Below are 72,089 nucleotides of genomic sequence, written 5' to 3'. Positions count from 1 at the left end.
TTGCATATTTTCAATAAATGTATTTCGAATAGTACACTTCCCAAGAGAGCTCCAACTTTTGAAGACACTCGTTCCAAGGCAGAAAAAGGCTTGGACCGCTTCAGCTTGGTAGCAAGGTAATTTAATTACCCTTTGGAATGAGTGACTAAGTAGGTATAACTTTGCTTAGTCCCATAAACCTCAGTGGGAACTAAGTGCCTCTTCAGCTGAATTCACAGGCCTCACTAAGTCTAAGTGCGTTGGGCTGCTGGCTTAAAATTCTCTGTGAATGCAGGCATGTTGTTTGTAAACATTATTTCTCATTTAATGTGTTCTGTGGACCCAGCTGGTTGTATTTTATTCTGGGAAACCAGGTTAAGGAAGCTGTGACTCCGTGTATTGTAGAAGGGTGGTCTACTTGAACCCAGATCCAAATAAAGATTTTATTCTCCAAAGCAGACAGGAAAAGTAGTGCCCGCACATTAAAAAGGGGTGGAGCTTCAATTTTGGGGCCATGCCTACCAATTTAACTTTTTGTTTAACCTCTCCTGCAGATGCCCCTGCATCCAGCTTTGAAGAACTGGACCATCTGCAAGAAGCTAAGGATCTTCTTTTAAACTCCCCTAAAGTTCTATCGAGCAAGATTTAAGATTACCAACAAATTAAAAAAGAGGTGGACAAAAGCTGTAGGAAAGAGAGTTCAAATTGTCTTTCTTTTAAAAAAACACAACAATGGTATCTGTGTTCTGGGACTTAGTTAAATCAGAGGTCTGTGCTGGAGCCACAAACTCTTCACCATTCCTTCCTCGGCTAAACTGCTCAAATTTGAGGACTTCCAGATTACTTCAATGCCCGATTTCTACTTCACTTAAAAACAAAACAGAAGTGAATTGCAATAGAAAATGCTGCAAAGTTTTCTTCTATATACCCTAAAAAGGTAAAGGTTTCCCTTGACGTAAAGTCCAGTCGAATCCGACTCTAGGGGGCGGTGCTCATCTCCATTTCTAAGCCTTGGAGCCGGCGTTGTCCGTAGACACTTCCGGGTCATGTGGCCAGCATGATGACTCGGAACGCCGTTACCTTCCCGCCGAAGCGGTACCTATTGATCTACTCACATTTGCATGTTTTCGAACTGCTAGGTGAGCAGGAGCTGGGACGAGCAACGGGAGCTCACCCCGCCGCGCGGTTTCGAACCGCCGACCTTCCGATCGACAGCTCAGCGGTTTAACCCGCAGCGCCACCGCATCCCTTATCTATATACCCTACGATGCATGTAATATGAGGTTATAACAACAGACCACCGATCCCTTCTCAAAACCACCTTTTCCACGAATCCTTTGGCACAAGGCTGTTGTTCTCATGGCCTGGGCGTTAGCACCTGTACAAAAATATTAAAATGTCTTGGTTCCTATTTGGTTTGCCAATAATTCTCACCTTTTTCTGTCTTTTCCCCTCTTTGTTTCAAGTCTTAGATTATGGGTTTTATCGGGGTAATGCTGCAATAACAATGCTAAATAGTAATCATGACACGAGTGACATTGCAATCTATGTTCCCAGTGGTTGTGTTGTCTAGGAATAGCAATCCCCATATATATGACTTTGTGTGAGTCTCTCTCTCTCTCTCTGTGTATACATAGAGATAGATAGATAGATAATCTGTTAATTCTGGTGGTGTTTGTGTTTCTCATTTTTGTGTACATATCATGTTCAGTTTCCTGAACTTGAAGAAGGGTTTTTTTAAAGTGTGCTTATTCTGGACAAATTTTTTCCAAACAAACTATTTTGAGTTTTGCTTAATGAAGCATGGACGGATAACGAGGTAGATATCCCATCTATTAGAGGTTATTACAATCAAAGGCCAATCAGCTAGGGTGCTTTCCAAAATTGTGCAATAATATATAGGCCATAAATTGATTATTATGAAGTTACGTTATTAAGCACAATACCCACAAACCTCGAGTAAAGAAAATGAGTAGATGTACAGATGCTCATACATACATACAGTACATACCCACACAAAACACACAATCTGAAACAAGGCAGACCAAAGAACAATTGTGTTGTGATAAGCCGATGGTGAAATAGCTAATTCACAAAGGTGGGCTACAGATTATCTTGTCCCAAACTATACATTCGACCAGGTAAAACTTTACAACATTATACTATATGTAATGGAGCTGTTTTTGTCTGACGGCAACAGGGGAACATAAAGCTGCTCTGGTGTAAAGTGCACAATTTTTGCAAACAATTTGCCCTTCCATGATGCATTTCTCTATATTATATTGATGAATATTTTTTTTGTTCAATGCATTGCAACATTAGGACAGGCACACACTCTGAATAATAACCAACTTGGTTCATGTGTCAGTCTCAAACCTACATATGTGCCATGAACCACTGGGAGTTGAAGTGATGTTGTTATTTGTTCAGTCGCTTCCGACACTTTGTGACTTCATGGACCAGCCCACGCCAGAGCTTCCTGTCGGTCGTCAACACCCCCAGCTCCCCCAGGGACGAGTCCGTCACCTCTAGAATATCATCCATCCACCTCTCCCTTGGTCGGGCCCTCTTCCTTTTGCCCTCCACTCTCCCTAGCATCAGCATCTTCTCCAGGGTGTCCTGTCTTCTCATTATGTGGCCAAAGTACTTCAGTTTTGCCTTTAATATCATTCCCTCAAGTGAGCAGTCTGGCTTTATTTCCTGGAGGATGGACTGGTTGGATCTTCTCGCAGTCCAAGGTCACTCTCAGAATTTTCCTCCAGCACCACAGTTCAAAAGCAGCTATCCTCCTTCTCCCAGCTTTCCTTATGGTCCAGCTCTCACAGCCATATGTTACTATGGGGAACACCATTGCTTTGACTATGCGGACCTTTGTTGTCAGCGTGATGTCTCTACTCTTAACTATTTTATTGAGAGTTGAATTGATACCAATAATCTATAAATTTAATAAATTTGCTTTTGTGGTTTTGGTTCAGGGTGATATAGAAACTCACTCATCGTGGCTTAATGTTACACATGAATGAGCGATGATAGCGTGTAAACCACAGTTTAATGAAATCATGACCTTGGGCTTTCTATGAACACAGCCAGGGTGGTTTGTGCGTAGAGCTGAAATTGGTTTCATTGGTCACATGATCTCTACTGAATCTTGCCTACTTGAACGAGAAAATATCCTTCTGGGCTCCAAAAAATTGGGGGGGGGGCATTTAAGGGGGGCTGTCAAATTGGACTTCCTTTTGAACACCTTGTGCAGGAATCCCCAGGCATCCATGCTACACCCTACTCTCTGCATCCTGGGGCAGAGGGGGAACAGAAACTTGTGATTTCCTGATACACAAACTCTTTCTCTTGCCTCTACCTTGCAGCTCTTACCCGCAAGTTTAGTTTGGATCCAGGACCTTAAACCAGGGAGTATTTTTAGACCTTAATGATCTGCAGATATTTGCAAATGGCCAAAAGTGAAGCGATGCAAAAAAAAGAAGGGGGGGGCACCAATATAAAAACAGACAAGCGGTTCTTGTTTTTCCGAGCCATTTAGGTAAATAACTGTGAACAAGCAGCTCAGGTTATTTAGTGCTGTATTTGGAGAAAACAGACCTGCTGTCCGCGGTGGTTCTATCAGGCTGGCAGACTCCCCACCCCAATGAAAAATGTAGACCTCCAGTGTTTGTTGGAAGCCATCCAGTCTTCTGAACTTATGGCAGACCACTGACCACCTCTTTCTTGGCACTCTGGGGAGGGAGAACGATCATTTCTTCCCTTGGTTGCATTGGACAGATTTCCAAATATCTCCTTCAAAAGGGTTGTGAAAGGCAAGAGTTAGGGCATATGGGTTAGACCGCATTTCCCAGTCCTCGAGCATAAAATAAAATTGATGAGCAGAATCCCATGGCATGGATTTTCACAGCCGCATGTAATCCAAGGCCCTCTGCTGTTGATGAACCACAGCTCCCATCATCCTCAGCCAGCCCAATCAATGGTGAGCCATGCTAGAAGCTATATTTCAACTGCAGCTGAAGGGTCACCTGCTCCCCATCAGCAGAATCCAGTGCAGCTGATGAGTGAAATCCAGTGAAACATTGGCAAAACCCAATATATCAACCCAGATGAAGGAATGTCCTGCAGGCCACTCTATTTCCCCAACATTGTCACCTTGATTTTCCATTCTTCCTACCCTAGCCTGGAGAAGATGCTGATGCTGGGGAGAGTGGAGGGCAAAAGGAAGAGGGGCCGACCATGGGCAAGATGGATGGATGATATTCTAGAGGTGACGGACTCGTCCCTGGGGGAGCTGGGGGTGTTGACGACCGACAGGAAGCTCTGGCGTGGGCTGGTCCATGAAGTCACGAAGAGTCGGAAGCGACTAAACGAATAAACAACAACAACCTACCCTATAGGATAGCATGAAAAACCAGGGAGGTTTACATACATACAATGGTCAGTCACCATGCTCTGGCCACCACGTAGCTATCTTCATGGAGTTATTTAGGGTCCTTCCCCCAGCATTAGGTCTGCTCAAAAGTCTCAGGATTTTTCCCCAAACTTGCAGATAAGAGCTTTCATAACATGAAGATCTGGAATAGGAGGAATCACAGAGAGAGAAAAGGATGGGTGCCTTTCTAAATGCTACACACAACTGTTTTATGGAGTTTGTGCTTTGGAGCCAGAGTCTGGTCATGGCTAGTAACCTCAACAGTGGCTTCCTCCTCCTTGCCAAAACCAGTCCCCTCCCTGGTTTTTCATGCTATCCTTGTTTCTGATTCTTCAACATCTGTTGGGTTGGGAAGACCTGGATACCAGGATACCTCCAGTACCATTGCAGAGTGGTTCATTTTGACTTGGTTCACGTGATACGAATGACACATCCATCTCCTCTCACAGTCACTGAATCCTTTTTGGTCCACCAGCAGTAACATGAGCTCATTGTGGACCACCCATTTTACAGTTCTCCCATCCAGTGAAAAGGAGGCTAGGAGATAGAGATTCTGGATCCCTTTTGTTCCTCCTATTGTAGAGTGCAACAAGCTTAAGAAAAGTCTGCAGCCGTGCAACCAGGATTGGTGCCCAGCATAACAGACAAGCCTTATCACATACCCATATCTGTCCCATGTTCACCCCTCTGAGTGGCCAGGAGGAGAGGTGAAAGTCAGTACAATGACCTAGATGAGATCCCTACAGCAGAAGGGATCTCTCTAGGATATTTTATCAGTCCTGGGAGAATAAAGGTCCTGTTAAATTAGGGCCCACTCCATAATCAGCAGTTCAGCTCAGACAACAAGGCTGGCCATCTGGGGGAGTCAATTAAACCCCAAGCAAGGCTAGTCTTTTGGGGCTAAAGGTAACTCTTTGGAGTTAGAACACTAAGTCACCAGCTGAAATGGAAGAGTTCACACCGCACATTTGCCTGCCTGCCTCTTGAGTGGTATGAACAGGACCTGGCTGTTCTCATCGTAACAAAAGCATTTAAATAAACGGTAAATAAACATTACTGTGTTTGCCATATTCCCATCCCACACTTCCTCTAAGATGCTTTACGATGGGGCTACCCCATCTATGTATTCTCACCTTCTGGCAATGTGGGAAAGTGGTTGGTTGCAAGTCATCCAGTGCATATCCCAGTTCATACAGGATTTTGAACCTGGCTCTTTCCTGTTTCACTGTTTCCACCCAGACACTCCAGCGATTAATTCAACACTGGGTGCAGATAAAATCAGGGGAATGGAAGAACCAGACACATCGCAAACTCAGATGAGAAAACCCTTTAGTTGATCATTGCCTAGTGTTGTATTGCTCAACACAAAATAAGGCACGAAGGGAGAAATGAGGCAGTTGTTAAGACAATCTTAGATGAGTAATAATCCATAGGCTTCAGGTTTTGCTGCATTTTCAGCCTTTAGCAGTAACAGTATATAAAACAGAGCTGCTGTTTTTAGGGCACTCGTAGCACACAGCTACAGCAGGTCCCCGGTTTAAGAACAAGTCCCGTTCCTAAGTCTGTCCTTAAGTCGACTTTGTATGTAAGTCAGAACAGTTACTTAGCATCAGTTAGTCAAATGTTTGTCTTAGTATATAGCAGTGTTTCTCAGCCTTGGCAACTCAATGAAATGTGGGGACTTCAACTCTCAGAGTTCCCCAGCTAGCATGGGTGGCTGGGGAATTCTGGGAGTTGAAGTCCACACACCTTAAAGTTGCCAAGGTTGAGAAAAACTGCTATATAGTATATATTTTACCTTCCTATGCATATAAAACACTTAAGAAACACTTCCAAATACACTAAAACATCTTAAACATAATAATACAGAAAGCAGTATTGTGTATTTAACCCAAAACACTGCACTTAACTCAAATTTTTAATATAATTATCTTTATGGCAGTCCGTTCTTAACTAGGAGTCATCCGTAAACCAGGACATTCTTAAACCAGGGACATGCTGTATTCTTTTAGCCCAGCCGGCATCATACACTACTGTTGTTATAGGAGAAAACAGGATCAAGGGGCATTGTGTACGTTGCTTTCAGCTCCGAAATGAAAGGTGCATATAAATCTAAAAACTAAACTTAAAAATAAATACTGCATCCCGGACAGTCACTTATTTTAAACCAGAAAATGTTAACTTTAAAAGAAAAAAGAAAAATCCATTTATAACATGGTCACGGAAAACTGCAAGTAAAGCCAGAACAAATTTGTTGACATATTTCTGAGGCATTTACCCCTTGCTCTTTGAAATGCAAATCGGCACACCGAATCATGAAAACAAGACAAATTTGTAGTCTTTGGCCACACTCATACAACAGATGGAACTTAGTCCCTGAACTTTCCACCATTCAGGGTTTCCACAATATGTTTGTATTCACAGATGTATATATTTGTGTACATCTGAAGTGTTTTTATTTTCCTTTTGCTTTCTTTTTTAAAAAATTGGTTTAATTCCCTTTTTAAAACTCTGGTTTAGGTCTTGTCTTGATGTTTTCTGTGTTGAAAAGGAGGGCAAAAATGTAATGAAATGAAGATAAATTTTACAAAGCTAAGGTCTTCCTATCCCTTTGTTACATTCTTAGTATTACTAACTTCCAAAGAAAGTAAAACCAGCCAGGATAAATTAGTTAAAGGAGCTTCAAAGATTTAGTGTGAAGATTCAGTTTAATCAACTCACCCTTCCAGATTAAATCTTAGAATCAAATGACTGAACTGATATGATAATGCCACAGAATGGATCATTTCAAAGTCATTCCAATATTCAGTGGATTTTTATGCCTGCACAGATGTACTTTTATTGAATCAACCCTTTCAACTGACTTAATTCACCAAATCAAACTGCAATTTCAAATCAAATTAACTATTTGATTGGGATCTTTCTTGTTTCTCTCTTTTCTTGGTCCCTATCTAGCTAAATCTGCACCCATAGAAATCAGCTTGCATGCAGGACGTCCACAGGGCATGGTCCAAAAAGTCAAGATGGTAGTCGTGATGGTACAATCAAATCTCAGACCATTTTTGACGTAAGAAAAAGGCCAAGATTCAATTGCACCACTGTGGCTACTATCTTGACTTCTTGGACAACACCCTGCAGAGACCCCTGTCTGCATGCCAAGCTCTTTTAACTTGGCCCATGAAACAACCAAGCCTTTGTGTGTGCTGGCATGCCACCCTTGTCCATTCCCATGGTATATCCTCTGGGGCATCTTTGCTCACTTTAGGTGGCAGTTCCTAGGCCCATCTTAGAAAGCTAAGCAGGATTGGCCTTGGAACGAGAAACTACCCAAAAAATCACAGGATTCTAGGTTAGCCCGGAAACTCAAAAACACCAGAACTAAAAACTAAAATAAAAATCCAGAAAGCAAGCTGTGGCATACCAGTGTCACATTATTTCCAAGAAAACTACATAGATATGTCCAGGTACAGGCAGTCCTTGACCTACAACCATTCACTTAGCAACCGTTCAAAGTTACCATGGTGCTGAAAAATGTGACTTACAACTGGTCCTCACACTTAGAACTGTCACAATGCCTCTGTGGTCACGTGATCAAAATTCTAGGCATTTGACAACCAGCATGTATTTACAATGGTTGCAGCATCCCAGGGTCACACGATTGCCATTTGCAACCTTCCCGGCCAGCTTCTGACAAGCAAAGTCAATGGGGGAGGCCAGGTTTGCTTAATGACTGCAGCAAAAAAGGTTGTAAAATCAGGCATGAATGATAAAATCAGGCTTAAAGACCACCTCACTTAGCAACAGAATTTCCGGTCCCAATGGTGGTTGTAAGTCGAGGACTACCCTTAGTCATCAGGAGTTGAGGTTGACTTGGGGAGATGTTATTAAGGATTCTGTGGCTGTCATGTTCGCCGTTTCAATGTCTTTGATACATCGTAACGTTTCGCATGTCATTAGCTGGATGCGTGTTTCATCTTTTTCGGGAGGATGGGAGTAGTTATCTTTTGGCTTTGCTCTGGAATGTATTCGCATTATCTACTGCGCTCAAGGTTACTTTCCCAGGCTAGCAACTCTGACGATTGCTAGCACCTGTGACGGGCGGGGCTGTTACGAGGGAGGCGGGGTACATTGGCACCAAGGGTTTAAGTTTGTATTTGGCGCGCTTTTGCTCATTCTCAGCTTTCTCTGTATTTGCCTTTAGTTCCTTAATAAATCAGATTTCATATAGCAGCCTCTTGTGAGTCTGAGTATTTGGGCTAGGGCGATCATTACAGTGGCACCTTTATTTCTTCCATTCGACATAAAGCTGAGAATCTAAGATCCCAATTCCGCTGGCCCCTGTCCAGGAAAAGACAAGTGTCTAACCCTGTGAGGGAGAGCACCAGCGATGACCGAACCCGACATCGTGATGATGGAAGAAGGGGAACCGGACTCGACCGTGAGGCAACCCGACCGACCGTCCCAGGGGGGGGAGCTGTCAGCCATCCTAGAAGAGGCGAGCTCCGAGTCGGAGGGTGAAGCCGGGGGCATGAAAACCGCCCCGGAGACTACCGTAACTTCTCCGGGTGAGCTGGTCACCTGGGATGAGACCCAAGGGGATGTCACGGTGGCGGGGGGCCCATCCTGGAGGCAGGGATACCCATTATCCCCCACCGTGGTTCAGGTGCAGCCAACGGAGGGCTCCCCCACCCCGGATCATATCCGAGTGCTGGAGTCAAAAATGGATTCGTTAGAAACTATACTGAAGCAGCTGAGCCTAGATGTGACCTCGTTGAGAGAAACCCGGGAAGGATCAAGCCAGCGGCATTCAACCCCTTCGTCCCATGGGCAGTCCCCGGAGCGGCGACGGCCGGCGCGGAGGCGCGAGGGGGACCAGACGGTCCAGATGGAGATAGCAGCATCGCTGGTGCGGCTGCCCCAGGGCCCCGCGCCGCCGCGAGCCCGGGAAGCACAAACCCCTGTAGCCCCGGTGGCGGGGCGCAGCCCGGCGGGGGGCGGGATGAGAGACTTCCCTGTCAAGTTTGATGGGGACCCAACCAAACTCTCATTTTTCCTGACGAATGCCAAAGCCTACATGGAAGAATGGGGGTCGCTTTTTCAATCGGAAAAGGCAAAGATCATCACCATTGCCACCAAACTGAAAGGGAGGGCGGCAGACTGGTATGTCCAGATGTGCCAGTCGGAAGCGCCTGAACTGGAGAAATTCAACGAGTTTCTCTGGGCATTGAGACAACACTTCGAGGATCCCCTGGCGAAAGAGAGGGCAAAGCGAGCTCTGAAAGAACTTAAACAGGGGTCAAGATCCGTGGCTGATTATGCGCTAGAGTTTAAAGCACTTGCTGGGAAGGTGGATGACTGGTCCCAAGCCACCATTATCGAGTTATTCAAGGATGGCCTGAATACAGAGGTGCTGCGCTGGTCCTTGGGGAGGGATGACCCATATACGCTGTACGAATGGATCCAGCTGGCGGGGAGGGCTGAGCATGCCCATGAGATCTTCGCCCATCGAAAGACTGCCAAATCGGGGCGGGAAGTGAAGCCCAGCCGCCCATGGAGCACCGGGGGGAGAACAGGACAACGACCCTGGGATGAGGAGCGAGAGAAGCGGTATGCAAACGGCCTGTGTCTGAGATGTGGTAAGGAGGGGCATCGAGTGGCGGCGTGCCCGAAGGCAAAGGGGGAGGAACGGCTCGGCAAGCCGCCGACGAAGTCCCCTGCCCTGCCGAGGAAGCAGAAAGCCGCGGTGGCTGAAACCGAGGGAGACGATGTGATGTTCTACGAGGATGAGGGTGAGCCCGAACTACTGCAGCCGGCGGGAAACGCCAGCCACCTGCTTTAAAGGGCGCCGCAGGGCAGGTGGTGGAAGAAGGGCGCGAGCCTTCATCGGTGAGTGGCAGTTACCGCATTCTCACGGTGAAGTTGAAGTTGGGCTCCCAATCCAAGACTGTAGAAGTATGGGCCATGATTGATTCGGGGTGTTCCCGGTGTCTAATGCACCCCGATGTGGTAGCGGCTCTGGAGCTACCTACTTTCCCTTTACAGCGACCCATCACCTTTACACAGCTGGATGGGTCCATGGCAGGGGACAAACCGGTCACCCATTTCACAGGGCGGGTAGCCTTGCAGCTGGGCAGCCATCGGGAAGGTTTGTCTTTTGTCGTGGCTCCAGTAGGGGGTCCCTTGGTAGTGTTGGGGGTGCCCTGGTTGGTTCAGCAAAATCCCCAAATAAACTGGGTTTACCGGACTATCACGTTTAGGGATGGGTTCTACCAAGCGACAGAGGGGAAGGGTACCCCAGAGGAGATGGTGGGGGTTGCAGCAGCTGCGACTCCGCATTTCCCGGCCCTCCCTCTGGAAGGCTTGCCGCCGGAGTACCGGATGTTTGCTGATGTGTTTGGCGAAAAGGAAGCCGACCAGTTGCCCCCCCATCGAAAGACGGACTGTGCCATTGAACTGGTGCCCAACACCCAATTGCCCAAGCCCAAGATTTATTCCATGACACAAAAGGAACTGACTCTGTTGAGAGACTTTGTGGACAAAAATTTGGCACGCAGATTCATTGAGCCAGCGAATTCACCGGTGGGGGCGCCGGTTCTCTTTCGCCCAAAAAAGGATGGGACATTGAGACTTTGTACCGATTTCCGTGGATTAAATGCCGTCTCAATTTCCAATAAATATCCCCTGCCATTGATCAAGGACATGTTGTCACATCTGGCTAAGGGAAAGATCTTCTCTAAACTTGATTTAAGAGAAGCCTACTATCGTGTACGAATCAAGGAAGGCGATGAGTGGAAAACTGCCTTCAATTGCCCGTTGGGAGCCTTCCAGTACAAGGTGTTACCTTTTGGTTTGGCCGGGGCCCCTGGGGTATTTATGCAATTGATCAATGAAGTACTGCATGAGCATCTGTTTAAAGGGGTATTGGTGTATTTGGATGATGTATTGATTTATACTGAAACCATGGAAGAGCATGTGTCTCTGGTAAAAAGGGTGCTGAGTAAACTCAGATCAGCAGAATTGTATGCCAAACTGTCTAAATGTGCGTTTCACCAGACACAAATTGACTATTTGGGGTATAGAATTTCGGATAAAGGCATTGAAATGGACCCTGCCAAGGTGCAGGCTATCATGGACTGGGAAAGTCCCCGCACCCGCAGGCAACTTCAAAGTTTCCTGGGGTTCAGTAACTACTACAGATTATTCATAAGGGGGTTCGCTGAAATTGCCTTGCCACTAACCGATTTGCTCCGAACCAAGGGTTTGGGAGATACTCGGAGAGTAAAGAATCCAGGGGCGCTGTTGCGCTGGACGCCTGCTTGTCAAACGGCGTTTGAGCGGCTTAAAGCAGCTTTTATCAAAGAGCCCATTTTGCAACATCCTGATCCCTCAAAACCTTTTGTGGTGCAGGCTGATGCCTCCGATTATTCCATTGGGGCATTGTTGATGCAACAAGACGGGACAGGATGCCTCAAGCCATATGCCTACTTGTCCCGCAAGTTCTCCGAGACTGAGCGACGTTGGCATGTATGGGAGAAGGAGGCATTCGCAGTAAAAGCCGCTTTAGAAGCCTGGCGGCATCTGTTAGAGGGGGCAAATCATCCCTTTGAGGTGTGGACCGACCATAAAAACTTGGAGGCTCTTAGCACCCCTCGAAAACTGAGCCCGAAACAAGTCCGTTGGGCTCAATTTTTTAATCGGTTTAATTTTCAATTGAAGTTTATTCCGGGGAAAAAGAATTTCCTGGCTGATGCGTTGTCAAGGCAACCTCAGGACTCTGGGGCAGCGCCAGAAGTGGTTAGCACCCTGTGGACGGCGCCTCAATTGGGTATGCAGGCTGTGACGCGTAGCCAAACGCGCGCGCAGCAGCCACCCGCTGCAGACGCTGCCCAGCCGAGCGCTTTGTCAATTCCTTCCCAGTTGCAACAAAAGTTTCTAAAAGAGCTGAAAACTGATACTTGGTTGCTTGCAAATAAAGACAATGTTACTTTTGACCAAGGCTTCGCTTGGAAATCTAACCGCCTCTACGTCCCTGAAAGCCTCAGAAAAGAGGTGTTACTATGTTCACACGATGACAAACTGGCGGGTCACTTCGGGTTTGTTAAAACCTTGCACCTTGTTCGGAGGCAGTTCTGGTGGCCCACATTACGCAAAGATGTAAAAGACTATATTGCCTCCTGCACTGTTTTTGCGATGTCTAAGCGCAAGGTGGGGAAGCCTCAGGGACTGCTGCAGCCGGTGGCTGCCCCCTCTTGCCCCTGGGATGAAATTTTCATGGACTTTATTGTTGAATTACCACCCAGTCAACGCAAAACTGTCATTTGGGTGGTCAAGGACTATTTCTCTAAACAAGCCCACTTCATCCCTTGCGTGTCCATTCCGTCGGCACGTCAATTGGCTCGCCTATTTCTGGTACACGTGTACAGGCTACACGGATGTCCCTCCCACTTGATTTCGGACAGGGGCACACAATTTACCTCACAATTTTGGCGGGCGTTCCTCAAATTGTTAGGAACGAAGCAAGCCCTGTCCACGGCGTGGCATCCCCAGACGGACGGGGCCACAGAGGCTTTAAATTCTACTCTGGAGCAATACCTTCGAGCTTTTGTGAATTACCAGCAGGACAACTGGGTAGACCTCCTCCCTTTTGCCGAAGTGGCTTACAACAATGCGGTTCATCAAAGCACTGGCCAAACCCCATTTCGTGTGGCCCAAGGCAAAGACTTTGTACCTATCCCCGATCTACCGCAACCTCCAGGCGGATCAGCCACTCCAGGTGATTGGGCAACGCAACTGGCAGACTCCTGGCCAATGATTCAAAAGGCACTGGCTGATGCACAATTGGGTTATAAACAGTATGCTGATCGGAAGCATGCCCCTCAGCCAGCATTTCAAGTAGGGGACTCGGTTTACCTTTCCACCAAGTTCATAAAGTCCTCACAACCTTCCAAGAAACTTGCTCCTAAATTTGTGGGTCCTTTCCCAATTACCGCTCAAATTAACCCTGTGACTTTTAAACTTGACTTGCCTCATAACCTCAAACACTTACACCCTGTTTTTCATTGCAGTTTGCTCAAACCGACTATTCCTTCTGACCGCTGGCATCGCCAACCTCCACCTCCAACCCCCATCATGATTGACGGTCAGCAACACTTTGAAGTTAAAGAAATTTTGGACTCTAGACGCCTTCGCAATACTCTGCAATACTTACTTCGTTGGAAACATTTCCCTCATCCAGAGTGGGTCGCTGCACCAGATGTGGCTTCCCCTGTCCTAGTTGCCCGTTTCCACTCTGCTTATCCCACTAAGCCGGGTCCCTAGGGATATTTTTAGGGGGGCGGTATGTCATGTTCGCCGTTTCAATGTCTTTGATACATCGTAACGTTTCGCATGTCATTAGCTGGATGCGTGTTTCATCTTTTTCGGGAGGATGGGAGTAGTTATCTTTTGGCTTTGCTCTGGAATGTATTCGCATTATCTACTGCGTTCAAGGTTACTTTCCCAGGCTAGCAACTCTGACGATTGCTAGCACCTGTGACGGGCGGGGCTGTTACGAGGGAGGCGGGATACGTTTGCACCAAGGGTTTAAGTTTGTATTTGGCGCGCTTTTGCTCATTCTCAGCTTTCTCTGTATTTGCCTTTAGTTCCTTAATAAATCAGATTTCATATAGCAGCCTCTTGTGAGTCTGAGTATTTGGGCTAGGGCGATCATTACAGTGGCACCTTTATTTCTTCCATTCGACATTTATTCCCCATTCCATTTGACAATAATGCCAGTCCTCCAGGCAGCTCCATCATGTCCCCTGGAATGCAAGACCTATCACTCCAGAGACAAGGTGCTGAACAGAACCTGTGACCCTCTTCCCCAGTTGTCTCTGGCTCAGACCAGTTACAAGGGTAATGCAAGAATCCCAGGAATGTTGGTCGCCCTCTTCCTAGTCTGCCTTTGCAATTTGGCTGGTCCTGGACCAACTGCATGTAGCCACGCATCCAAGTCATCAACCCAATATCCTTTCTTAAAGACCCCATTCTTTCTGTCCTTTCCAGAAATAGACACGAACGTGGGTACACAGCTGAAACAATTCTGCATAGCCGTTGTTTGTGTGTGTGTTTAAATGTAATAAAAAAAGCCATTTGCTGGAAATAGAGAAAACTGCTATACTGCCTTGCCAACATACACATCATTAGCACTGAATCATGCCCACGTCTTGTTATTTACCTTTTGACTGTTTTCAAGAATGGAGGAAGTCATCAAGCTAGATGTTGGGAACATCTGTTAACCTACAGTAGCATTCACTCCCTGTTGCGTCATCAGGAATGAATAGCCAATTCTGACATACTCTGGGCTTCATTCCATCTGGGTTGCTTAGAGGGCTTGACAAGCTCCCATTGATGGATGGATGGAGAGGACTAACAGGGACCACCTTCAAGTGCAGCTTTTTCAAAGCAGAACAGTCGCTCCGCTATCCGTGTGCCGAGAAGTCACTTGCCTCCCCAAAGGTTTCAGACAACAATTCAGAAATAGCCAGGAGCAGAAGCCCAACTCCTCAAGAGGTCTACTTTCCAAGTCCTCAGTGGAGACCAGGGCAGGAGCAGCAGCTGCTAAATGCATCCTCCATGTCTTATCCCAAGGACCACTTATTTATGGCGAAAAAAGAGGTTAGAACTGGGCGCACAATTGCATATGTGGGAAAGGTGCTCATCAACACTTCCCTTGGAAGTTTCCAAGGCCCACCTACTTTTTCAAAAAGAGTCTCTTCACCATCGCAACAGTCATGGTGGCAGATAAGAAGGAAAAGTGCTCATGTGTTGCCTTTTTTCCCACGGCGCATTGACTGTACCCCAGTCCTCGATGCTCCCATAATAGGCCTGAAGCCCAGCCACACACGTGCTTGCAAGGTTGACATCCAGGTGAGAAAATGGGCACGGAAGGTGGAGATATAGCTTGCCTCCCTCAGTCACAGATAGGTTAAGACAGTGTTTCTCAACCTTGGCAACTTTAAGATGCGTGGACTTCAACTCCCAGAATTCCTCAGCCAGCAGGAATGGTGTCCACGCATCTTAAAGTTACCAAAGTTGAGAAACGCTAGGTTAGGACAAAGTCAGCAGTTCAGCATTTGTGTGCTCAGGAGCTTGAACCGAAATTGGCAAGTTTTCAGCGGGCAGAACGGTTTTCACGCCTGCTGAGTCTGATAGCTTTTAAGCAGCCATTGTATTTGACTTGATCGGGGAGTTACCTGTGCATACTTGTCTCTCTTACCTCTGCCCCGTTCCCAGATCAGAATCCAGATGTCACACATCAGGGGCTTGGGATTAACGGAAAGATAGCAGCAGTTCCCCCTGTGTTGCTTTCTCTTTAATCGGCGTAATCCTCGGTGTGTAAATAAGACATGACTCTACCTGTAGCAGGCAGTTCAAATAAAGTCATTGGAAACTGCTTCTAGGAACGTACTGGGTTCACACAGTTTACGGAGATGAAGCCAGAGGCAAAACAAAAACAAAAAGAGGTGCCAGTTAAAGTCATCTTGGGCTGATCACGGTTCCATCTAGGCTGGGGTGGGAAATCGAGGCCCCCGAAATGATTTCGCTTTTCTCTAATACATTTTATTTCTTTATACGCTCTTGATTTTTCTGTATTGTACTATGGTATGTTTATCCCTGCTCTTAATTAATTTCCCACTCTTAAAAACCTTCTAGGCTGGTTTCACAGGGTGCATTTGGCTGAAAGGGAGTGGGTGCTTCCTGGCTCAATGTTTCACAAGAGCCTAGCCGTTGGCTTAGGATGCTGCTTCAGTCAAGCCACTGTGTCAAGGCACCGTATGAGCACCGTGTGTTATGTCAACAAAGGAATGGTATGTTTGGTTAGCCTAGTTCAGGGATTCGTGAGTTGTATGAATATCTCTACGAGTGCCTGGCAGAGAAATTCTGCATTTCTTCCTACCACTTTTCGCTGAGGTTGGTGAAGGACAACTGGCTTTCAGAAATGGCTTCCTAAGCAGAAAGGGGTTTCCAAGAAATTTTCATAGGGAGGATGATGCAGGGTTCTTGCACTTATCTACAGAGGTACAAGGTGGCCAAATGCAGTGAATGTTCTCAGTGTGTGACAATGTTGTCTTTCAATATATGCTTTGAAAGTCCTCTACAGCTTCTCTAGACTTCCCAGCTTCCATTAAATCCAAAGGAAAGCCATGTCAGCCCTTTGAGGAAGGCCAGGTCAAGAAAAAAACATTGCAGGAATTCCAGGAATGTTGGGTTTTGTTGTATATTAAGAGAATCTTGAAGGCCTGTCCCAGAACCGTCCTTGACCCTTTTTAAGGACAAGGACAAGACAAAGCTGTCCTTAGCTCATTCTCACACTTTCTACTCTCCCAGGGCTGAGTAACCGCTTTTCCTCTTCCACCCCTCTCTCAAAGCCAGAGTTAAATTTCCCCATAAGCTATTGGAAGCATACTCCTCCCATTTTCCCCATAAGAACAACCCTGTTAGGTAGATGGGGCTGGGAGAGAGAGACTGATCCCAAGTTATCCAAGGAGTTTCCACAGTTGAGGATGGACTTGAATCTGGTCTTCCAACTCCTGGCCCAACACCTTAAGCATTGAAGAAGCAGGTGGCTTCTTTCTACAAGACCTAAGACACCAATTTCACTCCTTACACTCACCCACCCGCAAACCAGAATTCAGAGTATGTCCTGGCTTACTCCAGTGATTTTGAGAGCTCTTAGAGGTGTTGGGATGATGTAAGGATATGGTCTGCACACAACACACAGGACAGAGGTTGTAAACTTATGGTTGAAGACCTAGAAACTATTGTCTCAATCTATCTGGGTTGTTTTTAGTGCAATGCATGGGGGAAAAGTTCAATTCCGTTCTTTTGTACAACTGGGGGATTTTACCCTGGCTGTGCTCAACTTCTGTCCCACTGTCCCACTGCCCCACTGCTGCAGCCCCCCCAAACCCCCAAATCTGGTATGTTACCTGCAACCATCAAAATATTGCTCACCCCACAATCATCAAATGCTAAAAGCAAAGTGTGTGTCTGTCTGTCTGTCAAAAGCAGAACAGTTCCTTTGCATACAGAAGACCTCAATTCCATCTTTAGAGTTCTCAGTATTATTTTTCGGACTTCCCTCCTGCCTTTTCTCAAAGTGTCTTACTGGGGGAATCTCCCTTCATTTTATCTGGAGGTTGAGTTATGATTTGCAGGCTGGATGAAGAACGATTGACCCCAAGTCACCCTAGGAGTGCCTATGGCTGAGGGGTGAACTTGAACCCACATTTCTGCTAGCCCAACCCTACATGGCAGTGGCATGTCCTCCGTATGGAATAAAACTGAGAGGAGTGCTAAGAAAGAAAAGGGAGGACAGCAGGGGGGCTGCAGGCCAAAAAAGTCAAGATGGCGGCCACAATTGTGCAATCAAATCTCCGGTGATTTTTTAAGGTGCAGGCAGAGCTTCCATTGCACTATCACAGCCTGTAGGGAGAAAAGGAGGGTTGGTGGCGAGGAAGCCTGGATGACAACATCTAGCCTGGACGTTCAGATGACCTCTCTCCAACCCTCAGCTCTGCAGTGAGCTCTGAAGCCTAGGAGCTTATTCAAGGAGGGAATAAGCAACCAGTTGAGCCAGCCTGTGTTGATTTTATTTGGAATTCTGGGTTTGAGACTGTTGCCAACTTTTCCTGGATTCCCCTTTTCCCCATAAACGGTCTTTATAGGTAGAAGACAGAGCATCAAGTCTCACCCATAACTCTACAAACAACAAACAATGTGAAAGGTTAGTCTGCCCTGGGAACGAGTCAGCCCATCAATGTTTTTAAAGCGTTTGTTTTCTTTTCTTTTCTTTTTTTTCCCCTACATCTGAAAAATACAAACACAGACAATTGTTACACTTCCTCTCTAGAACAGCACATCTTCTTTCAGCCGTGAAGGACAAATAATCACATGAGAATGCTCTGTGGGCGTATGCGCCAGCCTATTTTATTTCTAGGACTTTGCTGCACAGGCTGATTTCCTGTGGGCTCCTTGCTGAAGTTATCCATCTCGCTTTCTTTTCCTGTGTTCAAAAGTTGTCTTGAAGAGCTTGGCACTGAGTCCTGGAAAGAAGAAAGAGAAGAAAAAGGGCAAAAAGATAAAAAGAACCAGGCCCTGAATTTCTGCTCTGGGCAAGCATACGGTGAACACTCTAGGCCAGTGTTTCTCAACCTTGGCAACTGTAAGACGTGTGGACTTCAACTCCCAGAATTCCCCAGCCAGCATGGCTGGCTGGGGAATTCTGGGAGTTGAAGTCCACGCGTCTTAAAGTTGTCAAGGTTGAGAAACACTGTTCTGGGTGTTAGAGAATTTAAAAACAGCAACAGTTAGGCTAACTTTAGACAGAACAATATTAAGTAAGGTAAAAGTACATTCATGACAGTTAGGAGAAGCTTTGAAACCTAAAGGTCAGTGGTAAAAACTGTTATTTCTGGTTATAGCCTGATTTTAACATGGAAACCACAATGCAATTGTATTTGCATTTTTTTTTTTGGCATAAAAGTTTAAGTTCTTTTGTATTAGGGGTCCTTCATTCAGTTTGTTTGCTGGGGAGGCCCCGCATTTGATCCAATGTTTATGGTTTGCAATTATAAAATACATAAATACTGGTTGTTTTCCTATTGTCTGCTTAACTGGGACAGTTGCTGGGCAACAAATGAATGTTTGGAAATTATTAATTCTGTGACACAGGACCACCCAGATTTGATCTGGAAATGCTATGGGTTAATAGCATTCACACATCATGTATACCCAAGGTTTACTTAATGGTGGCTTGGGCTAAGCCATAAACCAGCGGTGCAAAAAAAGCTTGTGTGCATTGGGAGCTCTTTTTTCATATTCAGGAAGTTATGAATGACTTAAGGGGCACCCATTTTATCCCTTAAAACTCCTGAAATAGCTCCTGGACTAGCCCATCCCTGGGCTCCACAGGCCATACTAAGCCTGCTGTGGTCCTCTAAAGGAAGCATATTCCTGCCCTAAACCATGGCTGACAAACTGAGTTTGTCACAGAGCACACTATGCTAAAACCAAACAAACCACTTCACAACTTGGCGCAATATGTGGTCCAGATCAATTAGAGGCAATGAGGAGATTCTAGTCCTTCTCCTGAATCTTAGACACGGCAAGAAACATGCATTTTGTACATTTTAATAGAGCTTTGCTTTTTCTTTTTCTATCTATCTATCTATCTATCTATCTATCTATCTATCTATCTATCTATCTAGGAGCCTCATGTGGTGCAGAGGGGTAGGCAGCAGGTATTGCAACTGAAACTCTCCCCACGACCCAAGTTCGATCCCAGCGGAAGCTGGATTCTCTCGGGTAGCCGGCTCAGGTCGACTCAGCCTACCATCCTTCTGAGGTCAGCAAAACGAGCACCCAGCTCGCTGGGGAAGGTGACGACTGGGGAAGGCAATGGCAAACCACCCCGGTCTATAGTCTGCCGAGAAAACGTCACAAAAGCTGCGTCCCCCCAAAGAGTCAGACATGACTCTGTGCTTGCACAGGGGACCTTTCACCTTTATCTATCTGTCTATCTATGTATCTATCGGCAACTAAGAAGAACCATGGAGTGTCTTGCTCATAGACCCAGGCATGAATTCACAGTCACATACAGTATATACAGACATTAGGACTGCAAGGAGGTAACAAAAAAAAAGAGCCATCAGCCAAGGAGGAGATACTGCCCAAATTCTGGGGCAGAAACATCCAGTCAAAAGCTCAAGCTTTTGGAAGTTCATCTAAGATCATGGATGTTTACTAAACTGCATTGGCAATTTAGCAAAGGGCATTAAAAAAAACCTGCTTGGCAACAAGATTTGTTCCCCTGCATTTCCCTTATTATTGGAATACTTGAGAATTTCTTTCTAGTTCCTCTTAATGGGGCTTTTTGAGTTTATGTTGTTGAAGGTAGCAAAGAGGTCCACTGCTGATATATTCTTCTTTCCTATGCTACATTTTCCCATCACCCCAACATCTCTCAGGTTGCCCATATTTCTCAATCTGGAACAACCCCATTGGTGTCATTCTCTCTCAGTGCCTCCCCTTGGGGATTAACGAGAATGTGGGAAGAAGCCAGGAGATCATTAGATGTAGACTACTTGGGAAAAAAGTGTGCAGTGAAGAAGATCCACCCAAACACATCCTTGGGCTACCTCATATGTTCGTAAGTGCAAAAACATCCTAAAATTCTCTTCTCAAAAAAAGAAAAGAAAATGCTCTTCCATCAGTCTGAATAACAAATTCACTGATTATGTGCCATCAAGTTGTTTTCGACTCCTAGTGACCACATACGGTAGACAGATCTTATTATCCATGATAATCTATCCCTAACCTGGTCTTTTAGGTCTTCCAATGGTGCTGCTGGTCATCCTCCTCTTCTCTTTCTTTCCACCTTTCCAGCATTAAAGCCTTTTCCAGAATGCTAGTCTTCACATAATGTGTCCAAAGCAGGATCATTTGAGCCTGGTCATTTGGGCCTCAAGTGAGAACTCTGGGTTGATTTGTTTGACGATCCACTAGTTTGTTTTCTTGGCTGTCTGTGGTGTTCTCAGGAGTCTTCTCCAACACCAGAGTCCACAAGCATCCAATACTCTTCCTCTCCTGCTTCTTCAAAGCCCAACTTTCGCTTCCATAGAGTGTCACAGGAAGTCTCGTGGCTTGCACAACTCTAAATAAGAGAATTTTTCAGCCTAACACTACTTTGGACCCCAGTCAGACACTCGCAGAATCTAACCAATTCCCACCACGACAGGCCTGCTCAAGACCTTTTGGTGCCTGAAGTCAGGCAGTCTCCTCCTCTCCGGCGAAGGGATCTAGTTCTCAAATGTTTGGGAAAAAATTCTACAAGTGCTGTTCCCCAACTGAAAAAATTCAACAGCAGATTGAACAGCAAGAAATGTGCCACCTGTCCCCAGTGACCGAAATCAGCTACCAGAGGTAACTGTTTTACTCTGCCTAATGGTAGGACCAGCCTTGCACTGTGCTGATTTGTATATGTCTCCCCTTGAAACACTTGAAACACAACAAAAATAGTGATGTGCCCAAAACAGAAATACTGAAATCATAAAACACTGCCACCTAGTGGTAGTTCCTACAACAGAACTTGCATCTCTCAATGTATGTTCACAAAACATGCTTAACTCTAAACCTGGGTTAACAAATTATAAATCCTGTACTTACCTAACATGCTATGCTACATCAAAAGCCACATTATGCCTTCAAGTGATGGTCTGGTTTACACAGCTGCAAAGAGAGTGCTTCCCATAACAACAGAATTCCCCAACCACATTCTAGTTTAACCTTGGAGCTGGGATAAGCCAGCCAGCGTGGCTGCAGTAGAGGAAGAGAGTTCCCTGCAATGCAGGTTAAATTAATTGTCCCTGTGCAACCACATCATCGAAACTGATGGCTGGTGGTTCAAAGGACTCTTATTTCTCAGACTGAGACAGGGAGCTGCTCTAAGGATGTCAAGAAAATGGAGCTGCTCTAGGAATATCTGGACTTTGAAGAAACAGGACAGGAACAGTATTGACACCTTTGAACGCTGGTGTTGGAGAAGACTCCTGAGAATACTGTGGACAGCCAAGCAAACAAACAGATGGATCATCAAACAAATCAACCCGAAGTTCTCACTTGAGGCACAAATGACCAGGCTCAAGTTATCCTACTTTGCACACATTATGTGAAGATCTACCTCTTTGGAAAAGGCTCTAATGCTACAAAAGGTGGAAGGCAAGAGAAGAAGAGGATGACCAGCAGCAAGGTGGAGGGACTCAGTCACAGCAGTGATGGGCTCACAATTGGAAGACCTGAAAGACCAGGTTAGGGACAGATCGCCGTGGAGAAAATCTATCTACGTAGTTGCAAAGGCTTGAAAGCTTGTAAACAATCTACCAATCGATCAATGCAAGTCCCAGCACTCTGGAGAGGTCTATAATGCTGGAAAAGGTGGAAGGAAGAAGAAGAGGATAACCAGCAACAAGGGGGATGAACAGCGATGATGAGTCCACAGTTGGAAGACCTGAAGGACTAGGTTGGGGGCAAATTCTTCTGGAGACGATCTATGAGTCAACAACACCTTGATGGCACATAAGCAATCAATCAATCTAGGAATATGACCTCTATCATCTTTGCATTTCCCACCCACCCTAAAAATGGGACAGAAATGGGTGGGGATGGTGGTGGTTGTAGTCCCAATCCCGAATGCATATTTTTGTTCTTTTTTTCTTTTCACCCCAGCAACAAAAAAAGGAAATGAGAGAGGAAGTAACCAGCTTCCTGTCTGCCAGCTATACAAAGATTCTAGAAATGGCTGGCATGTGACAAACCCAGCAATCCTGGCTTGTGAGCTGCCGGCATTCGGAGGCGAGTTAAATGGCCAGGAGAGGTAAGTGTTGTGCAAAGAGGGGCCTACCATGTAGGGAATGGAGAAACTCCCATTTCTGATACCAGCATCAAGACTGCAGACGTGATGGAGAGACACTGTGACATTTAATAGATTGTGTAAACCGGCTGGAATCACACAGTCTGATGAAGGATTACTGGCAATAAAGACCTGGCTGGATCTCTAGGATGATAGATGACTTGGCAGATCTCCTGTGAACGCCTGCTCTTCACAGATGAAAGTGCAACGTGTCTGTATTCGTTGTTTAAAATAACCTAATTGCTTCCCCTTAATGGGTGCAAAGCTTGAGCACAATGGAACTTGAGAGTAGAAAGCAGGCTGCCAAATGCCCTCGATGGCTCTAACAGTTTTGAGGCAGGAGCCTTTGATTGGAGACACAGACATTACAAAAGCCAGCTCGATGGAGGCCTGATGATGATGCAAGGATGGGGAGAGGAGATACCCCCCTGGAGAATCGACAGGCAGAAGGAAATGCTTACATTTCTCCAACCCATGGCTTCTTCCCAGCCAGGAGATGGAGGGAATTTTCAGTCAAGAACTATCCAGAGTGTATCTGACCACAGAAGATGAAGTTTCTAATTTCACCTACCAACTGGTGATACCTTCCCTGCCAAGTGAGAAAGCCAGATGACTGAGTCATTGCTCAGTCGTCCTACAGCCCTCCCAGCCAAAGACCGACTCCACTTCCTATTCTGCAGTCAGCGACAGCCAAAATCTGTGGTGGAAAGACTAGGCCAGTATGTCTGGACCTCAACTCCCAGAATTCCCCAGCCAGCATGCTGGCTGGGGAATTCTGGGAGTTGAGGTCCAGACATCTTAAAGTTGCCAAGGTTGACACACACCAGAGTAGGGTCAGCACTTCCACAGACAGGGTCCACTGCCACCCATTTCTTCCCTTTTTTCACATTCCACAGGGTGGCCAGATGAAAACCTAAATGGCCATACAGACAAAGTACCTACAACACCCTTGGGGCTCCCTAGACCTTGTCTCTGTCATGGAAAGTTATTTTTTTGTTGTTTATTCGTTCAGTCACCTCCGACTCTTCGTGACTTCATGGACCAGCCCACGCTAGAGCTTCCTGTCGGCCATCAACACCCCCAGCTCCCCCAGGGACAAGTCCGTCACCTCTAGAATGTCATCCATCCACCTTGCCCTTGGTTGGCCCCTCTTCCTTTTGCCCTCCACTCTCCCTAGCATCAGCATCTTCTCCAGGGTGTCCTGTCTTCTCATGATGTGGCCAAAGTACTTCAGTTTTGCCTTTAATACCATTCCCTCAAGTGAGCAGTCTGGCTTTATTTCCTGGAGCATGGACTGATTTGATCTTCTTGCAGTCCTTATTATTTATAATTTATTAGCTGCCCAACTCCAGCAGATTGATCAATCCATCAGCTGCAGCTGTTTTGAGGTCAATCTACCTCCTTAGGATTAATCAGATAAACCAGTCTGCATTTAGCCAGGACCAGTTAAATGTGTCGTGCGAAGAAAGCCAACGTGGCCCTTTCTTCCCTGTTCATCTTGGGTTTTTGTTTTTTTTCATTGTAAGCCTGAGAGCCTTGTCCATCCCTCGTTTCATTTCAACTGATTCAGGTCTCTATGGATGATAAGCAAAAGATTATCAGGTTTCCCTGGAGCTGGACCCAGGTCTTGTGTCTTATTTTCTAGGAAGCAACATGGCAGGGTTTTGGGGAAAATCAGGGATATGGTCAGTTTTAAACTTTGAGTTTAAAAATCTTCATGAGAGCTACTTACGTGGTAGGATTCTATTGCTAAGCAGAGTCTTTGGCTTTCCCCCCCAAATCTGACTCTGAAGATGCTATTATAAACAGGAGTGTAAAAAGTAAAAAAAGTTTGGTGAGAGAAGACTTAGCGGGCTACGAAGTATTCTAAGAGCACAGGAAACTGCTGTATTAAATGTATGTTTAGCCCAAGTAGCAGTGCTGTAGAATAAGATCATATTTCCTGCAAACTGCTTTGGTATATATAGTTTTTAAAATGAAAAGTATGCACACATTTAATTTTTTTTAAAAAATGAATTAGCCTTTGATGGTGACTCTTTGGCAGATCTTTCCCAATCCCTGCTACTGAATCTTCCAACTGGATAATGCCGAAGGCAAGGGATGTGTGAGAATTTTATTGTTCCTTTTTCTGCAAGAAGGTCCTGAAACTTACAAACGTCACCCTAAATAAAAGGGAGAGAACCTGCGATGGAGGAGGAAGGAGAAAGCAGAATGAATTTCTCTCTCCAGACAGAGGGGTTCATAAAATGTTCGCTTCAAAGTTACGTTTGCCGTTTCTTTCTTCTGACAAAATCTGGTTGTATTTAGTATAGAATAACCTCCACTCAAACACATTCAGGAACATTTACAATCAGGGCAGACAGTTAAAAAGAGATGAATCAGAAGCAGCGGGGTACTAGCATTTTGAAGTCAAAATGCATTAGATCTCCATTTCAAATTTAATTCTAAAAAAAACAGGCCTGCCTCTCCCAGACAGACAGAATAGGAACATGGTGTTCCCCCCACTCTGCCCCAGGGAAAGATCTCAGAGTACAGGATTTGTCTGTAGCAAGGAGAGGCATTCATCCTGCGGTGTTATGAATCCCCTCCTGATACTTTTGCACTTATATTGGGTAGAATTTATACAAGTGTACAAAACTGCAATCTTCGAACGCATGCCTCTCTGGATAATTGTTACCTCTGTTCTCAGATTCATCTTTAGCACACTTATTTTTTTCTATTGTATTTTCAACTTTCTTCCAGTCCTGTAAATCAGCTTAGTCAACTCAATGAATGAGTTTGATCAGTAACTCTTAAGATTTTGTGAGGCTATGATGTAATTCTCACTTTCTCCAAAGCCTTCAGGACTTCTAAAAATGAGTGATAAATGCCAATATTCACCCAATTATCCATCATTTCTCTGGTCTTCTCAACCGAGCAGATTCTTGCCTCTGAAATCTCACGCCAGAATACACAATTTTTTTTCTAGATGTGATTTCCCACACAACAGCAACTGAGCTGTGGCGACACACATTCCTCAATCAGAACATTACATTCATGCTCAGGATGGCTGTGTCCAAGCTAGGAAAAGAGCTTCTTTGTCAATTCCTGAGAACCCAAGTGGGGAAGAAATGTGGTGGGTTGGTGAAGTGTGAAATCATGCAGTCTCTTTTAAGTGTAAAATTTAGAATCCCTGCCTCCCCCAAAGTGCTTAACCAGGTCATTTAAAAACCCAGCAGCATCTGCACACTAACCTTAGTTAGTTTAACCAGTGAACTCAAGGCATTTAGCTGGCTTAGGGTTCAGCGGCTTGTGTGTACCCAGACAATGGGCTAATTCAGGAATCAAGCGTGTTATATGAACACAGCCATGTTTGCCAATTTCCAGAGGGATAACTGTGGTCTGTTGAGGCAAAAACAACAGACAGTGAAGGCTTTGTTCACACAATTATCCAGGGTGAGCTGAACTGTGGTTTGGTCAAATCACCCAACTTGGGGGTGAGGGGGGATCACATAAGATGGCCTCCCCCACCCCAAGTTGGGCTATTTAATCAAACGGCAGTTTTCCTTGACCTGAACCATCAAGGAAACCTCAGAGGCCGGGTTCACACAACTCAAGAGGTTATGATGTGATGGGTTTATTTGTCCTTCGCTATGTAAGTCCCCATCTCGCAGCATCTGGAAAACCTAACCTTGGCTATGGCACAGGCTCTCTCCAAGTAATACTCCTGGCATTTAACGACGCCCCCAAATCTTGTGGCCTATGCCATGGGGGGGGGGGGAGCCAAATGTGCCCTACGAGGCCATGGGGCCCCACCCTGCCTAGAGTTTCCACTTCAGAGCAGCTCAGGTGAGAAGCCCAGGTGCCTGCCTCTTCGGCCCTTCGGTCGCCCAGCCTCCCCCAGGCCGCTTTTCCAGCCAAGGGCACCCCAGGAGGCTGAGCTGAGGCCTTCTAAGAAGCCAGCGGAGCTAAAACGCGAACCGCTGCTCGCTGCAAAGCAGGAAACCGGAAACCGTTCAGACAAGGCGACTGTGTGTGCAAGAGACAGAGAGGGAGCCAGCGCGTGCAAGCAGGATGTGCGAAGCTGCGCGGGACGGCGGGGGGAGGGGGGGCCGGCGGCTGCAATGATTCCGCTCTCCGTTTTTTTTTCCCCTTCCCGTTTTTGCGACGGGCGACAGCCTAAGACGTCCCCTCTTCCGCGCCGTCTGCGAGCTCGATTCCTCCTGGCTGGAGTCAGCGGACAGCCCGCCCCGTCGCAAGTTGCGCGCCCCCCGGGCCGGATCTGGCCCGCCCGAGGCTCGGCCCTTTCTCAAGCCAGCCAGCCATCCCCCCCGCCCCCCCCCGGTTTGAACGCGGGCGCTGCGCAGCCCGACACGAGGTGCCAGCAGCCAAGGGACGGCCCCGCGCGCCTTGGCGGCGCTTTGGATCCCGCAGAGCCGGCCGCCGCGAGGTTCTGCAAGGGGGGCGCCCGCCTTCCCCAGGCGAGAAAACTCCGGATGGGGCCCCGCTGCTCGTGGATTTCCCCCGGTCCCAGCCTCGCCCCGGGTTCACGCTGGCGCACCGGCTGGGCGCTTTCTACGGCGCGGAAAGGGTCCGATGGAAAGCGCACGTGCACGCTCGCTTACTCGCGAGGAGGAGGAAACCCCCCCCCCCGAGAGCTCGGTGGGGCGGAGTCCAGCTGGACGGGCGCTCACAGCCCGCCAGCCCTCCTCCTCGCGAGTAAAAAGCAAGGTGTAGTATTGCCGCGCGGCGTAGTGGCCAGAGCCGGGGTAGGCAATCGGGCGCCCGCCGCCGGTTCGATTAGGTTGCCAGTCCCGGGCAGCGGACGATGGGAGCCGGAGTCCAACCTCTCCAAGGGGTTTGCGCGGCGCCAGGCAGCCCCACCTGGAAGAGGATCGGGGCGATGGGACCAAGGATGGGAATAATCGCCCAGTTTTGCATCGAGAGGGAAGCAAGCTTCTGAGCTTGAACGGGACAGGGGTCCGCGCCAAGCGCGGGCAAAATACACACGCCGAGTTTGGAAAGCAGCAGGGAGCGACCACCCTTCTCCGACGGCTGTCTAGGCTCGCCTCCAGGTGATGGACGACAGCTCCCATCCTCCGCAGCCAGGACCGTTTTAAGGCCGAGAAAGGGCAAATGCAATTGCACTTCAAAAGGCAAGGGGAACGCTAGTCACGCACGACACGTGTGGATGCATCCTCAAGGCAGCTTTAGCCCGGTCTGGCATGTTTAGCTCCTCGGAGGTTCGTCCGGGGGATGCTACGCCTGCCCAGCACCTTAACTAGATCCACTGAGCGGATCCCTTCCTCGATTCCCACAACGCGCCCTTGAACGAACCCAAGCAAAAACACAACCCGGCCAAGCGAATGTTAACGTTCAGCACGTGGCGCAGCCCTTACAGCGGCCCGCCCGCCTCCGACCCGGCTTACTCGGTCGGTGGGAACGCGGGAAGCGAGGTCCTCCTTGGAAGGGCCTCCCTCCCCCTGCGGGACCCCGAAATCGGTCCCCCCAGTGGGAGGGGGCCCGGGAGAGGAGACCAACCCGAGACGCGCGCGGCGCTCCGCTCGGAACGCGCGCCTCTCCCCCGCCGCGCATGCGCGCCGCCCCTCCCCGCGGGCAGCCCTTCGGCGCGGCTCCCTCGGCCCGTACCTTTCCTTCCCCTTCCTTGATGGGCGGCGGGGGGGGGGGAGGGGAGGGAGGCGCCGCGCACGCGCGCCGGGAGCGCTCGCCGCTCTCGCGCGCGGCGCCCCCGCCCCCTCCTGCTCTCCTCAGAGGCTCCGAGACGCCTCAGCGGCGGCAGCGTCGACCGTTGGCCGGCCGGGCGGGCGGGGGCCTCCTTCTCCCGCGCTCTCCCTGCCTGCCTGCCCGCCTGCCTGCCTCGCGCCGCCCGCCGGCTCGCCCCGGGCGCGCAGGGCGAGGGCGGCGGCGGGACGCCTTTGCTGCTCGCCGGCCGGCCGGCTGACTGGCCGGCCGCGGCGCCCGCGCACCATGCCGCGCGTCGTCCCGGACCAGCGGAGCAAGTTCGAGAACGAGGAGTTCTTCAGGAAGCTGAGCCGGGAGTGCGAGGTGAGCGGCGGGGCGGAAGTGCGGCGGCGGCGGCGGCGGCGGCGCTGCTGCCTCCCTCGACCCATCGCCCCCGGCCAGCCTTCCCCCGTGCCCGGACCCCACTCCCTCCGGTCGTCGGGTCTGCGCTCCCATCCTCCCCAGCTGCCTTCCTTCTGTGCCCCTGGGTCCCGTCTGCCCCTCAGTCGCTGCGTCTGGATTCCCATCCTCCCCAGCCAGCCTTCCCACTTCCCTCCGGCCGCTGGGTTTGGGTTCCCATCCTCCCCAGCCAGCCTTCCCACTTCCCTCCGGCCGCTGGGTTTGGGTTCCCATCCTCCCCAGCCAGCCTTCCCACTTCCCTCCGGCCGCTGGGTTTGGGTTCCCATCCTCCCCAGCCAGCCTTCCCACTTCCCTCCGGCCGCTGGGTTTGGGTTCCCATCCTCCCCAGCCAGCCTTCCCACTTCTCTCCGGCCGCTGGGTTTCGATTCCCATCCTCCCCAGCCAGCCTTCCCACTTCCCTCCGGCCGCTGGGTTTGGGTTCCCATCCTCCCCAGCCAGCCTTCCCACTTCTCTCCGGCCGCTGGGTTTCGATTCCCATCCTCCCCAGCCAGCCTTCCCACTTCCCTCCGGCCGCTGGGTTTGGGTTCCCATCCTCCCCAGCCAGCCTTCCCACTTCCCTCCGGCCGCTGGGTTTGGGTTCCCATCCTCCCCAGCCAGCCTTCCCACTTCTCTCCGGCCGCTGGGTTTCGATTCCCATCCTCCCCAGCCAGCCTTCCCACTTCCCTCCGGCCGCTGGGTTTGGGTTCCCATCCTCCCCAGCCAGCCTTCCCACTTCTCTCCGGCCGCTGGGTTTCGATTCCCATCCTCCCCAGCCAGCCTTCCCACTTCCCTCCGGCCGCTGGGTTTGGGTTCCCATCCTCCCCAGCCAGCCTTCCCACTTCTCTCCGGCCTCTGGGTTTCGATTCCCATCCTCCCCAGCCATCCTTCCCACTTCCCTCCAGCCGCTGGGTTTGGGTTCCCATCCTCCCCAGCCAGCCTTCCCACTTCCCTCCGGCCGCTGGGTTTGGGTTCCCATCCTCCCCAGCCAGCCTTCCCACTTCTCTCCGGCCTCTGGGTTTCGATTCCCATCCTCCCCAGCCATCCTTCCCACTTCTCTCCAGCCGCTGGGTTTGGGTTCCCATCCTCCCCAGCCAGCCTCCCCACTGTGCCCCTGGATCCCGCTTCCCTCACTGGGTTTTGACTCCAATCTTCCATAGCCAGCTTTCCTTCTGGACACCAACTCCCCCCTTCTCCTGCCCCCCCAGCAGGTTTTTGGGTTTTCATGCTCCCGTGGGGTCCAGCCAGATTGTGCTTCTCCTTTCCCTCCCCAGACCGGGGCTCTCTACAGCGCTTGGACTTCCTCTTCCATTATCCTTAGCCATTCATCTTTTTGCAGCCATCTTCCCCCCAGTTGGTGCTTTGCAGACAAGTTAGATTTGCATCCCCCTCATTATCCCCGGCCAGTCTTTGTTTTGTCTTCTGGATACCAGCTCCCCGTCCTCCCCTTTCCCAAGCTGGCCCTCTCCAGACAGGTTGGGCTTCTGCTCCCATCCTTCCCAGCCTGTCTTTATTTCGTGGTCCTGAACACCCGTCCTGCTCCCATCAGGAGCCCTGCCATTCTCCCCTCTCATCCCAACCAGTCTTAACTTCCAGGCCTGTGACCCAGCCGGCCTCCAGCCAGTGCCTCCAGATGGGTTGGGTTTTGACTCCCATCATCCACAGCTGCCAACAAGTCCTGTTCCTTGACACCTGCCTTTCCTTCATCTTCCCCTAAACTGGCGCCTTCTATATTTGCGGAGCTTTCACTCCTGCCACTTTCAGAGGATGAGCCGGGCGCGGAGACCGGCAAGGGAAGGTCGTGCCTTTGGAGGCACTCACATAAGACTAAATAAGTCCCAGGGAGTGGAAAGCCCCCCGCTCTTCCCCCAAGCCTTGATTTGGAAATAAGCTTCTCCTCTCCAGGCAGGCAGCTGTCCAACCGAAGTTGTTTCCTCATCCACAGTGTAAAGATGGAGCCGAATGGCAGTCCCCATCCAGTAATGGTCATCAGTTTAGGTCTTTGTGGATCGCGGTCCACTCCATCAGATAATAACGGGTTGCTCTGTGAAGTGCCACAAGAGTGCTTTGTTGTTGTTGTGTTGTTGTTGCAAAAAAGCTAATATGGCTACCCTTCTGGAAATGAAATAAGGAAAGGAAGCATTTGGCCTTCCTTGCATTTTCCGGGGGAGAAGGCTTGTGCAGGTATCTACGTATTTTGAATTTTTAAAAAGTACTTTTGTCCCACTTTTGTTCAGCTGAAGAAAACTTTGGGTGCTTTTGAATGAACAGGTTGCCATCATATATCTGTGCAGGAAGAAAGCCTTTGTGAGTTCACAGATGTTACAGCCTGTCTCTCCTTCGTACTGCAGGGTGTTGATGCCCTCTAGATATGTACTGCTTCAGTTCCCATCATCCACAGTCAGTCTAGCTAATTACTGTACAGCCTGCAGATGGTGGTATTTGGTGCCCTACAGAGGTTTTGAAGGTGGGGAAGGTTTATATTATAAACTGAAATAAAACCCATCACGTATAACATTTCAGCCCCATTTCCAAGTATTCTTGGAAGTTACCCGGCTCCCCCACCCCTATGCCGGAGAATTCTTAAAGTTGCAGTTACATGATACCATGAGCCTCAGAAGTAAAAATTAAAAGGGATCCTTACTGAATTTAGGGATGTGAAGCTTCTTCCTGTTCCTGTTTTGTGCACACAACGGATCTCCAGGGCCCTGTACAGAAAGAAGATTTTACTTCTCCCTTCCCCCATTCTATTAAAAAAGAAATCTGTGTTGCTGTTGATTATTTGGGAGGTTGAGGAATGGTTACCTTTGTCTTCTGTACTGATTACTTTTTACCAATAATGATTTTGAAAGGAGATCTGCTCTGCAATCAGCTTGGTTATGACTCTTGGAGTATAATTTATGAGACAACTGTTTTATAAGACAGTAACACTACATTTTGACAAATGTTAATTTGCAAGTAAGCTCTGCTGTGTTCACTCGGTTTCACTCTTTTCTAAGTGGGGTTAGGATTGTATTCTAAATGAATATGACTGTAACTTCACACATGATGGAAGAGTGGTGCAAAATCTACCTTAATTGTCTTGATTTTGTGTGTATGACGGCTATGGTTGAATGCAAGGAATAAGAGTTAACTGTCCATGTTTTGATTGTATTTTTGATATTAGCCCAGCAAATTATGCTTTCGGTATCCTTTTGTATCATCCAAGGAATGGATAAGAGTGGTTCCTGGAGGAAGATAAAAAGTAATCCAGTGGTTGTGTCCTGACATACATCTAACCGCTTATTTATATAACTTTAGTGTATACTGATATTAAGTAACAGGAAATTCTGTCCGTAGTGTTGGTATATTCCCTGTTTATGTATGGATCAACAAGTAACATTTATTCCAGATTAAATAAAGGTGATCCTGCATATAGCAGGGGTAATCAGCACTAGTAAACACCATACATTTCAACTAGAATTTTTGTTCCTGTATATTAAATATGCAAATGTGACAGTGTAAATAAGTATCTAATGCTAGAATTTATAAATTTTAATTAACTAGAATTAGTAAGAATTTCAATTTCAAGCATAAGAGAGCTGGGTGCTATTTTAACATTTATAACAACAAAAATATATTGTGGGAACTTCCCTACAATATTTCTTAAGGTGTCATGTTGTGAATATGCCCCAACTTCCATATGGACACATTTTTCTCTAGAGTGTTCCTGATTTTATGCACCCATGGCAGCTCCTGTTTCCCCTTTTTCATTTTCTGTTAATAGCATCCCACTCATCTCAGGCATTTATTGCCTCACATCCTACCAACACTATTAAAACAGAAGTTCAGTTTCCTTTATACTCTTAATTTCTGCTACTGGAGTCAGGCTTCTCGCTTTCTTCCTTGCTGCCCCCAGTTGAACGATAGACACGTGGTACATTCTCTTTGCTTTACACACCTCATGCAGCTCAAGTCACATATTATGGAAATCTAACCTTTATGTGTATGTGCATTTGCACTAATCTCACAAAGTATGGAATCAATAGTCTGTCACCTACTATTGGGTTACTGTGAAGGGTACTTTTGTTAAATAGACCGCTTAATTGAAAAAAAGTTTAGTGTCTCTCTTCATTTACTGTATGTATGATGTTCTGCTGTCCATTATGTTTATGCCTTGTGTCCTCCTAGGAAGATGGCTGGAGTTTTGTTTTTCATGGCCATAATCCCATCCTCTGACTGCAAAACCCTGTAACTTTAGAAGGGCAGGCCGCTCTTCATGTATTTCTTTGCTTCTTGCAAAACCATGTTGATGTCTTTCCTCCCAACTCCAATAATATTTCTTTGCCTCTTACAGTTTGCTGCAGCACCTGAATACAAAAGTGGTTAAGTAAGAAGTTGGGAATTCTGTAAAAAAGTAATTATGGTTAGCTAAAAGTTGGGAGTGGGTAGTGGCATATTGATGTTTTGGAGCATTGTGCTTGCTCATCTTCCATGAAAGTAGCATATTCACATTCTGTCCATGATCTCTGCAGGCTTCCCTTATCTCTGTGTTGGTATTGTAAAACTGGCATGATTCAATTTTTGATTTAGCTCCTGCTCTTTGCAGATTAAATATACTGGCTTCAGGGATAGACCACATGAAGAAAGACAGGCCAGGTTTCAAAATGCATGCCGGGATGGACGATCTGAGATAGTAAGTCTATGTACTTATACTTTTGTTTAAGGTACTCGTGTCTCCACTTTGAACTGTTTGGTGACTCAGGATAAACTGCATAATTCTTAGGAATCTACCCCATTTCTTATGCTAGTTCTGAGCTGTTGGTATTGTTCTTTCTCTTTCCCTATGCCTCTCTCTATTTGCTTGCTGCACAATGTGAGGGAATTAAGGTACATATTAGATAACTAAGTCTTATTTGAAATAATATAGAATGTGAACTAATTAAATTCAAATTAAATTTAAATTTAAACTGCAAAAAATCCTTCAAATTTCCTTTCAATTCATATAAACAGGAAAAAAAAAATACCTGGTCATTTGGATTGTTTTTTTCTTCTGTATCATTCTAACTCTTTATGCATTTGAGTTATTTACAGCATGTAAATGTTCTCGTGGTTTAGAAAAGTATATGCTTAACTATTTGGCAGTTTTAAAACTTTTTAACTGTAAAAAAAACCTTGATTCCCTGGCTAGGTTCAATTACAATAGAGTAAAAATTGTGGAAGAATAAAAAAGTGTAAACTAAGTAAAAGTTCATACTTGCTGTCAAAAACACTGATAACTTTCTTAGCAGGAAAAACCCTCAGAATTAACTATTGCTAGGCAGGAAAGACTGAAAAGGGGCTCTTAAGAGATAAGTTCAAACTGTAACCTATCTTCATTTACACCAACAAAACATGTAGCTAAAGGAGGGGGGCAGAATCCTACCATAGCTGCTCTACCTAGTTATTTTTTACTATTACATTTTACAGCTAAGAACACTTCTGTGAGCTTGGTTACAGAAAGGAGATTTCTCAGGGTTCAGGACTATTTGATGCTAAAAAGCCATGTAACTGAACATAATGTTGATTCTTGAAAAGAACTACGGAAATTCATTGCTTGATCTTAGTTTCTGCTTCTTAAATGAGATCTACTTTCATTACATAATAACATGACGTGCAGTATTTAGTTACTTGGATTTTCATAAGTTTTTGTATCCATTGTGGTCTTCAGGTGTCCCATTAAAACAGCAAAGAGGATAATCGTATGTTTAGTATGATGAAGGCTGGCATAGACACTTGTAAGTGAAGCTCTTGGACACCCTGACAGCATATACTCTATGCAAGTTACGGCTTCTGGTTCTGCTGAGGATGTATGATTCTATCTTTCATGGGAGTCATAATTAATCTAACCTTTGCTGAACTGTTGTTCAGTAAGTAGCATGGGACTTACTGAAACATTTTTTTTCCCATTTTCCCATGAGTGGTCTCCTCATAAGGTCTATCTTATATAACAATAAGGTAGAAAGTTGCCTTTTACGAATCATGCAGTTACGGGAGCTGTATATAGTAATATTTGTCCTGACTGAATTAGTTGCATGTTGTCTACACTTATTTAAAGCATGGTATATCATGACAGAGCTCTCACTGTTCAGGTCCAAATTTAAGGAAGAGTTGTGGGGTTTTTTGTTTTTGTTTTTTAAATTAACTTGGCCTGTTTCATCTGAACCTGACAAACTGTAGTTAATCTAATCACAGTTTAGACTTTGAATATAGAGAAACTACCGCTGTTAAAAAGTAGAAGATTCTGGTTTAACTATGGCTGAACTGAGGAAGGAGGAGAAAAGTTTGAGTCCCAGAGAGGCTTCTATATAGTTGTCGACCTCCGGATGAGCCAACATGACCAATAGTATGGCTAAGAATTGTGGAATGTGTAGTTTTCTACATGTGTAGTGGAATGCATTGGGAAGAGTTGGCCCAAGGTGCATATACAGTTGTAATCGAAATTATTTAACCCCCATTGCAAATCAGGTTGGTTGTCAAAATGTAGAGACTTTTCAGCTGTTTGCAATGAACAAATCAAACAAAAGCAATTGAGATAGCTCAACACAACGAATGCTTCAAGTGGTGTCCCCAAATTCAACTGAAAATGCAACTTATCATGACTTCTCCAGTCTCAGAATTATTCAACCCCTTCGTGGCAAGCATCTTCAGTACTTAGTAGAACACCCTTTTGCTGTTATGACCTGCTGCAAACGAGATGCATAGCCAGACACCAGCTTCTGGCAGCGTACCTGAGGAATCATAGCCCATTCCTCATGAGCAGTGGCCTCCAGTTCAGTAATATTCTTGGGTTTGCATGCTGCAACCACCTTCTTCAAATCCCACCAGAGATTTTCTATGGGGTTCAAGTCAGGTGACTGTGATGGCCACTGTAGAATCGTCCAGGACTTCTTCTGCATCCAAGCCTTAGTGGAATTTGAAGTATGCTTGGGATCGTTGTCCTGTTGGAAGGTCCAGTGACACCAAGCTTCAGCTTCCTTACAGACGGCATGATGTTTTCTCCTAGGATTTCCTGATACTTCACTGAATCCATCCTGCCGTCCCCACGCTGCAGGTTTCCAGTGCCAGAGGACGCAAATGAGCCCCAGAGCATCACTGAGCCACCACCATGCTTAACTGTAGGCAGAGTGTTCTTTTCAGCACATGCTTCATTTTATGTCCTCCAGACATACCACTGATCCATCGGGCTGAAAAGTTCCAGTTTTGTTTCATCACTCCACAGAGCAGAATCCCCAAACTTCTGTGTCTTATTTATATGATTTTGAGCATATTGGAGCTGACTTTTCTTGTGCTTTTGGGTCAGTAGTGGTGTACGTCTTGGAGTTCTGGCATGGAAACCTTCTGTGTTTAGTATATGCCTTACTATGCTCACTGAAACCTCAGTGCTTGTTTCCACCAGGTCTTGCTGCAGGTCTTTTGCAGTCACTTGAGGGTTTCTCTCCACCTGCCTTCTCAGAAATCTGGTTGTAGCTTCCTTTTTCTACCCCATCCAGGTAGTGTAACCACTGTTCCTTTAACTTTGAACTTGCAAAGTTTTTGGACCATTCTTTTGACTTAGCCATACTGTATTTCTAACATGCAGTCAAACGTGACACTCAACAAACGGCTAGCCACTTCAGGTATTTCATGTGTTCCAGCTCAAGCACACCTGGTGCAACTAATGAAGCATCAGGTGTGCTTGAGACAACACCTGTTTTGCATACTGTATGTGTGCTGTTGTGGCGGATTCTGTTCAGGGGGTTGAATAATTTTGAGACTGGAGAAGTCATTATGAGTTGCATTTTCAGTTGACTTTGGGGACACCACTTGAAGCATTCGTTGTGTTGAGCTATCTCAATTGCTTTGTTTGATTTGTTCATTGCAAACAGCTGAAAGTCTGTACATTTTGACAATCAACCTGATTTGCAACGGGGGTTGAATAATTTCGATTACAACTGTATTTCTCATTTTGATCCATAGTTTCCCATAATGTTCAAGAACAAGCAGTAGTAAATATGTAGCATTCACACTCATTCTCAAACTGTATTTTGTTGGTCAATTATATTAAATCTTGCATAAAGTATAGATTTTAAAAAAGGATGATAGATTATGTTCAACTGCTAAGGCAGGTAATAATATACCTAGAATTTTATGATAACCTAAAAGATCAGTCATATTAGAATAAAATCTGTTTAATCACACACATTGTATCATATGAAGTACCCAAGAAGATTGTCCATTGGTTACTGTCAAGAATGTTTTATGATACACTGTTTGAGTTCTTTTAATTGAACTGAGATTGCAGGTAATTTTTCAAACCTAATTAGCACAAAAAGCCTTAAAAATTCCCAACGACTTCTTTCCTTTTTCCTGTTACTAGTAAAAATGACTGACTTGTTCCTGTGCAAATACTGTACTTCCCGTCAGTCGCATTCACAAGTTTTAAGCCTCTTAAGAGTTATTACAGAGTTCTAAGACAGCAACTGTTTTGATAAGATAATCTGGAAGAATGCCATTTGGTTGAATGGTTGGCGAATATCTTCATTTTAGGGACAAATCTTGACCCCATGTGGTTACTTATATTTATTTAGCAGCTCATTCATGTGTTTTTAATGCAAAATTGGTAGTAGTTTGTTCACTGTAAGCCTTGTGTTGAAAGAATTAACATCAGTGAATACTCTGACAGCCTTTGTAGGCTGCAAGTAACATTTGAGTCTTACCTCACAACCTGTAGAAATTTTTGAATATGTTATTTCTGAGGCATTACTTAGTTTGCATCACTAGTGCGCCCCCTCCATTTTTAACACAGAGCATAAGGAGATGCATCTTCATTCCACCTGCCTTACAAATGCAGTTTTCTGAACACAGTCTGTATTTTGATTCTGTCAGAATGTACCTGTAACAAAAGGATGTGGTATAACTTTAGCCCTAAGTAGGAAATTCCAATTTCAGGAGAAAAAAGAGAATTTCCCATTCCAGGTTTTAGCAGCCCAAACCAAGAGCCTTGTACTGTCAGTGACCCTTTTTCTTCTCATCCTTCCAAAACCTTTGCGTAGTGTGTTACATAATGCCAAAAGTTCAGGTTTGGACCATTTAACCAGCTTTGAACATTATTTAATTACCGTATAGTTTGAAGCATGGAAGAATTACATGTAGTTCATGAGCTCTAAAAAACAGGTTATACACCTTCCCAGGCACTTTCTTGCAGCACCTGGAGCCCCTGTGGTTTCTTGTCGTAATTTGGCAAGAGATATATGAAAACTGCAGTGTGTTCCCTAAAGTGAAATTATCAGTTTTTTAAAAAGCCACTCACAACCCCTTCCACATTCCACATGCATGATGTTGTCTATTTACTTCATCACTATACTGTGTGCACAATTATTAGGCAAGTGAGTATTTTGACCATATCATCATTTTTATGCATATTTTCCACCTCCAAGCTGTATAAACCTGAATGCTTATTGGATATAAGCATATCTGTCCTGATTACCAGGAAACACACTGAGACAATGACTTGGTCTCTAATATTTATTGCTAGTACTTAACAGGAATCCTAACAAACTGAGGAAGCGTGGGAAAACCCAGACATATAACCCCCAAGGGTTAAGGCGGTCCCGATCTGTGTCTCTTTGAATGGCTGAACAGTTCCTCAGTGCTACGCATGCGCTTGACAGTCTGGGTGGGAGCCCCCTGCTCGCCATCCTTACTCATGACAATATCAGGTGGTATGTATTTGTATAATGAGAGAGGGTGTGGCCTAAGGAGATCAACACCCTATATCAAGGTGTGCATAATTATTAGACAGCTTCTTTTCCTCAGGCAAAATGGGCCAAAAAAGAGATTTAACTGACTCTGAAAAGTCAAAAATTGTAAAAAGTCTTTCAGAGGGATGCAGCACTCTTGAAATTGCTAGGATATTGGGCCGTGACCACAGAAACATCAAACGTTTTGTTGCAAATAGTCAACAGGGTCGCAAGAAACATGTTGAGAAAAAAAGATGCAAATTAACTGCCAAAGATTTGAGAAGAATCAAACGTGAAGCTACCAGGAACCCGTTATCCTCCAGTGCTGTCATATTCCAGAACTGCAACCTACCTGGAGTGCCCAGAAGTACAAGGTGTTCAGTGCTCAGAGACATGGCCAAGGCAAGGAAGGCTGAAACTCGACCACCACTGAACAAGACACATAAGTTGAAACGGCAAGACTGGGCCAAGAAATATCTGAAGACAGATTTTTTCAAAGGTTTTATGGACTGATGAGATGAGAGTGACTCTTGTCAGACCAGATGGATGGGCCCGTGGCTGGATCAGTAACGGGCACAGAGCTCCGCTTCGACTCAGACAACAGCAAGGTGGAGGTGGGGTACTGGTATGAGCTGGTATTATTAAAGATGAGCTAGTTGGACCTTTTCGGGTTGAAGATGGACTCAAAATCAACTCCCAAGCCTACTGCCAGTTTTTAGGAGACACTTTCTTCAAGCAGTGGTACAGGAAAAAGTCTGCATCTTTCAAGAAGACCATGATGTTTATGCAGGACAATCTCCATCGCATGCATCAAAGTACTCTACTGTGGCTAGCCAGTAAAGGCCTCAAAGATGAAAGAATAGTGACATGGCCCCCTTCCTCACCTGACCCTATTGAGAACTTGTGGGCCCTTCTCAAAGGGGAGATTTACGGTGAAGGAAAACAGTATACCTCTCTGAACAGTGTCTGGGAGGCTGTGGTTGCTGCTGCACAAAGAGTTGATCGTCAACAGATCAAGAAACTGACAGACTCCATGAATGGAAGGCTGATGACTGTTGTTGCAAAGAAGGGTGGCTATATTAGTCACTGGTTTTTGTTTGAAATGTCAGAAATGTTTATTTGTAAATTTTGAGTTGTTTGTTTATTATTCTCACTTTAACAGGTGAAAATAAACGAGTGAGATGGGGGGATTTTCATTTTTCATTTAGTTGCATAATAATTCTGCACACTAATAGTTACCCAATAATTGTGCACACATAGATACGCTCCTAAGAAAACCAAAACCTCACTTTTACTTCCTTAAATATTCAGGTTTGAGGTTTATTAACATTTTGGATTGACCGAGAGCACTGTAGTTGTTCAATAATGAAATTCATCCTCAAAAATACAACTTGCCCAATAATTGTGCACGCAGTGTATACCCACTGTTGTCCTGAATCTCCCCCATAAGCCCCCCCCCAAGCTATGTGTAGCTCCTGGCCACCAAAGGGCTGCCTTTTCCTAATATAGGGACTTTAGTTAAATCCCTCTCCATTTCTCTATACTGCATACCTGAGCATAAACTTACTCCTTCTGTATTGCATGGCTTAACTATCTTCAGCTGGTGTCTTTTGCTACACTTTACACAAACTGAATTATTTCTGATTCTTTATACCCCCGCCCTTCTATTTCCATTGTTGCAGAAATGAGAAGTGTAGTTCAGATTGGAGAAGCAGATCTGATCCTCCTCTCCTTTAAAAAACAACATTTTTAAAAAAAACAACAAAAGATAAATGCAAAGGGGAGGAGATCTAACTTCATGGTAAATGCAAATGATGGAAAGTTCTCTCTAGCTTTTTGTTTTCTTTATGTGCAATGTTTTGTACATTTTGAAAAAAAAATATTGAATAGCTTTTCAATTCCTTTTCTTCTCATTTATGAAGTTAATACCTAAAGAATCTCTTAAGGAAGCATTATATCTCAAGGGAGGGCTACTGATTGTTGTCTTATTTTCTGGTATATTGATTTAAGACAGATACTCAACCACCTGACTTTGCTGTTAGAGGAGTTGATTCGAGTGAACTGCAGATCCACAGTGCAACCATTATCTCCCTTGCAAAGTCTGTTTTATTCTTAAATTGTTTACTAAAGCATCATTATATATGTTCTGAAACTATTTGTGTTTGCTTGGTTTTCTTTGGCATATGGTTTAGTTTGATCCTAGGTTTCAGTTTTTGAAAAAATACATATAGCTGTTGTCTGGAAAGACTGAATTCTTTTTTTTTTTTTAGAAAAACTTTATTAAATTTTTAAACAAGAAAGATAAAGACCAACAGAAAGTAATGTTTAAGAAAAAACGAAGAAAGAACAGAAACAAAAGTGAGGGGAAAAAAGAAACAAAAGAGAAATACTGTATAAAGAAATGACTTCTGATTTTCTTTTACAATATAGATTTAAATTGAACTCTTACTCTAAGGTTACAACATAACTTTCATTTTTTCTGTCATCTAGTATTTTTTCTCATCATCAGACCTATATATCATAATTTCATTTTTCTTCTGTTTCACACAAAAAGTCCAGAAGAGGTTTCCAATCGGCATTAACTTAAATCCACAGTTGTGCATATAAAAGTCTCACTGCTGTCATATATAAAAACAAAGTTCCTAAGTTTTTGTACAGACTAAATTCCTGACTTCAGTGGAAAGGTTAATTAATACTTCTGGCCTCATATCTGGAACCATAATGTTTGAATCAAAATGTTACTTCCAATTTCTGCATTCATTTTCCTTTCTGCTGCTGGAGTCCCTCTAGTCACCTTGTGCAATGTGGATTAGTCTTGTGTTCCTCCATTTGTCTGAGTGAAGGAAAGAATTTGAAATTGACAAAGTTTCAGTAAAGAATCCTCAACCTTCCACTTGCTAAAATGTATAGCTTTCCATGTGATTAAATGTAGTAAAGCAAAAGTAAATGTATCTAAAACTGAATGAGCTTTTTAATGAAATTACTAACAGCAGGAAAATTTATCTTTTAAAACATTTTAGCTGCTAAAAAGTAGTGCAGGATTTTTAGGTAGTACTTTGAATTAGGATTTTATATCTTCAAGAACAATTTGTAATAAAGTATTGATTCCAAATAAGAATCCTATTTCTGCAGCAACCTGTAGCACATATTGTCAAAATGAAATCAGATGTTGTAACTTAGTACTTAAGAAAAATGATGAGTGCATGCTTTTGACTTTCGAGTATTCTCTATGCAGTTCAGCTTTAGGACAAACTGATGTAAAAATAAATGACTGCCTGCATAATTTATGTAATGTCTTGCTCCCTGATCCTGTTTGTATTGATTTTTCTAAAAGGCTTTTGTGGCCACAGGAACCAATCTGTCTCTCCAGTTTTTTCCGGCCAGCTGGCAGGGGGAGCAGCGGCAAACACCCACCCGAGAATATGTTGACTTTGAAAGAGAGGGAGGCAAGGTAAGGACAAACGAGGTAAATGGCAGAGGTCTAGATCTGTCTTCCAGAAGTTTTAAAGTACGAACTTTAAATCATTATGTGGAATGAATTTGCTGTTGCCATACATATATCCATTTTTATGGAGACTAGTTGCCTAGAACTGTTTCCAGCAAATAGTCCATACTGCCCACAAAATATTTGTAAGCCCTATGTCACTGTTTCAATTGCAGTTCTGCAGATAAATGTGTATGTTTTTTTATAAAGAATACGTGTCTGCTTATTTGGAGTGTATTATCTCTGGAGGCCTTTAGATATTTTTCATTATAAGACCTTGTTTCAAAATTTGTATACATGGTATTATTCTTAAGAGCTGCAACAGTTTCCTCTATAACCCTGTATGATATTCCTCTTGTTGAACAGTGAAACATTACATGGCACGCAAGGATGTGGAGTGGATATCAACAGACAGCAGTGATGTGTTAGGATATGGAGAAAGGAAAGAGAAGTCTTTAACAACACTGGGTGACTTTCAGAGTGTTGGAAAAGAAAGGAAAGAAAATTGGATTGCATTTCCATGAAATATTGTATCTGCTTTAAAAAGCAGAGTCAAATTTGCTTGCTGCAATTTAGTCCATATACTTTCTGACAGCATTCAAATGAAGATGCTTTCAATTGATAGTCATAGGTCACTTAATATATGGCAATTCATCAACATAGATGTAGGAAATACTTGTAGAAAAGGGTGCACTACCATATGCAAACTTTTTTGAGGGGGACATATTGGAAAACACTTTTTTTTTTCTTTCAAAAGTGAGCGGTGAAGGTACCCCCACCCTGAACTTGGAATTCTATGTGTATTTTTAGAACTTAAAAATTGCATTGGTCTAGTTTAGCCTAACATTGTGTTTTGCCTATTGAGATGCTTAGTGTGGTTACATTATAGTAGATAAAATCTGCACAGAATGTATTTGATCAACTGTACCTAGGGCGAGCTACTTTCAGCCTAATATATCTTATAAGAATAAAATGAATTATAGTTTTCATTGTAGTTTTGCATAAGAAAATTAAATGTAAAAGGTAAATTTGCTTAAATATAATTCTCCAGACATGAGTACTTCTTTAATATCTGAATGTTGCTCTATTTCATACATCCTTTTAAATTCAGAAGAAAAATCTTATACTAACCAGTTTTTTTTTATGCAGGGACATATAGAAGAAATTATAATTATACTAAATTGCTGTTTTGTTTCTGCTTTTAATTCTGCTTCTTAACTTGATGTTTAATTCTGTTCAGTAGTCCATTGTTTATGAAAGAAGGCCTAAAATTATTTAAATTACATAAAATAATTCACATTACTCAAAACTACTAAGTTTTGAGTCAAAATAAATCTGGCTATTCCTACTTATTCCAAGGAATTCTGAAAGAAGCAAAAAGTTTAGATACTAGAAAATCAGGAGTGAAGGAACTGCACATATAGCTTAAATGTGCTTTTTTCATTTGACTAGGGGTTTGCACAATGTTCCATCATTTGACGTTTCAGCCTGTTCCATGTACTCTGGAAGCGGTCCGTTCTTATTAAAGTGCTTGAATTATTTTTGGAACAGGTCAGAATGTTTTGCACCCCCTTCCAGTTTAAAAATGTATTCCTTTTTCTTCAAGCTTCACATTTGAACTTCACCTGACAAATATAATTACTGATGGTGAAAAATCTGGGGGGGGGGGGGCAATCCAGTGACACGCTCGTCGTGATTTTTAGTTTGTTGTGAACATATATAATTAAGTATGCTGGCTTCGCTATGCTTCTCTGTGCAATCCTTTGCAGTTCACCAAAACCCAGTGAAGACTTGTGTTACAATGTTGCTTTCCACAATTTGGGTCTGTCGCTGTCAGGGAATCCAGCTAGTGGCAAGTAGAAGCGGTGAGCTAGTAACAAACGAACCCTAAAGTAAAATCACTTCTACTTTCACTTTTGCCTGATACTTAATTTGGATTGAATGTTTACATGGAAAACCGCCCCTTAATTTGTTAGCCCCAAATTCTGCTTTGATTCCTGGCAAAGCGCAACTAACATGCTTTGGTATGGTGGTGGATTGGATTTTAGGATTCTAGAGCTAAACCCTAGATATTATGTATTGTATTTATGAGAGATCCTGGTGTACTTTTGTAAGTAACTCTACTGTGCTGATCTTTGTGATTGTAATAATAAATATTTTTAGGAACATTTTGTAAGTTTTCTTAAAAAAAAAAGCTAGTCTACTATGTGTACCACTTTTGAAGGAAACTTTTAAATTGGCAGTGTTAAAATTTGAAGGTACATTACTTGTAAATGTAATTGAAGCTCCTTTACAATTCTCCTACAATTCTCTCAGTGTATTCATTTAATTTGTGGTGGGCTTGTTTACTTCATTTTAATCTCAATAGGAGAGATTCAAACTACAAAGAAGTTCTGATGACTGTTGCTTTTTTTCCATGGCTTGACAAAGTACAGTAATGAAATATCAAGCTATGCTATTCTTCATAAACACCCTGGAACCGTCTTAGTGCTATATCTGTTACTCAGATTTTGTTTCTTATTAAGATTTGTACAATAATCGCTCCTGGCCTTTCGGAGAAGTCTGAAGACCTGGTTCTGCCACCTCGCTTGGGGTGGAGAGGGGAATAGATCTACATGGGGATGGTTGCTAAAGACCACTCCTCCCACACTTGGACTGTTTTAGATTCTTCACCACCTGGATTCTTTATTTTTACCTTTATTTATATTATTTATTATTGTATTTTTATACTGTGTATTTTATGGTTGTTGTTTTTAATCGATTGTTGTAAACCACCCAGAGTCCCCCGACGGGAGGAGATGGGCGGGGACAAATTAGATAAATAAATAGATAAAATAATGTTTGCTTTGTGGAAAAAGGAAGAAGCTAAAAACATGCATTACAGTATAATGATTTGATTCTTAGAGGAAAGGATTTATTTACTTACTTACTTACTTATTCATTCATTAAATTTATATAGCCACCCATCTCAGACCAGTGACCCTTTTGATATTTATTCTTGATTTATGTGATTTCCAACTGACATGAAGACGCTAGTTATTTGAATTAAATTCTTAGTAGTGGATATCAGCAGGTTTTATAAAAACAATACAGTAGTTACAATTATGCATAGCACTTAAACTGCAAGCTAAAGAGCACAGTATATTAAGTATATCTCCTGCAAGTGCCTCTGTATTTCTTTCACAGTGTATATCTTTACCATCTGACAGTGGAATTCTCAGAAGTTACCTCACCCAGTATCATATATGAGGGCTTAAGAGGTGTGTGTGCACATGTGTGTGAATTTTTATGAGATACATCCAGTGAATATGATTAACTTTCCCATTTTCATGCACCGTGCCCTTAATATGGATCAAGCAGCATGCAATTATTCTAGCATAAAGAACAATAAAGAATAACTGCTTGCTACCTATAAAATGTGTCATTTAGCTCTGTGGTAGCAGGTTTGCTAAACTTGAAACCTAGCCTATTGAATGGAATACTTCATTTTAACAAAAGTGGTATATTAAAGCAGTTAGTGCTTGAATAGTGAATCTTGTCCTCTGTAGAATTTATATATCCAACTTTAAAATTCACCACGTGGCCCAAAATAGAATTCTTCCTCAATGAGAAATTTAGCTTGCAATAATAGATGTGCAACTGATACATTCTCAGTAATTGATCATGGAATAATAATATAGGAAACACTTCAGTGTGTCTCTGTATGAAATCTCTGATCCAGCAATTCCCCATCCCCAGTTTATGAAAACAGTTGCAGTGGCTGAACTGCTGGGTCAATATTTAGTTAAAAGTGGTGAAACTTCTAAATATAAAGCTGGTGTGAATTGGAGTAGATCGAGATTTCTGTTGACAAGTATATGAACATTGCTGCTGGGCCTGCTACAAGCTACCGAAAAGAAATCCAGGAACATGAGATAAATAATTTTTTCTTCTGACTCATCATGGCCTCAAGCTTTACTTCGTGTAATGGGACCCAGCCATGGTTTTGCTGAATGTTCAGGTGCCAAAGATAACATCAAGGCCAATCAGCTTCCTGTGGCAGGTTGCCAGTGCTAAAGGGGAAATAGCCGGTGGGAGAAAGGTGGCTAGGACAGCAACAGCGCTGAAACGCCAATACTTCCTTTTGCATGTCACGGTTTATCCTGTGAAACGTCTTCTCAGTTGCCATCTTGTACGTAGCTGCCTGTGACATTTGGGGAAAAGGGCAACCCTGAGAGTGAGAGAAAAACACAAGGAGGACATATTCCACGTGGTCATCTCTTGGGGCTATGGTGTTTATATGATTTTTTTTTTTAATATAGCGCCATGAAAAGTAGGCTACTTTTAACGAGGTAGAGGAGAGAGGAGTAAGTACGCTTTGCTGGTTAAGGTAGGTGTGGGGGAGCCAAGTAGAGAGGTGGTTTGGAATGTGCCTGGGTGTGTGTGAACAGAGTCCCAAGTAGCACCAGTGATTGCGGTGGCTACCAGTGAGAAGTTACCCGAAGCCACCATTCTGGAGCTGTTGGTTGCTGAGACCGAGGGGCCTCTGACTCTGGTAGCAGGAGCGGCAGCCAACCTTGGTAAGCTCCTCCGGAAAGTAGAGACTGTTGCGTGTGGAACAGTTCATTGGACCAAGCTAGCACACTTGGAGTGCTGGCAGAGGACACTTGATCCGCTGTCTTTATGGAGCGTGGGTCGTGGGAGCAAGGTCACACTGGGCACTCAGTCAAATTCTGGGCTGAGCCCTGCAACTGCCATAGGGCCAACCCTGGTCCTACTTGATAACTCGGCACCTTTCAGTGCCACTGGTCATGGCATTCTGGACAACTTCTAAGTGTTGGAGTTCAGGCACTGTGTTGTCGTCAGCCCTCCCAGGTAGACCAGACAGGAAACACAACTAGATGAGCTAATCCTACTTTACTGTAAGGCTACATTAAAGGCTACATTAACAGAATCTTGCAAGTCCAAAAGTACAGATCTCCCGCCCTCCCCATTTATTGCCTGACTGGTCAAGGCGGTTCTTTCCTAAGTTTCTTCTTTAGACCGTTACCCTCTCGTGGACTTCCTTTCCTTTTATCTGATTGTTCTCTAGGCAGCATCTCTTCCCTCTGTTCTCCAGGGTCGCCCTCCCATTCCATCACAGTTACAGTGGTTTTCCTTTCTGCAGGGTCAGGTCCAGTCAGGATTGAGGTGTGGAGAGAGAGAGCCCAAAACTCCTGCTTTGCAGGGTCCCCCTGGGCTTGATGTTCTTCCCAAGGATGGTCGTCATCTATAGAACTTCCAGTGTTTAAAAGTCTGCATTTTATCTAGGTTCTGTTCTGTTTATTCCAAATCCAGAAGAATAGAGTTTGGCAAGTCTACTTCTACGTGTACGTATGTTTGCATCTAAATGTGCACGCTTCGATTAACTATTTTGTGATTAGGCTTGTGCATGCTTCAGATTGGATTGGGAATAAGTGCTTCAGACTGTGTAGGAGCACAGATGTCGCATCGATACAGTATGTGACTCATTAAAGCAGCTGCACCATTTCCATGAGTGTGTGGCTGCTGTGAAAACATCCCTGCAGCAACTGTGCAAATCTGGGAACAGATGTGGCTGCTGCAGTGTGTCAGAGACAGGTGCTACTTTTATTCTCCACACATTCTGGAGCACTTTTTTCCCATTGGACAGGAAGCATTACACAGCTCTGTTGAGATTCAGTACTATTGTTGGAAGCCTCTGGTGTGCTCAGTGTGAAATGGAGTAACCTAATCCAAAATGAGTTGGCAGTTGTAGTCCAATAGCTGTACTTGGTCTTTCCTAACTTCATCCCAGTGGGAGAGAAGGGGGATTAATTCCACAGGAGCAGTCTGTTTCTTTGGTTTGGTGTGGAGGAAGGAGGAGAGACGTGAGAAAAACATAGTGGCTTCATCCATTGCCACTTTGGGTCCCCATTCATCTCCTGGTAGGAAGAATGTTTCCTACCCGTGCTGCGACAAATTCATGTTGACTGTTTTTAAGCCCTGCTGACTGCATAAACAACAATTCTCAAAATGACAAGACAGGATCTCATCTGCTGTTTCTTCAGACTGTAGAATAAAAGTTAGTCTTTTATTTCTGTTAATCAAAATGTTGTCACTTGAGTGACACAATTCCAAAGCTGAGCAGTATATCGGTTATTCCTGTGAGGTTTGTTGTCCAGATGTATGGCAGAATGCCAGTTGGCAATCATGGTGGTCTTACCATGAATAAGTGCTTAAGGGAAAACACTGCAATTCATTTGCAGACTTTTATTCATTCATTCATTCCCCCTCCTCATCTCATTGGGTTATAGCGTACCATTTATTTACAGATAAAGGAAGTAATTTTAATAGGGTTTAATTACATTTCTGCGTTAAACCATTCATAGAAGCTGACATTTCTTTGCTGGTCTCCATATTGTAATAATTTGCTGTAAAGATCAGCATAATGCTACACCTTCAATTCTCAGCCTACCTCTGTCAGTTTTACATGCAACTCAAAATCAAGTTGTACATTGTAGTAACTGCGATTCTAGGTCATGATGCTAAGGACCTTTGAGTTACTTTTGCTCTCCCTGTGAAAGTAGCAAGAGAGACATCTCCATGGTGGTCTGGCTTCTTTTGATGCTCTTCTGTCTACGTCCTTTGCAGTAAAACGTAGAAATGAAGAAACGCCGGCTTCATGTAAGAGGATGATTCGCCAGTTTGATGTGCTTTATTTTAAAAAAAGGCTGAGTTTACCATCACCACTGCTGGCACCTCCAGCCCACATTTAATGACCCAACTTTATTGCATAATACCAATATTTATCATATACTGTGTATATACAGTGTGTGTGTGTGTGTGTATATTCCATCAGGCAACAAACTGGGAATAAATAAGCCATTTGTGGACATTATGATGTCAGTTGTATTTGTATCAGCCTAGTGTTTATGAAGATACAAAAAAAAATCCTGATTTTTAAACCTTGAGCCCAGTTCAAAGTGTCTGATGAGTAGAAATGAATTCTAAACCTGACTTCCTGTCACTTGTTTCCAAATATTCCTACTATACTACTCTGAACATGGACATCCTACGTTAAGCTTACTTTGGCATGAGTTGAAAAATATTTGGCATTGTTTAATATTTTGTTAATGACTTATAATTAGTGATGGGTGAATTTCCCTCATCTCAGACTAGAATATGATTTGTCCTACAGTGGTGATCCCTCTATGCTAATGAAGCTGTATGTTTGCACTTAATTGTCTTTGGGGTACTATTTCACCCCAAAAGTCATGTCTTTGGACCACCTCTAAAACACCAAAGAACAGAAAATCAGATGCTGCAACAACATGAAATCTTACCTAACACAAGGCAGAATAAATTGTATCCTAAGTATGAATTGGTATGGAACGTGTTTTAAGGAAGAGGGAGTAAGCAGAAACTTCAGATGGAATATGGCAGCTGTACTTTTAGTACTTGGAGTATAACATGGGGCCGGCTTATTTGAGGAACCGCCTCTCCCCGGTTAACATCTGCCCATCCCATCAGGACTGGCAGGAGAGGTATGTTATGGGTCCCATCTACAAAAGATTGTCCTCTGGCGGGACCCAGAAAGACAGTCTTGGTGCCATGATGCCCACCCTGTGGAAGATCGCCATGGGTTCATAATTGCAAACTGAGATACAGGAGACTTGAGTTTCTGTAGCTTCTTGTGCAGTTCCCTTTCCTCTTTATACAGCTGACTTAGGTGACTTCTAAAACAGCTTAGGTAGATTCCTGGAGGATGAGAATAGTCAGTGCTACAGGTTATGATGGTCATACATTATTTTCTGGGAGAAGTATACCTCTGAAAACCAGCTATTAGGGAAGACGTTAGGCGTTAGAGTTCTGGATTTCTGCCTTGCAAGCAACAAAGTTATGGAGCAGGTAGATGTTTAGTTTTACTCATCTAGCAATGCAGCTCTTACATTTTCATGCTGGGTTAAGGAACTAATTAAAGCTCAGTTTCATTCAGCTTTTGTGCTAGCAGGCCATTAAGGAAAAGGCAGAACAGTTTTGAACTAACATACAAAGAATTGCTTTATTCCCATCTCTGAACTCTTCCTATCCTACAAAATCCACTCCTGAAATCCCACTGTGGAGCTGAGGTGAGACTCTAGAGAAGAAGCAGCTCCTAACGCTTTCATGCTTCCTTATGGATATGAAGGTAGTTTAGTTTGTGACTTGTGCGCTGCGGCTCAGCCGAGAGTCAGGCTGATAATTATAATGAACCTTTGCTAATCTTACAGCAGTTTCTTAGAAAGTGACCTTGAACTAATGGCCTCTAGCAAGACAAGGCAATGAAAACATATTTTTAAATCCTGGATGTTAACCTCATTTCCTCACTAGCTCCATAATAAAATTCAGATGCAACTATCCATAATACAGATGTGACTATATTTACGTTTAAATTCATTGCTTGCTTGCCGAAAGAGTGGTCTGTTGACTACTAACAGCTAATAGTTCAGATGTCATCATCATACTGAAACTAGTGACCTTTAAAAGTTTTATTTGCTGATGCTCTTATTTTAGCTGAAATTCTTCCCCCACATGGCTGCAGAATACACAGACTATACACTAAAACTACCATTAAATAGTTGCCATTATTTATAAATAATAATAAAAAATTATTGCATTTACATGCCGCCCAACTACAATGAATCTGGGCTGCTTACAGTTGTTAAAGCATTTAAAAACAAAGAACAATAGAAACACACACGCACCCAAAGAGCACAAGACAGAAGAAGAAAGATGGCAAAGAAAATAAACCAGAAAAAGAAAGAAAGCAGTAGGGAGGGAGCCAAGTCTTTAAGGCCATTCGAATCTCAGGTGGAACTTCATTCCAAAGGGCAGGCGCTGCTACAGAGAAGGCGCACTTCCAGGGCCCGACAGGTGGCATTGTTTAACCTGAAGCATGCCAGCCCTGCCAGATCAAGCAGGTTGGGCATACACTATAGGAGACAGGCAGTTAAGCTAGGCAGTTAATTTCCTTTGCTATTACAAATAAATATACCCATGATTTTTTAAAACATTTGGCCCTTCTTAAGTTTAGTACAATATGTGGGATTGCTTGAAGACCAGTGAATTCTGAAAATTGTATTTCAGAGTTACTTTATTGGTTGTAAGTCAATAGACAGGACCTTAGTAAATTAGCACCCTATTCTTTTTGGATATTTTATCAGCTCACTTGCAATGTTTATATTTCAAAATCTAGATAGCTTTAGAAATCAGTGCTTATAATTGGAGATCTAGTAGGGTTTAGAAGGTTACGTATATCCTTTTTAAAATAGTGATGGCAAGTTGCCCTTCTGAACAATTGATGTTGAGTTTTGCCTTGGAAAGTTTGTGGTGTAGATAGTAGAGAACCCTGTTTGGCCTGCCCCAAATCAAAGCGATCCAATGTGCTGTTGCTTGGCAAAGATCTCAGGGTGTGACTTCAAGGCAGACATCAAATACATTATCGTTAACACTACTGCTATTATAATTACAATGGTGGATATTATTTTCCTAATGTTGCTGTTTATTATCACAATCACTACTTGTCAGTGCTTTGAAAGATTCCTTCTCAAAAAGTGAAAATTGCCTGTCATCAGTATGTTTGTCAGACTGTACGAAAGTTTTCAACAAAGCTGATAGAAATAAGCCATACTTTATTGCCACCGTAACACTATTTTCTGTGAATGGTGCTTAGTAAAACATCAGAATGCCATTTCATTTGTATGGTTAGTGAGATGATTCAGGGCCAGTTGCAATCAACATTCAGGCTTCATTGCTGTACCCAGTAAGCAGACAGGCTGTTCACTGTGTCCTATGAATAGGAGAAGTTGTATATGATGATATTTGAGTAGTGACTCACCTGAGTGTCCTCTGTAAGAATGCATGATGGACTTGGTTGCTGGGAATATGACCGAAAACAAATTCCGATGCAGTGGTATGTTCTTACCATTTTACTGTTTCCATGTGGTGACTGTGGCTATGCTGACTCACTAACTGATGGATGGTGACTGATGAAGTCCATACAATCAGTTGAGTTAGAAATGATTCAGATGTCTTTTTAAAAAGGAAAGAAGGATTTGTGACTTTAGAATATATGGAGTAGAGTAATACTGTTTATTTCTAACGACCTGAACAGGCGTTCTATAGAAGCTTACAGATAATAGCTTCGTAATAATATGGGACCTGAGGACTAAATTAGATATCAGAATGTAGATGTTCTTTTTATGTGCATTCTTGTGTAAACACCATAAAATGCAGTTTATTTTATATTTTATTTATTTATTTATACTTCAAATTTAGTCACCGCCCATCTCAGAGATAAAGTGTCACAGAATATGTGCTTAATGGAATTAAGAGTCCATTGTGTTGGGCAGCTAATAATTATAAAGAAGGAAGAAAAACATGTCATCTGAGAAATATTGGGTCACTTTTGAGACAATAAAATATGCTTGGTTTCTTCATAAATCAGGACCATCAGTATAGATATAACTTACATTCTCAGGTATTGTTAAAATCACCATTGGAACTAAAACTTCTGTAGTTCATAACTTTCCTTTCTTTATAGGTTTTATCTCTTACCTTTTCACCAAGAATATGCTCCAGCAGGTAGTTAGTGAAATCGATCTGTACTAAGTTACTACAATTTCACGTTGCTGACTTGGTTTGCAGTAGATCTTACATCTATTCAAGGCAGCTGTTTGTTAAGGCATAAGCTTCTAAACCATCGGTATTGATTGCTTGCTGTCAGGTATTGACTGCTGATGTTTCCTTTAAGATACTTTTGTAAGAGTCCCATCTTTACACCACTGAATAATTGTCTGCATTTGTGTATTAAACTGGTATGTCTAAAATTGCTGACTGTACTCTTACATGTAAGTTTGCATTAATGGTGAAAAACAAGTTGATAAATAACAGATTTTTTGATGTCATCTCAAAGCTAAAGTAGCTTTCCCTCCTAACAATTTGAATACTAGAAAATGATCAGCTATCACATATTTGAATGCCAGGCTTCCAGAAAGAAATAGCCCATTCTAGCTCCCTTTTACCTGAGAAGAAAGAAAGAGAAGTTTGTATAAGCACTTGCTCCAGATTCCTATCCTAGCTCTTCAGTGATAAGATTCCTGAACCTATTTACCATCAAGATCTCCAGAAACCATATACCCTATTTTTTCTGGTACAGATTAATTAGATATTGTACAGATTCATAGTGTTTGCCTAAAGTAAAAGGAGCAGAGGATGGAGTTAAGGCAAGTAGAACCTTCCTTGTAAATCTTGGTTAAAGCTGCAGCAGTAGTTTCCAGTCTGAAAATTGGATTTCATCTCCTGTGTACCAGCTAGCTAGCTATTTATTTAGCCACGCATCTCAACAAGTGACTCTTTTAAGCAGTTTCCTATTTGAATTTTCTTAGAAAAATGTGTTTTTTAAAATTTGTATACAGTAAGTATTATTTTTAAAAAATATAGCTTGAACTATAAACATTATTACTGTGTACAAGCTGGAGCTAATAATATTCCCAAGGTTAATTTTCATGAGATAAAACTGCAGCTGCTACTTAATTTTGTTGTGAAATAGCACGCACTGTTTAGATATAGCATTAATCAGAATTCTTTAGAATTCTGAGTTATCAGAAATGAGCAATTTGTCCTTGAATCTTCCTTCCAGCTGGGGTAGATTTGTTTAGTGTTACTTCCACTAGGACCCAAGCTTCAAGCATGTTAAGAGAGAAGAAGACAGCTTTCATGGTTTGGGCTTAAAGTAACAACTCTGTGAATAGAGGCATCTTATTTGTTCCATGGTGCCGCTGGCAGGTGACATGGGTGAAATCATTCAAAAGTCAAATCATTCAAAAGACTTCAGTATCCACTCAGGTACTTTTATTTGATTGCTAGTTTGTTTTAAAAGTTGGAACTGGCTGTGAGGAGGATATGACAGCTACAAAACCCAAATAGGGCTAGAAATGAAGAGGAAACCATTTTTATCTTTAAAAAGGAAATGTGGTCAAACGGCTTCAGCAATAGCAGCAGTTGCTTCCAAGCTGTAGACCTATGCTGCTTTCTCTGGCAGGGAGGAATATTCATTAACAAATTTAAAGAAAAATGTCAGAACAAAGGGCTGAAGGGTTTGCCTGTACATTGGGAAACATTTCAGTTGAAAGGGGATTTTAAAAAGTCAGCAATGTGCAAGGTTTAGAGGTTCAAGATTTTTAAAAAGTTAGCAAGCTGCTAGATTCAGAGCTGCAAGATTTAGCCTGCTCTAAAATACATTCAGGATTAGAGCAGTGTTACCAGGATAAAATATTTATCTGTCAGCCATAAAAATGCAAAAAAAAATGTTGATTTATTACATTCATTGATTGCTTTTTTATACTGTTGACTCCACATGGACTCCTGGTGGTTTATAACATATTCATAAAAACCAACAATTAAAACCATAAAAAGACTATCAACCCTCCCTTAGCAACCAGAGACCAGCCACATTATAGATTAAAAACCGTAGAATCTCTCTGTTTCCACCATTTTCCAGAACACAGTCAAAGAGAGCACTATCCAGTTGTTTGGGGCATGCTACTCCATAGGGATGGAGCACAGACTGAAAAATATCGTCCCCTAGCCCTTTCTCCAGTTTGGGATGCCTTCCCTGGACAGAATGTTATACATAAAATCAAACGAAACAACAAACGCACTGTTCAAAAACCTTGCAACGTGATGGATTATTGGGGGCAAAGGTCTGTTGCGAACAATAATGCAGGATCAGAAAATCAAGACTGCCTCTTCCAGCTGTAATCAACCCATCCAATATATACATCACAGGAGAAGCACCTGGTAATCCCGTATTTTCAGTGGGGGTGGGGGGCGGGGGGCGGCTGCTGAAGCCAGGAGGCAAAATGTTCCTGCTGCAGCACCAGCATTATGGAACAGCCTCCATTTGGGTATTAGATTTACCCTCAGTGTGACAGCCTTATGGAAAGTACTAAAAACATAATTAGTCTAGTGGCCTTTAGGAGGTGAATATTGTCTGTTGCTGCCTTGTAAACGGATCTGCAGGATGCGGTGTGACTCGTCAGATTGCGTAATAGGGATTATTAATGTTTTATGATAGCAAGGTGTTGCTCTGCTTGCTACACTATTCTGTAGGTGTATCGTCGTCTACTGTGGATTCTTTGATTTTTATTTTTATTTTTAGATTTTTTTTTAATCCCGCCTTTATTATTTTTATAAATAACTCAAGGCGGGGAACATACCCAATACTCCTTCCTCCTCCTCTTTTCCCCACAACAGCAACCCTGTGAGGTGAGCTGGGCTGAGAGGGAGCGACTGGCCCAAAGTCACCCAGCCGGCTTTCACGCCCAAGGCAGGACTGGAACTCTCCGTCTCCTGGTTTCTACCCTGCTGCCTTTAACTGTTTACAATGCTCTATGTGCTAAGGATATTTTCATTGCTGTGACTCTTCATGAGCCAAATGAAATTGGCAACATACGGATTTGATAAATAAATAATGTACAATGCCCAACTGCTGGGCCACTGAAGCACACTTGTGGGCTGTTTTACGATTGTAATTCAACATGCTAGACTGGAATCTGTTGAAGAGTGGGATAAACTCTTATTTAACAGTTTAAATCATTCCCACAAAGATGTGTAAAAAGGCTGTCAAGGCTCATAGACATGAGTGGAGTAAGTATGAAATGGGGGGAAGGTAATTTGTTTTGAGCTCAGAGTAAAACAACCCACTTGAAAGCTTCTGAATATTCTACCATAGTGAGGAATGGGAACTTCAAACGAGTCTGTTGCTGGTTCCTTTTCATCACATAGTCTCAAAAGTAGGGTGAAAGTCCACACTAAATGCCCCATATCCAAAATTAGGAAAAATTAGCAAGGGGAGTGCTTTTAAAAGTCCCATAGCAGAAGATTCAACCAATAATAAAGCATGCTTTTGAACAGCCCGACTGTACAAATGCCCATAGAACTGAGTTCAGGAAACATGCAACAAAGTTACTTTAAGGCAGCCTATAAACAATATCATAGCAAAAAATACACTTCTCTTGTAGTGTGTGTGCAAAATGGGAAATAAATGTTTGAGCTTGGAACTGAACTTTTAACAGGTTTGATGTTTTGCTACAGTGTTGAAACAAAACTCAGACTATATGTGGGTTGGGGTGTGTGCATTTGTCTGGAATTTGAAACAATCAAAATTGCTTGTTGGGGGCTTATTTTCTGTGACTGGAACACTCTGAACAAAACTACTTGAATCAGCCAAGTTTTGTTCTTTAGTCATAGCATCATCTTCAACTTTCTTTTAATAACCTCCCTCTGGAGAGAGGCATTTTTAAAATGGAAAACTACTGAAATCTCAGTATTGAAGACAGAAGCTCCTACTGGTAGGTTCAGCTTCAAAAAAACAAGCACGGTTCATTCTGCAAATTGTCTTTCACAGCTGTTGGGAAACAATTTAATAAGAAACAGGGATTTTATTTCCACCCACAATAAATAAGCTGTAATCAGTGCAATACCATACCAATCTTATTTCAAGCCTCTTGTGCAATTATGCTGTTTCAAAGGCATTAATGGGTTAATGGAGGCCTTCAGAAACAAGCTATACTTTCACTTGTTGTATTTGTTGGTGTCACTTTATAACCTGATATTAATGTGTTTGATAGAACATCACATTTTTGATCCCTGCATCCTGGTGTCTAAGATAACCTGCTTGTGGCCTCCAGATTTTCAAATGTGTTCCTCCATGATAAAATCCTATTTATTGGGAGTGCAATTGCCATCACAGGGATGACACACCCAGGCTCTAGAGGAGATTCTCTTGAATTGTTGTGCTGCTGGGGGTGTTCTGAGAGAATTCTGAAGAAATATGAGCCAACTAAACTGTTTTTGGAAAACCAAGTGTTTTTTAAAATTTATTTATTTATCAAATTTATACGCTGCCCATCTCGCTGTGCCAGTGACTCTGAGCAGCTTACGAGTAAAAAGACCATAAAAATCCTTAGAAAAATATACAAAGTTTTAAAAATTGGAGAGAGCGTCCTCAAGCCACCAACCACCCCCAGGGCTGCATACCACTATTGGATCTCCATGCTAGTTGACAGAGCCAGATCTTAATGCTCTTCCAGAATGCCAGAAGAGTGGGAGCCAACTTCACCTCAGGGGGCAAGATATTTTAAATGGGTTTAAGTAAACCTGGACAGATGTCTAGCTTCTATAGTTCTTTGCTCAGTTTCTCCTTAAAGGCTGGTGACCATAAAATGAGTTCAGTGGGGGAAGATAACACTGGTTGTTTTTCCCTCTGGATCAACCAAATGAAATACAACTTGTAAAATTTTCTTGCATCTCCAAGTCCTGAGGAAGTGTTTCTACATCCAATGAATTAGGAAAAAAATCTATTTTAAAATTCCCTAAACTGGAGATCAGGGAATCTTTCATGGTTCTGATAGATTTTACAGGTAGTCCTTGCTTAACAACAGTAATTGGGACCAGAATTTATGTCGCTAAGCAATGCAGTCATAAAGCGTGACATCACATGACCACCCTGCTTAGTGATGACAGTTCCAGCAGTCCCTGGTTACTGTCGTTAAGCAAGGACCTCACATGTGACTTTCTGCCGGCTTCCCCATTGACTTTGCTTGTGGGAAGCCAGCAGGGAACGTCGCAAATCGCGATCACGGGACACCGCAACAGCCAGGACTTTAAGGACCAGATGTAACTACCACTCGTTCAGCACCATCACAAGTTTGATGGTCACTGAACAAGTGGTCCTTAAACAAGAACCACCTGTATTCATTGACTCAGTCAGAGTTTACTTCTCAAATGAAGCTTGGAGTAATTTAACTCACTTCCTGAAAGGTCTCTCCTCTCTCTGCATGGTCTAGAGCTTTAACAACTTCTTAAAAAGCTGTTTCCAGTGTCAATATTTATTTTGCAAGCCCTTGTTACAAGGATACATTTTTTCAACACAATTGTTATGATCTAAACACTTTGTAACAACTTAAAGTAAAAACAGTGTTATAAACCCTAACAGGCATGTGCTTGCTGTATTTCATGATTTCTGATTCTTAGTAAGTTTCCTTTTATTAAATGTACTAGGCAAAATTATATGGATTCTTGTATTTACGTAGAACGTAAGATCTGGGAAAAACACACATCACAAAATGAAATTCTTGTATTTGAATATCAGTTTTGCTGTTGTGCATATTTGAAAGTAAACTTGTAGTTTGAATCTTTATTTTAAAATATGAATGTCATAACTGAGTTTACACATAATCCTAACTAGGATTTGTTTTATCCATGGTTTGTTTGGCTGATTCTGGTTTTTTGTATGTATATATGTGTCTGTCTGTCTGTCTGTCTGTCCTGCTATTATCCTGATAGGATCCAAATGGTTACAATAGCTATAAAGGACAATTTTGTTTTGGTTATCAGTCTGTAGTGGTATGCACAAAATGAGAGATAGCTCAAAACAGTTCAAAAACACCTCATTCCAACTTTAAAACAAAACTCAGAACACCAGTGATTTGTTTCATGCTGTCTTGAGGTAATTTCCTATGACCCAAGAACTTGGAACAATTGCTGCTTGAAACCTTCAAGTCTGGACTGTGTTTTGCTTTAAAGACCATATTGCTTTGCACGTTCTTAATTTCTTTTATGGTGTGTGATATTAGTCTCATGTCTGCAGATTCAGTGGAAGAAGTTTCTTTGAGTCTTTGGGTTTATAATATATAGCCAGTTTGGTCTAGTAGTTAAGGCAATGGGCTTGAAACCAGGAGTCTGTGAGTTCCAGTCCCACCTGAGACATGAAAGCCGGCTGGGTGACCCTGGGCCAGTCACTTTCTCTCAGCCCAACCCACCTCACAGGGTGGTTGTTGTGGAAAAAATAGGAAGAGGAAGGAGTATTGGGTATGTTCGCAGCCTTGAGTTATTTATAAAAATAATAAAGGCGGGATAGAAAATAAAATAAATATTTGGGTGTTATATTTTGTCCATTTTTGTAGGATTTACAATTTATGTGTGCTAATGACTTTTATATAAAAGGTTTGAATCTTTTATTTAAAAAAAATATGTTCTATGTCCCATGTAGCTGGCATTAAAATTAAAGATACAGAGCATTTGTTTTCTCACTTTTCAGGTCTACTTAAAAGCACCCATGATCCTTAATGGGGTCTGTGTTATTTGGAAAGGCTGGATAGATCTCCAAAGACTGGATGGCATGGGCTGCCTAGAATTTGATGAGGAGCGGGCACAGGTAAAGAAGACAGCAACAGACTTCTCAAGCACTAGTTCGTGATTTTAAAACTTCATGTTTTTTTTATAATATATTTATAACTTGAGGTTGAAGGAATCATATAATGCATTGAAAACATAAACAGAGGCATTGTAGAGAAGTAGGTTTGGCATCTTTGGACCTGTCTGATGCTTTTGATTTTAGGTTGGATTTTTTTCCCCCCTTCTTCCTTTAGTATTCATTGTCCATAATTTAAATGTCCACAACCCTAGTTTCCTGGCTCTTGTGTCATTCGTGTGCTTGCTTCGTAGCGCAAGAGAAGGCAAGTAGAAGCTTCCTCATATCTCTTTGGATAACCCTAAATTTATTTGGGCTTGGGCTGGTGAATATGGCTAGATTATCACAGTATATGCTTTACTGGATATTAAATATTTTTTATTGTGGTAGGTGATGCTTTGTAAAAGGACTAAAAAATCTTATTTGTAAAACTATATCTATCTATCTACATGGCTACATGAATGCTTTGTGGACCTCTGTTCTGACATTTGTCCTCCCTCCATCCCTTTTTACATCATGAAATGGCAGCTGCTTAGACAATGGCCAGGAACAAGATTCACAGATGGCAGTTGGTTTTATGTTCCGCATTGGCACATTGGAAAGGGATTGCATTATTTTGTGCCCAGATAAAAATTAACCAGAAGGGCCTGATCTGCTACATGAAGGCAGAATCTAGTATCCAATGTGTATGTTGCTCTTCAGTGCAGATTGCTGAGAGCATCCCTGACATTTATTGATCAATAAATGTTGGTATTAAATTGGGCAAGGCCACACGAATGTTCTTTTACCTCATTTCTCAAAATAGCTTAAGGGTTCAGGAAATGCCTCAGGCATAAAAGGCAATTTAATGTTTTCTTGGTACAGTCATTTGATTTGAGATTTAAATTTTAATGTGCTGAGTCTCAGAGTATATTAAAATATAGTTGGATTCTCTGGAGCAAAGCAATTATCAACTGTAAATCTTTGGACAATCTGACTGCTAATGGAATATGAGCAAATTAAATGTAATAGGTATATATTAACAGTTATATAGCTTTTAATTATTACCAATGTAAAACATACTAAAAATATCTAATTTTTTATGGAAATAGTGTGACAGAATTACATGTTGCCATGTAGTTCCTCAGCATAGAATAGTTAGTTGAGAAATCATAATTTTTTTAAAAATAAATATATTAGTCTCATGCAACAAGTCCAAATTATAAACTTAACAATAACTTCGTTATTTTAAACTTAATAGCAAGAACTGATCCCAGTTCCAAATTATAAAATGTATGGTGGAAGATTCTCATGCTTTGTTTGAAAATGTCAGACTGAAATTATAGACGCTGATATTCAATAAAGTCTCTGGCAATTGAATTATATAAGGAATTTTACCCGCTGGTACTACATTTTTATCCTGATAACAACCAGCACTTTATTACTGGAAACTTAGAGCACTACAGGAGGATTAGCATTATAAAGAAATGATGCCAAAATAATGCCTTTTTAAAGTGTCATATTGACACTTAGAGCAGACATATTTCTTAATTTTGCTAAGATATAAATCAGCAGTGCTTTTTTCACACACAGGTTGTAAATTATTTCCTATTCTTCCTTGCCTGCATGACAGGGACAGGCAGCCTATGAAAATTGACGCCTGGTTGCCGGAGCCATAGAGGAACTGAGCTGTGCCCATACTGTATAGCCAGTTTTACAAACACCCATTTTGAACTTGGGAAGAAATAGAACGATTAAGGATGGGGCTGAGGGGCAGCGCACCTTCTTAAAATGCCTCATTTGTTTATCGAGTCCCAAAGTGGCAACCCTGACTCTGAAAGACTATATATAGCCATGGGTCATAGACACAGAAACTTTATTCTGGTCATTGACCAATAAAATAGCCATGGGTCTGCATTAACAGTATCTCGCTATCATATCAGTATGCTTTATTTCGCTGTGGGTCATGCAGGTGCTCCACGTATAGTAGACCTCAGCCAGGGGATGGCTGCAGTCAAGCAAGCATTTGACTCCAGTGCAAGTAAAACTACTTTTCTTCCTGACTCTGGTTTCTGGTTGGTAGCAGGAAGATGCATTAGCACAGCAGGCTTTTGAAGAAGCACGGAGAAGAACTCGAGAATTTGAAGACAGAGACCGGTCTCATCGGGAGGAAATGGAGGTGAGAGTCTCACAGCTGCTGTCAGTTACTGGTTAGTACTCTACCAAACATCTAGATTCCTTTTTTGTTTTATTTCCGTCTTGTGATTGTGAGAACTGTTGTGAAATGAACTGTCGTTACATGAAGAGTACTGCATGTGTTCATTAAAAATGTTGATCCTTCTATTTTTTTTTTTTTTACATGAAATATTGCTGACCTCATAGTCCTGAGACTAGTTAAACTGTTCGAATTTATCTATTCTGAATTTTTTGTTGCATGGTTAACTCCTGCTGTCTGCCAAGATTGTGACATTCTGTGGCGCACAAGGGGCAGCATACGGTGGAATTCTACACTGAATTATGTTTCTCCATTATTTCGTGACAAAACTATATTTTGTGACATTTGGGCAAATAACAAGTATTACATATTTACCGTTCTTTTATTTTCTGCTGGCAGCAGCTGGTTAAAAAGACGATGGAAAGGCGGGTTTATATTTGAAGGAAGCACAGTATATAAGAGAAACCCATAATAAGAGAGGAGTATGCTCAAAATGGAGGAAATGTTTTGTTTCAAAGCCAGAATAAAATGGCTGTGCTCCAGAGGTTTTACCAAACCATTTTGGGATGGAACTAAAGCCCAGAATGCTTTGCTGCCTCTGGGTTTCTAGGTGGGGTAATCAGGGCAAGACTACTGCATCTTATGTCTCCTCACTTGAGTAGCTCCCAGCATGATTCGCTCCACCAGATGCCCACCCCACCTTCCCAGGACCACTCCCCTCCCCCCCCACAAGCTACCATCACTGCTGGCCTGCCTTCCCTCAGACCCTGGTGCCATCCACTGTTTCTCCTGTCCCCCTCCTCACAAATAGCCCCGTTTCAATCCACACACAGACCAACACATCTAAAATGTGCATGTTTCGGTTTGGGCATGAAACGGCCTGAAACTAGTAAGCACACAACAATCCATGCACACAAGCATTTTAAAACTCTGTTTCTCAACCTTGGCAACTCTAAGATAGGTGGACTACAACTCCCAGAATTCTCCAGCCAGCATGGCTGGCTGGGGAATTCTGGGAGTTGTAGTCCACCTATCTTAGAGTTGCCAAGGTTGAGAAACACTGCTCTAAAATCCAGTTTTCAGACCAAGACCCTTTCCTACAACCAGCTCAGATGTTTTGGCTCCTGAACCCCAGCATTTTTTCATAATTAATGTCATAAACATCGTGATATTTTATTGTTGCAAATATGTTTAAGGGAAAAAAATTGCATAACTCTGAAACAACCGGTCCTCCAAACAGAAGAAGAAGGACTGATTGTTCTCCCCCGCTGAGAACAAAAAGCCCAAATCTAGAAGTTTATAGGATTTGGTTTCAGAAACCATAAGACCCCATTCCTTCCCTGTTGCAGTGAAGGGTGGGGACAGGATGGGGACACGCGGTGGAATGATCCTTCTTGACTTTGATGGCGAAAGAGTGATCCAGTGCAGTGACGAAAATGTTTGCAGAATGTACGGAAGGTCTGTGTATAACTCACCACCCCCCTCCCCCACATTTTTGCCAAAGCACTCAGAAATCCCTCCAAACATTACGTTCCGTTCACTGCTTTTTACACACTTATACGCATCAGCAGCCCTGTTCTAACTGTCCGCTAAACCCAACTGTGCCTTCTGGTGTCTTGTGACCAGCAATTCACAGCCCATCCCTTTCTCTCCAGCCAACATTGGTTGGGAGACAGCTGGGAACACACCTTTCTGGTCAGTACTCACTCCTCCTGCCCACTCTGGTGCTGCTGTCACCACAGTCTATCAGCCCTCCAAGGTAGACCGAACTTGGAAACCAAAGACACGGATGCTAATACTTTTATTATGAAGTTATGATGATGCTGAACGAGGGGGACTTAAGACCGGTCCTTGAAGTTGCTGCTGTCGCCGTGTCCCCATGATCACAAGTCAGGCACTTGGCAACTGGCTCACAGTTACAACAGTCGCAGCATCCTGTGTTTGTGTGATCACCATTTGTGAACTTCCCTGCTGGCTTCCCACAACCAGAGTCAATGGGGAAACCGGCAGGAGGTTGCAAGTTGCTCCTGCAAGTCACTCCCACTCCCATCACTTTTTTGCCCGTCTGCTCTCCGTAGCACCCGTCCACCCATACTCTCACCCACCAACCTGCTTGCCTGGATTCCTGTCTGTTCCCACGTCACAGTCACGTGAGGTCCTTGCTTAACAACCCATACAGTCCTTGCTGTCGTGCTTTACGACCACATCTCCTAGCAGTGGAAATTCTGGTCCCAGTTGCCGTCGTAACCTTTACAGTAACAGAATCTTGCAAGTCTGACTGTTCTTCCCCCCTCCCTCCCTTTATCTTCTAGAGAACTAGGGATGGGAGGGGGAAGCTGCTGAGCTGCTTTCTCAGATTACAGTTCTGCCCTACCCAGACTCAGATTTCTCTTATCTGACCTTTGTCTTGGCTGCAGCTCTTCCTCCTGTTCCTCCAGGTCATTCCTTCTGCCTATTGCAATCTCAGAGATGGCTCCTGTATCTGAGCTATTTTTTTGGAAAAGGCTTTGATCATCTTTCTGTTTTTTTCTGTGTCTCTTAATTTAAAGAGGGAGGAGATGTGTCTTGCCAAAGGCCTTCTGCACACCACAAATGGAAGCCCTACTCTAGACCCCGCTTGTTTGCTGCAGGATCAAAATATGTCATTTAGAAAATAAGACTAGTTTGAACATAGGCTTAATGTTGCATGATCTAATTATATTTGGAGAACAATTTCATTATTTTCATCTTCCTTGCTTTTCCTCCATTTATACATTTCCAATGATTGTGGAATATTTGAAAAGAAGACTCAATTGCTGGCTTGAATTTCAGCTCTGTTTTCATAGAAGGATAATGCAAAATATTTGTCTGCTCTATAAAATTGAACTTGAAGCAACTTTTCAGATTGTGAGGTTATTGGGCACGTACAATTAGACAAAGCAAAGATTAAAAGTCTCATTGTTACAAATTTATATATTGGATTGCTGCAAAGTCTGCATGAAGTTTTTTTTTAATCATGCATAGTTTAAATTACTTTAATAGATTCCACATTTTTGCTCAATAAAAAGGGAAATCCCTGCACTACTTGGTCTGCCACTCCCCAAAAGAGGCGCCAGCTCTTCGGAAGTATTCATCCAACTCTTAGCAGCATATGAAAATGATCACAGATTGTATTCTTTATTTATACAATTTTTTCCTATAAAAGATTTTTATTTGCTTTAGTCTTCTACATGTGCAAAAATTTAAGACATATTCCTTCCTAAAGCATCCATAGTGTTCTTATTTTAGATTAGACTGCCAATTTTGAAGGTTAAGAATGAATATTGTTCGTAGACATGTTGTAACTACCTAGAGTGACACTTGTGTAAATGAAAGACTTCATTAATATTCCTGTAAGTAACATTTGTATACATCGTGCCTCTTTTTAGTAAATTCAAGTTAGAGAATAAGATACAAAATACATAATGAGAATATTTAACTAATTTAAATATAATTTGAAAAAGTTTTCTAATTTTGGCTCAGCAATTAAAACAGTTTTATTGAATGATAAGTTATCTGCATCTTGTAGAAACCTCAATAACGTTTTTTGGGGAAAGAAGAGGTACTGTTTTTTAGTACAAGAACCTGCAGATCCAATCAATTAAATGTACCACTGAATTTTAAGGAAAGCCATCTTTAATCTTTTTTCCCTTGAAACTGAGAATGGGAAACGTTGGAAATAACTGTTAATAGATCAGAATTGCAGTGACATTCAAAGTTTTAAAAATTTCAGCACGAGCGGTAGCAGATTTTGAAATTAAAAGGGCAGAGGTAGTTGGAACATAGGACCTAGGGTTGTAGACACAGTCAGGAGACAAAGATTCATGTGGATTAATGCTGCATACCATGTGGCAACATCTGGAAAATGTTACCTACAAAATTTCTTTTATGTATGGATAGTAAAATGTATCTTCCTGTTTGACTATTTTAAAGTCAATATGATGTTTCGGAGTGAAGATAATGCATGCAAAGTAATACTTAATGAATGCCTTTTACAGGATTTATCACCTTAATTTTGATGCAACTCAGAGCCTCATATTTTTATTAGAATTTAAAGAATGCTTTCCCTAGCTTTGTACGCCTCCTTGTTGACCAGAGAAGCAAAGCAAACATTCCCAACACAGGCATATGTGCATATATCTTCTTAATTCTGATAATTGCTGCAGCTCTTTGTGTGGAATGAGGTGCTATTTGTTATCTGCCCTTGGTCCCGTGTTCCAAGTAGCAACCAGCCCCAGCCGCGAGCAGCGTGCTGCAGAAGCTAAGATGGACAGGCAAATTCTTTTTTTCCTAGCAACTTTTCCCATTTGTATGATGCAGTGAAACATATACATCAGTTCAAACAAGAACATTACACGGATTTGTTTGCTGGATACATTTTAATGCCACAGACAAGAGATTGCCAATGTGCTGCTGCTGCTGCTGCTATTCTTGTGGTAGCTGTGTCTCACCACAAGTCCTGCCACATAATGGGGCTTTTACAAAAGATTCTGTTTTGCATTGTGGGAAGACGGTAAATATACTTGCATTAAACTTCCAAAAGATATGTACTTTGTGTAATTTTAGTCTTTTACTGCACGGTAGAAATAGAATTCCAAGTACTTCAAGCAGTTCTGAATTGAACTGAGATCCTCTGTATGGTAAGCTTTTAAATTGCGTAGTCTGGACGCAAGAAAAACGTTGCCTTGAACATAAATATAAAAAAATATATTGTGTCTTACCCTTTGATAGATAGGTTTCTGTAGAAAACAGAAGGGGAAGTGACATTTAATATCAGTCTATATGGTCATGGAAAAATTGCTTTGAGTGGTTTGAAATACTGAACTCAACATTTAATTGATGCTGTGATAGCCGTTGTTTATTTAAGAGATGTTTAGCCTGTTTTTCAGGACGTACAAGTCTTACAAAGAAGCTTGTGAGGTTATAAAACAAGAAAATACAATTACAATAAAAAACAAAAGCTTTTCCTTGGAAAGGTAACATGAAACTATAAGCTATGTGTAGTTTCTCATCTGAAAACTGAATCCTTAGCACATTAATTCATTTTTCTCAGTTGGATGCATCTTTATATGCCTTTTAAAAGTCTGTTGCAGATCTTAGCTTCTTATGGGGTTTTTCCATTAGGAAAAAAAAGATGCTTTCATTTGAAAAAGAATGTTCATGTTGATAGTGATGCTATAAATATATAATTACTATTGATCACTGTCAGTCAGTATTCCACTGTTGCTCAGCCCTTTTTAACCTGCATTGACTGAAAGAAAAGCATATATTACAGTATTGCTTGACTTGCAAAGATGATCTGCTCTGTGCTGCATTCAACACAAATTCTAAGCAAAAAGGGATTTTCTTAGCAGCTCAATTTTGCAGATTTGTTTTCCCGGCACTTTTACAGGGCCGTCCAGCCTGCTTCTGCAGAAAGAGGCCTTATGCATTTCCGTGGACATTAAACAAACCTGCAGGCATTTGTTGTTTTTTTCCTTTGGAACTCACAAATAAGAATATAATTCTAAAATAATAGGGAGAAAGGCACTTTCGACAAACAGTATTGAGTTTGCAAAAATGTGCAGAGGGCATATGTAATTCAGGTCATCTTGTCTTCCTTTGAAAAGGAAAAAAATGTGAGTTATGTCTGCATTTACCATCATATCTCCTATTTATTTGCTACTTGCATGCTTCTGCAACGGATATAAAAGATACAGCCAGTCTGTCATCTTCTAATTTGGCAGGACAGACTTGACCATTTTTTCACTTAATGTCAAAGATGTTTATGTGCAAACCAAGAGAGTTTGAGATCTTTACCTCTCCTGGGCTGGGGTAGTGAATTGCAGAATCCCCTTTAGATCCAGTTGTACATGAAAAGAAGATGAGAACCCAGAGATCCCCACATGAGTTCCTGGTCTTTTCAGTTGCTGAGCTGAATTTCATCCAGCCAGACCATGAGACAAACATTGTCTGGAAAGAGTTATTTATGGAATTTTTCCTTAGCCATCAGCTTAGCTAATTAACAGCTGGCACTTTTCAGGGTGTTCTTAGGTAAGCAAGCAGTTGTGTACAGATTGAGGTTTAATAATAACAACAACAACTCCTTTTTTTTACCAAGCCTTGAGATACAGGCTTGTAATTGTCTTTACCAGTAAAACTGGTACAGTAGTAGATGTGCCTAGGTTTCCTTAATTGATGTTACTAGAAAAATGTAAATCACATTTGGATTTTATTCTTATTTCACTTCTCCCTACCCTTGCTCAGTTTTTGGATTTGCAATATTCTAATATTCAAAGGTTGTATGAAAAATACTTGAACACCTGAAATTCAGTATTGAACTAGAGACGTCTGTCTGAAAGGAAACCTCTGGTATATGAACATGGCTCCTTTTCAGCACAGTGTCTGGTTAAAATTACCCCTAAGGATTAAATCTTAATTGTATGGCAAAATAAAGAGGCCTCCAATCTCTCCCCGCAAAAGTACTGAAATGAAATAAATCTGGAATCTGTTTATCAGGAATTACGGTGATATCGAGCATGAGGAGTTGGTAAAAGAATCATATCAAGAAATTGAAAATGTGATATTATTCCAGATATGAAGGAATGGTTGTGGGAAATGTGTGATCTGGCTGCTTTGGAAAAGGCAGTATTTTCTGTTAATCAAAGAATGCAGCAATATGTATTACCTTGGCAGAGATATGTCGCAATAATATCTTGTATTGTTCATATTACAGTAGTAATTTATTAGTAAACCAGTGACTATTGATCATCATAAAATATAAGGTAGATTTTTTTTTTCTTCCTTCTTTTTTTAGTTTGTATTTTAGTTTGTTTGGGGTTGTCTATTTTCTGATTTTCTGATTTTTAAGTTTGAAGATTGTTTTGCTAATTGTGTATGTTAAGAATGCTAAATAAAAAATACATTTTTAAAGAAAATTGAAAGGAACTAAAACTTTTATACATCTAATTCTAATGATGTCATGTTTGTGTGTATATGTACATTTTGTTAATTTATGTAATTGATTTAAATGTTTCAGTGTTTAATTTATATAAATTGCCTGAGCTGCTTTAACAAACATTGGGCTTTGACATTTGGGGGTGGAAGAAGGCAAAGTCCAAAATCAGATTGACAATTTCATGGGGGTCTAGTAAACAGAACAATACCTACAAAGACATTTTGTTTGCTCCCAGAAACACTTAAGGGTAAATGTGCATTTTTTATTTCTGGCTATCTTTCTGTTTTAATGAGTTTATACATTATCTATAATGGCTTTCGTATTGTGTCTGGCATAAAGAGTTTTGATTTAAATGTATATAGTATGAAGCTTCAATGCCTACTGAACATTCCCTTTTTTAGTGGAAAATCTATCTGGTTTAGAGTTCCCATTTTGTTTTGATTTTTAAAAAATGTTCCTGCAACCAGCTGTTTGTCATACTGTCTAATTTTGAGCTTAACCTCTGTGTTCTCATAAAATAATCTCCATTGTAATGAATAATGGTAATGGGCAGTAAACTGTATTTGAATGTAAGGATACAAACTTTGTGGTGCACATGCTGGTAATTGCTATATATGCAAAATTAACTTTAGATAGGGTCAAATGTAAGATTTTTCTAGAAAGCCACTCTTGTTTTAACTCAATCAGCCATTCATTAGTTACTGAACGAAATGGCAAGGAGATCTGGCTAGTTCAAGCACAGACGGTGATACCCCAATTTTGTTTAGGACCTATTCAGGAAGCTTCCTTGACTTAAATCAGTAAAGTCCTTTGCTACTGTTATCCCACAACAAATGGGACTGCAATAATGTGCCAGAAGGGAAAATAGAAAGCATAAATTAGTTGTGTACAGAATTTTGTGTTCTGGTCACAGAACATTCCCCCGAGGATGATTTTCACTGAGAACTACACCTCAAGAATTTGCTTCTGGAAAAAGACAGGCCACCAGGCCTATTGGGTCTGCATTCTGGGAAGAAGAAAAACGTTGATGACCAGAAGAGAATTTTGTGTATCCCAGCAAGCACTCTGCATTTTTCAAAGAAAGGATTGCTGATAAAAGACTGGTGTCAGTGCTGTTCCTTCCTTGTCCTTGTTTTTTCCTTGGAATACATTTCCTATGTAATTAAAAGGGGGGGGGGGTTCTGACCAAAATCTGTTTGTCATTAAATATTCTTTTTCAAAGGTGGTAATAAAACAAGATGATTTTAGCTTTTCAAAATGGTAATATAAAAAGATGGAAGCTGTGAAGTGGAAAATTCTAATATTAGAAAAGTCTGGAGTTAGTGGAGACTAAATCAGTGTGGAAATGAAAAAGCAGATCTCTGGCACTAAAGTTTTCTTGCCAGGAGTATCTAACTCTGTGTGAAGTAAAGGAACAATCTGCAAAAGAAGGGAAGAGACGAGTAAACAAGCATCTAAATCTAGAACAGGGTATGCTAAAGCCTTCTGATTTGGGCGTTGACACAAGCCTTATAAGCCCAAGGCCATCCATCATTCTGTCTGCAGTTTGTTAGTTGTCCCGGTGGTGGTTTCAGATGTCATCTAAAACATTATTTTGATTTGATTTGCAACATTCTAGACATCTCTAACCTTTTTCCTCCCCCTTTTTTGTCTTCTTTGTCTCTCATTTAGGCAAGAAGACAACAAGACCCTAGTCCTGGATCAAACCTGGGAAGTGGCGATGATCTCAAATTGCGCTGAGAAGCAGTGCTGTGCTTTTTAAACTGGGCAAATTATGGAATCAAACGACCAGAAACTGTGATGACTGGATATATATATATATATATATATATATATAAATATATATATAATAGTCTTTTCCCTGATCTGTGGCAGCCAAACTATCATGTCCTGCCATGGTTTGCACTATGTTTGTGTTGCATTACCTGTGTTCCTGTTCTTTAAGCATGTCGCCAGTGGGAATTTGAGATTCTTGTTTTTCTATGCAAGCTTATGATTTCTTGGCACTATTTTAGCAAAGAGAGAACTTTACACAGCCATAAAAATGTTCCTCAGCTGATACTTGTTCATTTCAGGATGGGTCAGAATAAATTTTTGTGAGTTCTTAAAAACCAAAACTTTCTAAACTAATTTTATATGAGATGTTGGACGTTTGTCATAATGTTCTTGCTTTTAGACACACACGCTTTGTGGTTGTCTCTTTTTGCACTTTTTTCTCAACTTGCAAAAGATTTTACCCTTTTACATTATGCAACCTGAACCAAGTAACACGGTGTTGTCTGTTGATTTACTGAATTACATGGTTTTATTTTTAAAAAGACCATGGTATCCTATTATTTTAGTTTACAAGTTCCAGTGGCAAAAGGAGTCTTAACCTGTCAGTACATTCTGATGCAAATTGAATTCTGAAATTGTTCTTCTGAATTTTTCCTCCAACTTAAAGAGAAATGGAGACATTTAAATAATGGTACAGTACGTACAAAATCTCATACTGGTTGCAAGATTTCTTTGTGTGTGTGTGTGTGTGTTACTTCATATTGTTTCAATATTTTCCAATAGGGTAAGATTTTGGGTAAAATTAATCAATATTCACCTAGCTCTGTTTTCTTGCATTTATTACGCAGCAAGTATTCTTTGCTTTATGTTGTATCTAATAGTTCTGTTCTGTTTATCTAAGCGATCCACTTGAAATACTTACCTGCAATATTCATTTAGAGTTTTAGAGCAAGTAGACACGGTCATTTGTAGAAGAGTAGATACCCCTTTTAGGTTGAGCCATAGTTGTCTGTCTGATTGACAGTTTTTTCAGCTTTAAAAAGGCCTGCCGTCCATGTAAAACCCAAGGCAAGAGGCAAAATGCAAGGGCAGGACTCTGCCTGCTTCTGTTGTGAAAAATTAGCATACCTCCTGGGTCTTTCAGTATTTTTAGGCCTGTTTTGTTCATAATTGGGAAGTGCACCAATTGATGTCTCTAGTTCATTTTGGAGCCCTGGTCCTCTCCGTGTGAAGCAGCATTGCTGGCCCGCTGAACACCATTGAGGTCTTCAGCATGAGGGTGAGTGGGCAAGAGTGTGGCTACTAGCCAGGATGAACACTGGTGGCAAAACAACTACTTCCGGTCTTGCTTCATGCTTTTTAACAATTAACACAGCATTGTTCCGAATAATGCATGTTGATACGGTAGGTGAAAGCTGTGAGCCAAGAAGTATGGGTTAAACCAGTAACCCAGCATAAGAATGCCCTGATGCTGGGGAGGGTCAAGCAGAGTCAACCTGGTACTGTTCCATGACTCTTCTGGTGTTTGGGTGGGGTGGGGAGGTGGGGCCAAAAAGGAGCCTGCAAGATGGATTGTGGCAGGACCTGGGGCAGAAAGGCGGGTGGCTTTTCCACCCAGGGAGGGAATCGGCTCAAAGGGAGTTGCCTTTGGAACCACCACCACCACCACCCCCTGACATATTTCTT

At 42.7% G+C, this 72,089-nt stretch overlaps 1 protein-coding gene across 5 annotated transcripts; it reads left to right on the top strand.

Moving 5' to 3' along the window:
* Positions 1–28,585: 28,585 nt before the first annotated feature.
* CBFB (core-binding factor subunit beta) lies at positions 28,586–71,223 on the top strand. 5 transcript variants are annotated; one of them, XM_063312888.1, is made up of 6 exons: positions 28,586–28,907; positions 33,568–33,654; positions 42,054–42,170; positions 59,326–59,442; positions 61,544–61,651; positions 70,317–71,223. In XM_063312888.1, exons 1-6 carry the CDS (start codon positions 28,830–28,832, stop codon positions 70,365–70,367), a joined length of 558 nt encoding a protein of 185 aa, XP_063168958.1. In that variant the 5' UTR covers positions 28,586–28,829; the 3' UTR covers positions 70,368–71,223. The 5 variants fall into 5 exon arrangements, with proteins under 5 accessions (XP_063168958.1, XP_063168960.1, XP_063168957.1 ...); XM_063312890.1 differs by having other exon boundaries at positions 28,587–28,907; positions 61,544–61,667; positions 70,299–71,223; XM_063312887.1 differs by having other exon boundaries at positions 28,590–28,907; positions 61,541–61,651.
* Positions 71,224–72,089: the final 866 nt, after the last annotated feature.

This window comes from Candoia aspera, chromosome 11 (genome assembly GCF_035149785.1).
Source record: "Candoia aspera isolate rCanAsp1 chromosome 11, rCanAsp1.hap2, whole genome shotgun sequence".
In the NCBI taxonomy this organism is placed as follows: domain Eukaryota; kingdom Metazoa; phylum Chordata; class Lepidosauria; order Squamata; family Boidae; genus Candoia; species Candoia aspera.
The sequence above is the reverse complement of the archived record's forward strand: the minus strand, read 5'-3'. Positions and strand labels throughout refer to the sequence as shown.

Bases quoted from the DNA above. Each gene is read 5' to 3' on its own strand.
- CBFB (XM_063312887.1), top strand. From the start codon at position 28,830: ATGCCGCGCGTCGTCCCGGACCAGCGGAGCAAGTTCGAGAACGAGGAG. The intron at 59,443-61,540 runs GTAAAGAAGACA...TCTGGTTGGTAG, and splicing joins TTGATGAGGAGCGGGCACAG to CAGGAAGATGCATTAGCACA. The intron at 61,652-70,316 runs CTGCTGTCAGTT...AGACAACAAGAC, and splicing joins TGGAGGTGAGAGTCTCACAG to CCTAGTCCTGGATCAAACCT.